The following is a 72,089-nucleotide window of genomic DNA, read 5'->3' as shown; positions in this document are numbered from 1 at the left end:
AGGTAGAACAGTACCTTTTCTCATATTAAGATTGTACAATTCTTTTGCATGTCCTAATACCTAGAAGATTTTGTCTATCTTGTGTGGGTCTACTTGACCATTCGGTCACAGTTTTCAAGGGTTCCAGGCAGGTGCCATCTGCTCCAAGCCACATGTTCTTGCAGGCCCTCTAACTGCCATTACACATTATTAAATCTTTACCCTGCTGACACTGTTCTTTCTCACCTGGGAGTCCCCTGTCCCAATCAAGAGTCATAGAAGGGTTTCACGAGAATCAGAAGAGAAACTTTTTGAAAAAATACATTCTGATCTGGTAACTCTGAACTTAAGCTCAAATTGTTCATTGTATATTTTAAGATAGTTGTGGTTGGTGAAACCAGTGGCCTACACAGACTCACTTCATGCCCAGCACCCATCAGCCTAGAGCAATGGGAAACTATCATAGTCTAGGAATGAAGAGATGTGGTTTCTAGTGCTCCTCCCCACCCCTCAGCTGTGTGACTTTGGGTAGGTCACGTCACCTTCGCAGACATATGTTCCTGCAAAAACTCTTTTTATTTGCTTGTTTTGTTTTGTTTTTCCTGAAATAATCCTTACTTGCATTTATGGAGCATATACTACATGCTAGGCACTGCACTAAGACTTTATATACCTTGTCTCACCTAGTACTCACAGCAATACTTTCAGCACCATGCTTTTTAATCGTGTTTACAGATGAGGAAACTGCACCTCAGAGAGTTTAAATAAGTTGTCTTAAGGTTAGCTTTCTAGCTGATAAATGGTCTAGACTAAATTCAAACACAGATCTGTTGACTCTTGGCCTACTCCTGTTGGCAACTGCCTCCTATCGGGCTTTGAGATATAATTTTCTCTTCCATTTCAAGCGAAATATGTTTAATACCTGCTGAATCATTAGGATCCCTTGCAAATGAGCTACATTTATTTTCATTGTGCAATCCTTGCTCAGGATCTGGAATTGCTATGGAAACTTTAGGTAGAACACTGTAGGTCCTTTATGTCTTATTTAAAGCTGATTGGATCATCTTTGATAATTGACTCCATAACGCTCAGAAGGTAAAGAAAGTAGTCACCTTAGGCTTTTGAGTTTAGGTATGTATAAGAAACACACAACGAATCACATTGACAAGAAAATGACACCTGTTAATCCCCAGCCCAATCCCAGAGCATCACAGTATATTGTACTATACTTTCTGTTATCAAGGGCAGGGATGATAACAAGAGATTCATTTAGTAAAATGGCCCAACAGTTTTCCAGCTGAGTTGAAGTGAGTTTTTGTTTTGTTTTCATTTCCTTTTCTCCTCTTTAGTGCAGGCTATAAACTGATGGTGTGGGATGTCTTAATTCCTACCTGTGTTAAATTTTAATCACATTTCTATATTTCCTTGCTGCTCATTTTTCAATGAAATAAGGTGTCCCTCTTCACACTTCAGCATTTGAAAAGGAAGAAATTGTTTGGTGAGGATAGAGATGCACTTTAGTTTACAGAAAATGTTAGCAGGCTCAGGAATGGTTCAGCCTCATTTACAGACAAGGGTGAGAACTTCCACACTGTTTATATTATGGCTTCGGGGACTATGTTTTCAGAGATAAAACAAGACTGTATTGTACCACAGCTAAGCAATTACCACAGCAGCCCACCTGCCCCCTGGGATTTTCCAGGACAGAGTGAAGCAGTCCACTGGGAGCAAGAGGAATGAAATTTGGCTCTTCTTTTCCACTCAAGTCATGGGCAGCCAGAAGCTTGTGTGAACCTAAAAACAAAAATTCTTGAGTTGAAGTTATTTAAGAACAGGACTGTGTTGTTTCTTGCAACAAGACCAATACACATGGATACCACCCTCCTACTCTTCTCAAAAAGTCAGGGGAAGTTTAAACTCTTGCCTTCACTGACGCTAATTCCTCTGCAGGTGAAAGGGGCCATGGCATTGTTTGGATCCATAAAAGAGAGATAAAGAAGCAGACCAAAGCTGTGGCTGTGAAAACAGCCCAGTCGAAGAAAAGGCACAGCATTTAGGTGTTTTAGGAGAACTGACCTCCTTGACGGCTGAGAATTATATTTGAATCTTCAAAGAATTAACCATTGCTTGGGCTTCAAAATCTGTTTCTGAGCCCCTGTGCTCATGTATCATGGGAAGAAGTACTGAGGACTCAAGAGAAGCTGGCCTTGTACAGTAAGCCCAAAGGACACAAGTAAGGACAATGTCTAGCTCACAACTAGTAGCATTAGGATCAGCCATCAACCACAGTGACTACAGAGATGGACACTAGTGTTTGAGTAAACCTTTTTAGCATCAGGCCTAAAAAGTGGTGATATACTTAGGTGTTCTAAGTGGGTTAATTTCAAGGTGGTGGCATAGGGCCCTGTGAACTCTATCAACCCTTTGACCTTGGGCACATATAGCTGTATAAAACTGTAAGTCAACCCCAGAGCTCAGAGTTCAGATGATTTCAGACAGATCATTTGCTCCTTGCTCTTTCTGGAACCCATCACTCTTGTCCACACTTGCTCCCTGATTTCTTTTTCTTCCCCTGGGGACTGAATATCTTTTCTATCAAGCCTTCAAAATACAAAGTGTCACCAATCACATTCTATTCTTGGAAAACAGGACCAATTCTTCTAGGCCTACCTGTCAGAGGGAAGCTACTTCTAGGATTATAAGTTGCTTTTTACCTAAGGGTTGCCATCATCAATAACATTAGAATGAGGTTTATATTAGTGTTCCACATGTTTTTCTGATTCCTTCCTTATTAAAATAGTGGGGGAGGGGGGGCAGAGGACAAAGTGCCCTCTCTAGAAGAGCACACTTATTAAACCAGGCTCAAATTAGGGTCCAGGTTATGGATAAGAAAGAGAAAAACACAGTGAACACAGCATATCAAAGAGCAGGGTTCAATTTTGGCCCTTCATCTAATTTGCTGGCAAAATCTGAGCAGGTTAGTTCATTTCCCTGAGTCCTAGTTTCCTGATTTATGAAATAAGATAAAAATGATACTTCCTACTGCCTTAGAGCAATAATGGAAGATTAAAATATAATTATTATTTTCTCTATGTTTCTCTTTGTATTTCTTTTTTGTTCTCTCTCTGTCTCTCTCTCATTAAGACTCAGAATACATTGGCAGGGACAGAGCAAAGTATATTACTTTCTGGATTAAATTAAGGAAGGGCCTTGATGTATGGGCAAGATTTAAGGAGTGGCCGTTTTTAGCATGAATGACTAAGGTGTACAATTCCCAAGTACCTCTCTCCACTACCAAACTAAGGGTACTTGTGTTTGGTGGTATGGGTTAATCTCCCACAAGGAGACATTCTCTGCTAATTGTCACAATTACCATAATGCTAAAGTCTTTGGTAAATAGATGAGACTAATAACAGTAATATTGACAATGTTTAATAATAATTAGGCGTTTAAGTTCTCATAATGGAAGAAGGATGAAGATCATATTTATACTTAACCACTAATGGAGCCCTTGTCGTGTACCAGAGATTAGGTTACCCAGTTTGTGTGCAGTATTTTACTTAATTTTTACCATAATAATGAGATTAGCCAGCCTCCAAGATTCCACAGTGATTCCCACATCCAGGTGTTGACTTCTTTGTGTTCCCTCACCCATAGTGTATCAGGATTGGTCCATGTGACCAACAGAAAATGAAAGAAGTAGGGGAGCCTGGGTGGCTCAGTTGGTTAAGTGTCCACATTTGGCCCAGGTCATGATGTCACAGTTTGTTAGTCTGAGCCCCACATCAGGTTCTCTGATGTCAGCACAGAGCCCACTTCAGATCTTCTGTCTCCCTCTCTATCTGTCCCTCCCCAGCTCATTCTTTCTCTCTTAAAAATAAATAAACATTAAAATAAATGAAAAATGTAAGGGTATAAGACTTCCAAGACCAGATCATAAAAGGCCGTCTGCCTTACCAATTGCCATGTTGTGAGGATGCTCAAGCAGCCCACTGGGGAGATTTTCCTAGTGAGGAACTGAGTCCTCCAGCCAGCAGCCAAGTGAGTCCACCATCATGGAATTGGATCCTCCAGCCCTGTTCAGCTGACGATAGCCCCAGTCTACCTCTTGACTGCAGCCTCATTAGAGACCTTGAGGCAGAACCACCAGACTACGCTGGTCTAGAATTCCTGACTCTCTGAAACCATATAAGATAATGGAAGTTTGTTTGAAACCACCAAGTTTAGGGATAAGTTTTTATATAACACTACACAATACACCATATTTTACAGAAATGTAAACAGAAGCTTAGAGAAATAAAATAACTTGTCTAAAACCACAATCCTACGAAATACCAAACGAAACACAGATCTGGCTCCTGGGTCCATGATGTCAATCATTGTACTACTATTTGCTTTTCACAGGGGAAAGAGTGACCATAAGAGTCTACTGCTTACACTTGAAACACATACCAGGAGCCTACAAAAAAATTTACAATACTGGTAAATTGTTGACAATTTTTAATAACTATCCTATTTTTATTAACAAAAATATATTTGAGCTTTTGTGTTATTTTTAAAACAGAACCATTTTCAAACTTTGAGGTATGCAGCTTATTCAAAACATAACTCTATCATAGATTTCTCATCTTGAGGTTGCCCCTTTTTTCCAAATTTGTTGACAAATTCACTTTGAATCTCCTCAACTATCCTTTCTCAGCAGGGCTCACTCTGGTCTTCATATCCAAGGTAAACCTTGAAAAACTTCAGAAATGTCTTGAATGAGTTCATAAATAATGTTCTCTCTTGGCTACTACTCCCTTATCATTTTGGAGGTCATTTCTTATCTTTTTATCTTAACAATTTACTCAAAACTCTCTAGGTGAACTTAGCATACATCAGATTCTCACATAGAATTGAAGATTGGTCTATGAACTGGAATACTAGTGTTTTAATTTACAATGACGACCCCAAAATCAAAATATTATACCCTACTCTTATGATACTTGACTATGTGTATAAACCTACCTAGTAAAGGAAGTTAGTTTTCAAAAAGCTTCATAGAACAAAGCAAAGTTTTGTGTTTTTTAATGACCTGAAGGATTATCTCACTGGGCCATGTAAAACCTTTATTGTTATTATAATCCTATCATCTTTTACCCTTGGGCAGAACTTGTTATTATCTTACACATTTTAACTCTGTTAGGCAAGTTTCAGAACACCTAAGTACAGCTACCTGTACACCTGTTAGAAACCAGTCAACACAAGCTGATGATGTGCCTTTGTTATTTTGACTAGATTTGGGAGACCCTGAAGGTTCCTAAAAACCATATTTACAAATGTGCTGCTTACTCCTGCAGTTAGCTGATCTCTTTGGTTTTGTGTTTGGCCCTTACTAGTTGCTATCAAAGTAGGTAACCATTTATGGTCTGTTTCCCAAAATCAGGATCTAGAAAGGATCTTTCGGGCACACTGTTGGTTCATAATGCTCCCAGGAGCTTCCCAAGAGTAATCAGAAACTAGTTTCCTTACTCAGAGGGCTGGGAGAGACCAAAAAAGAGGCAGATCAGTCCAGGTTGGTAGGTGCCAGTTTGAATAAGCAAAGGGAACTTACATGCAGGGCTTGTCTTGGGTGGCAGCAAAATGAATGACTCCCCACACCTGTCCAGTACATCTTAAAAGTTTATAGAGACCATAATTGGCTTCAGTCATATAAATCATGCAGGTGATCTCAACATCCCATCTCAAGGCTGTGTCCTTGCATCAGCCTCTGGGAGTAGGAAAAGCAAGCAGAACCCACATTTCAAGGACCCGGGAGAGGGTGAGGAGCCTCTAGGTGCCCAGGTGTAGCTCATGGATCAGTCAGTGGTCAGGTCTTTTTGACAATATTCCCCAACAATCCCATTATCAGCTGATTACGTGAAGAAGTATCCTGTCTTCTACCAACTTACCTCAGTTGTAGTCCAAAGGGAATCAATTGTATACTAGCTTTCATGAGAACCCCAAAACTGTAAGCAAAATCTCAACTTGCATGTCGATAGGAAGTGCAACACGTGGCTTATCAGTAGAATTATTCTGACACCCTATTGCCCAACCTACATATTGCCTAAACTTACTATTTTGTACCACTCACTATGCTAGTGGTTTTACACACATCCTTGCATTTACCCTTCACAAAAATTTGCAAAGGCAAAGAAATGTGTCCACAATCACAATGATAGACAGTAATGGAATTAGAAGAGTCTATGTTGATCTGACTTGAAGAAGTAGGTCATTTCCACCATACCACAAACCTATATTATCAGCATAGGGCTTTATTGAGCATTTTTACCAGGCTAAGACACCAGTCTACCTAAAAAGTAATCAAGTCCTAGCTGACAATAATTTCCCAGTTGATGCAGCATTTGTTATACAGTGCTTTATATTTACAGAATGTCATATCATCTAAACAACAACCCTATGAGTTAGGTAAAATGACTGCCATTTTGCAAATGAGGCTCAGGCTTAGCATGAGGAATCAAGTGGTTTGTCCAAGGTAGTTCAATTGTCCAAGTCACTCTGGGCGGTTCAGTAACTGAGTCTTCCATTCATTTCAAAATACTATTCTGTGTTCCATTCAAAAACCTCTACCACCCATTTGCACTTTAAACATGAAATATACTGTGGATGTATATCAGAAAAAGATAGAGAAACATTTATGTGCACAGGTTATTTACTGGGCATCCTGAAAAAATATTAAGAAGTAACATGAGACTAGAGGGTTCTGGTTCAGATGGGTAGGAGAGTTGAGTAGGCAACTGTCCACTAAGACACAAGTGATGCTGTCCGGCAGACGGTAAAGTTCTTTGCTTTCACTTATTAGTTCTCTTATAGCTCTTTGAGGTGGATATAACTTCATCATTTTGTAAGTAAAGAAATGGAGGTTCAGAGAAGTTAAGTAACACATTCTTGCCCAACTTCATAGACTTTTAAGGCAAAATCAGCTTTTGAACCCAGGTCTCTGTGTGTCTAGAGCTCATGCTCCCTCCACCACACCCTTGGAATGAGAGGAAGACTGGACAGAACTCTAGCTTCTCAATTTCACCACAAATTGTTTGTGGATAGAAACACTGTGTTCCTTCTTGGAAGCACTTAGTCATTTTTTCTCTTGCTCTGTGAGCACACTTTCAGAAAGTCTGTTTTAAAAGTTAAGGAAGAAAGTAGAAGAAAAGTTACAAAACTTGGTTGCTACAGAGCAGTTGCAATAAAAGTACTCCATCCTATTCTTTCAAGGGAAAATCAAGTATTGTGTTTGATACATTTGAAGACACTTTTGTACATCAAGAGACCCTTCAATTCTGCTTCAAATAGAAGATGTATTTTTTTTTCCACATTAGTAGAAACAGATTCTGATCACAGATCTTTTCAAGTCTTTAGTTTCTACTTCCTGAACCATACACAAACTGATTTTAAAATTCTGAAAGCATTCCAAATAGAGGTCTCTGTTGCACATAAAGTACAAGAGAGGCAGATTTGGGTTCTCAATTAACTATCAAGATGAGGATATAAGAATTGTCATCTTGCAGGAAAACAGGCCTGCCTTTTCAACATTGACTGTTGTTTGGTTCTTTTTTCATCTATCAAATATTGTATTTGTTGTCATATGGCAGTATAACTTAGCATTCATTATGATATATGCAGAACTTCACAACTAATGGTAGTATATTAACATAGTATGCTATCAAGCACAACATAAACCTAATTCTCTTTTATACAATGAGTAATTGAAAATATTTAGTCAACTTACTATTTATTCTGAAATTGGAAAGTTAAAGAAAACCTGAATGCTTTTATTTGTATTGACATATTTAGGTCCTGAACTTAGGATGGATGGGTGGATGGATGGGCAGGCAAGAAGGAAAGAAATAACATTTGTTAAGCATATTTTATGTCTCAAATATTCTTAGCATTTTACATTTTTCTTACCGAATTGGCATATTTATTTATAACTGAACCTTAGGTTGTAGCCCACAGGTAACGTTCTATTTGAGATATGCATCTCAAATAATCTTGGCACTCAGGATGTGAAATAAGGTATTCTTGTGGTGCTTTATCACTACAATTTTCATGCATGTAAATTTGATCCCCAAAAGAATGAACTTTAAGAAGTGGTATTTTGAAAGGTTATTATATTTTTGTAATACTTTTAGAAAAAAAAATTATTTTCTAGCAACCATGCTGATTTTCCCTGCTACAGTTAGGAAAGAAGATACTTCCGTGTGTGTGTGTGTGTGTGTGTGTGTGTGTGTGTGTGTGTACATGTGCAATGAACTTTTCTGTGTGATTTCCAGTAAATTAGGGTATCTATTTCTTCATACAATTGGGAAAAATAATTCTGTCCTTGGGCTTCTTTGAGGCAACTGATATCCTCAAAGTCAAAGTAGGATGCTCTCATCAAGGTTGACAGTAGTATGGGGAGGAGAAGATACCTATTGCTATTATGACTACTGTTACTAATTCATAAATGGCAGCAATAGTAAAGAAGCTATCACTTATTGAACACAATATATGCTAGAAATCGTGCTAATATTTTGCATCCATTATTTCCTATTTATAAAAACAAAAGCTAAGGCAAAGAGATGAAATGATTTACCTAAAGTAACATATATAAAAGAAAGGGTGAGAAAGCAAAGAATAATTCCAGCATGTTCTTTATCCTAATCTTGAGCTTTAGAGTCAGGAATATTTTAGTTGAAAGTAACTGAAAATCCAACTCAAACTCGTGTATGCAAAAATGAGGATTTATTGATTCATGTATTTGAAGAATCACAGATCACCGTATCTGCAGGTAAGGCTGTATATAGGAGCTCAAATAGAGTCTCATTCTTTGGACTTTGTCTCTCACTCCCCCCATCTATCCATATTTTGGCTTTGTTTTCTTCTTTATTGTCTATTTATTCTCCAATAGAAAAGATAGCCACCAGCAAATTGAAGCTTATATTTTTATCAGTTCAGTAGAACAATAAAAACAATATTTTACCCCATTGGTTACAGGGACAAGTCCCAGAACTGAATACCATTGGCCTGTCTTGGCTCACATGCCCATCACTCAGTCCTAACTGGACTGGAGGTAGAATGTTCTGATTGGCCAAGCTTAGGTCATGCACCTAACCCACCCCCCTGGATTGTACTATTGCCACTGGCACCAAATGAATTAAAGGGTGGGAGAGGGTTGCTTCCCCAAAGAAAACAGCATTGTTTTATCAGAGGGGAAATGGATGCTGGTAAACAAAGATCACAGATGTCTACTACTGTCACTTACACTTGGAAACTGCCATCTCAGACTTGAGACAGAGGGATCAGCTCCATTTATGAAATTGGGTGGCTCAGTCACGTTCAGTCTGGAGTCATCATCTCAGTAGGTTATCTACTAACTCTTTCAGAAAAGTATTGAAAAGCTTCCAAATGGCAAAATGTACAACTGGAAAGCATCTTAATTATATAAACTGACTCGTTCCCACAACTCACTAACGCTTCCAGAATCGTGACTATGAAAGGATGAGGACTGAGATTAGGGTAGTTCCCACCAGTGAACAAACCAATGATTATAATTACAATGGTTATTTGGCCAGTGCTGAAATGTTTAACAGTAGAGGTTCAAGTCACATTCAAATATCAACCAGCATAAGGGCAGAATTTATTTAAAGGGTCAGAGTAGTAGCTAGTGATGAAAGGATAATGGAGATGTTAAACAAAAGTTAATCTACTTATATCCCATTTGTTTATCTGTATATTTATTCTCCCTGAACTGACTCACTCCTAAAATGGCTGCTTCTGGAGTTAATAATAGCACGCAATGGAGAGAGAGCGTTGGCAGCTAAACAGTTGAAAGAATGATTAAATGGAAAAACATCTGAGTGCTGTAATTTACAGATGATGTGACCACATCAAAACGAGGGAAATGAACTCTCTCTATTTAATAGTCTCCAGACTTCCATCTCTGGTGGCCTATTCTTGTGACTTTATAAGCCAGCTCTGCCACATTCAGCCAGAGAGAAATGGAGAGAAAGAAACTTGCTCTACTTTTTTATAAACTGCTCTGAGATGGCTCTGGCCTCCCCACTTGGGAGCACAGGTGATGCCAATATACCCACAAACAGACCAACTTTTGTGCCAAATCCCTCCTAGACAAAAAAACAAAAAATAAAATAAAATAAATAAAATAAAATAAAATAAATTAAAAATAATTAATTTAAAATAAAATAAAATAAAATAAAATAAAATTAATTAATTAAAAATAATTAATTTAAAATAAAATAAAATAAAATAAAATAAAACAGCTCAAAGCTGTTAGTTACTTTGATGCTTCATCCAAAAAAAAAAAAAATCTTACTGCTGGGGAGTAGTGAATGTTAATAACCAAAGACTCTGACATCCTTGAAAAGCCAGAGATGAGGTACCTTCCTTCAAAACCTCCATGTCACTGCAGTTGTCAGGTTGAAAGTCCCTCCTTTGTCACTATTTCTTCACCTCCTGTAGGGACACTTACTGCCACAGTGTAATTTTTTGTACTTAAAAAGCTGGAATTACTCTCTATTTAATACTACTAGAGCTAACGTAGCTGCCTCAAATTCCACTTTTATTCACTCTCAGCTTGAGAACAAGATGCTTTCTCTTCGTGTCCCTCCTGGCAATTTCCAGTCATAGACAATTTTAATATTTCATGGTTGTGTCATTATGAAACTGGTAAGCCCAGCTGCTGCCTCTTGGTGAGATAACTAGTTGTGTGTATGCTTGAGTTATATTTTATGCTTGTCATAAAAGACACACTTAACATTTCTTCCAAATTTTCAGGAACATAGCTAAGGCAAAATTATGTACTTGCCACTCATAATTTCATTTAATTCAGTCTTCCTAGAATTCTTAGGAAGTGTGCACTCTTTCCTATCTCTCTCTCTGACACATAGGGAAGGAGGAAAGTGAGACCCCCAGAGGTTAAGTAACTTGACCATGGTTATATAGCAGAGGCAGAGAAGGATTCAAACTTGGTTCCTCCTCAGGACAAAGCCCATACTTGTCCCAGGTCTGAATCCCAGCAACCTCCTTCTTTCTAGTCATTTATACTCTGAATGCCTTCAAATTATTTCCATCCATCCTTGGATCACAACCTGCTTTCTGGGTCTTTCTTGCACATTGAGGTGGCCATTGCTATTAGCACAGAATGGAAATGGGACCTATCTTGTTTATTCCATGGATATCTATAATTTAATATTACTCAAAGTATTGGTTCAAGGTAATAGCTCAAAGCTGTTAGTTACCAACATGGATGTGCATCACAATGACCTGCAGAGAGATTTCTGGGTTTGTTTTCATTAGAGATGCTCAGCTTCATCCCTGTGAGATTGCTAACTCACTGGCGCTCTCTAGAGAGGGTCCAATTTCTAAAAGTGATTCTCATGCTCAGCCAGAGTAGAAAATCACTAATTTTAAAAGAATAGAGTTCACTCTGTTGATTGTTTTCCTTGCTGTACATAAGCTCTTTATTTTGATGGAGTTTCACTTGTGGATGTTGGCCCTTGTTGCCTGTGCTTTGGGTGTTATATTCATGAAACGGTTGCCAAGACCGGTGTCTTGACATTTTCCCCTATAATTTCTTTTCTTGTCTTGTTTTTAATTTTCTTCTAGGAGTTTTACAGTTTCACTTCTTACATTTGTCTTTAATACATTTTGAGTTGATTTTTGTGTATGGTGTAAGATAGAGGTCCCGTTTCATCCATTTGCTTATGACTATCCAGCTGTCTCAGCCCTATTTGTCCAAGTGACTAGTCTTTCCCCATTGTGTATTCTTGGTACCCTCCAATATGCACTGATTTCTTTCTGGGCTCTCCATTTTGTTCCATTGGCATATATGTTTGTCTTTATGCCAATGCCAGTACCACACTATATTTTTGTAATGTGTTTTTAAATCAGGAAGTTTTTGGGTCATTTGTATACAGCACTGCTTGTCAATGTGTGCACTGCCCCCCCCCCCTCAAAATAATACTACTTAAACAAAATACAAAAAGAGAATGGAGTTTCCGGCCAAATATATTTTTAAAATATATATTTTCCCTCCATTGTGAAGATCCATGGCATAATAATTTTTAAAAGTAACTTATTATTATGTATGCATAATAAAATTACAAAATTTTTTGAAGTAAAAATATTGGGAAACTTAGAGTTTATCAATTTTCATGAGCACTGAAACCTTTAATACCTATTAACATTCCCCAGATGTATGTCACAAATACACTTTGGGAGAAAATTAATAGTGATGGTTGTGTATCTAAAAGAGAGAGACACGAATGTACTACAAGTATTATAAACCACATTACTTATATTCTTTCTGCATAAATAGATAATATTCTCATGGACTCTAAAAGATCAAGAGGAATTTTGATGTTTTCTTGTAATTATGCATAGTCCTTCTGCAGTGGTCATCCAGTATCTACATTCACACTGTCTTTGAATATCTCCCTGCCCAATACCATCATTTTTCCTGCTAATCACAATAATGGTAATTCTTACAACAGTTTTATTTTTTCTGACTGTAAAAGTCATACATAGTTATTGCAGAAAATTTAGAAATTCCAGAAAAGTTAAATTAGGAAATCAAACCACTTAAATTCAATACCCAGAGAGCATTACTATTTGTATTTCATCAATGCTTCCATTTCATACACTCATGCACAGACAAGCAAATCAGCACAAATGTGCACCCATATAGGAAACATTCACTGTTATAGGCTGCAGTATATTCCCCAAGTTTATATTTAGAAGCTCCACCCCTCAGTGTGCCTATATTTGGAGACATGGCCCTTAGGGGTATAGACAAAGAGAAGAGGCTCTGTTGGTAACAAGAAGGTGGCCATCTACAAACCAAAGAAGAAAGCGTCAGGATAAACCTTACCTTTCAATACCTTCACCTTGGACTTAGATTTTTCAGAACTGTGAGAAAATGGATTTCTTTTGTTTAAGCTACCCACTCTGTAGTATTTTGTTATGGGAGCTACTGTAAGCTAATACAGGTACACACTGTATATAGCTCACTTTTATCAAATACTTACATATACCTCATCTGAGCCTGTCAGTAGCATTGGTACAGTGAACCACTCCTTTTATCTCCTGGGGGACAACTCTTTCCAGCCCTTTTCCTTCTTTTCTGACTCTTACTCCATGTTCCCTCCTGCTGTCTTCACTCTTTTCCCCAATATCTAAATATTTGGAGGGTCCTAGGGCTGTTTTTTTAATATCTTATCCATCTATTCCCTTCAAAGTTAACCTTATCCATGTTGCTGGCTTTTTACACCACCTATATGCATATGACTTCCCAAATTTCTGTCTCCAGTCTGAGCCCTTTCTCCAAAGTCCTGACTTGTATCATGTCATTCAATGCTTAAAACACTTTGCATTTTATATATGAGGAAATGAAAGCTCAAGGAGGTGAATTCACTTACCCCAGGCCAAAGAACTAGTAAGTGCAGGAACCTGAATCCAATTCTAAAGCAACCTGACTCTAAGACTTCCTGTATTATATCTCTTCTGTAGTAAGAGTATATGTATATATAGAAATAGTATATGTGTTTCCAGTCATTAAGATACATGATCATTCTGTTAATTGAGTTTGTTAACTGAATTAATAAAATGGTCTGTATTGAATCATCCTCAACATGCCAGACTTCATTCTAAGTTCTGAGGCTGTAACAAAAAACTAGTCAGATCGAGTCCCTGTTCTAAGGATCTTAGATTTTAATGATGGAGACAGAACTAAAACATCATCAGAAATTTAGATGTCAGGTGATAATAAGCAGTGTAAAAAAAAGTAAGTAGGAGATTGGGTATCAGTGGGGACTAATATTTTATAGCAGGTGATAGAGAAGGCATGTTGATAGAGAAGGCATGTTTATTTTTTTTTAATTTTTTTTAACGTTTTTATTTATTTTTGAGAGAGGGAGAGACAGAGCATGAACAAGGGAGGGTCAGAGAAAGAGGGAGACACAGAATCTGAAACAGGCTCCAGGCTCTGAGCTGTCAGCACAGAGCCCGACGCGGGGCTCGAACTCACGGACCGCGAGATCATGACCTGAGCCGAAGTCGGCTGCTTAACCGACTGAGCCACCCAGGCGCCCCAAAAAGACATGTTTAAAAAGGTAACATTTGAGTAAAAATCAAAATGAAGACAAGACAAGCAATCTAGATCCTTGGAGAAAGGAGTTCCAGGTACAGGGACAGGCAAATGCAGAGACCCAGATAATCCAGGTCACAGTGAGGCACTTAGATTTCACTTTGCATGAGTTAGGAAACTATAGGAAGATATGAACAGAAAAGTGGCATGTTTGATATTTTAAAAGGAGTGAAGTTTGATAAATTAGATTCTAAGGGGAAAGGGAGGAAGAGAGGAAACCAATTTGGAGAACGTTGCAATAAGTTGAGAAATGATGGTGGCTTGGGAAGTTGTACAAGCATGGTAGTGTTGAGAAAGGACAAAGTGGTTGGATTTGGGTTACATTTTGAAGGTAGAGCTAACAGAATTTGCTGATGAGTGTGAAAGAAATGAGTGTGAAAGAATCAGAGATGAGTCCATGCCTTTTGCATTCGGAGCATGAAGTATCCATTTGCTGAGAAGGGAAAGACTGGAAAGATCAAGTCTTAGAGGCAAGTCTTAAACTTAATTTTTATGCATTAGATATTTATGTAGAGGTGGCAAGTGAACAATCTGAAGTTCATAGGTAAGATCTAGGGTGGTGAAAAGAATAGTTGAAGATAACAGCTTTCATTTGGCTGTATCAGCTTCCTATTGCTGGTGTAACAAGTACTACAAATGTGATGGCTTAAAACAACATAGATTTAGTATCTTACAGTCCTGTAAGTCAGAAGGCTGACAGATCTCGCTGGGCTAAAATCAAGATGTGAATAGAGCTATGTTGCTCTCTGGAGGCTCTAGACAAAAATCCACACCCATGCCTTTTCAGCTTCTGAAGGCTGCTGCCTTCTTCAGCCCACTATGTAAAGTCTTTCGAGGAAGGGGGAATGCCACACTGTACCACGCTGCAGATAGGTTAAATAAATGTGGGCTGAGAATGGACTGTTGGATTTCATAGTGTGCAGGTCATTGGTGACTCTGATAAAAGCTGTTTGGGCGTTTAGTTTTGTGCAGGTCTGTTTTCTGCCCTGCTTGCCAACACCATTCATAGAATCAGTTTCCCAAGTTCCTGAATGCAGTAAAGTTGTCCATTCCTTATGACCACTGTCTTCCCTCTTTAAAAACCTTCATTTCCACATTCTTATTTTTCATTTCCTCTTCTAGCAAAACTTCCTTTTAGCACTATCTTTGCTTCCTGGCTTCCCATTCTTCCTTGCACTCATTTCAAGAAGGGTTTTGTCCATACCTCTCCACCAAAACAAGTTTCTGAGAGTGGAAGATTGCTTGGTGTTTATTCAGTGCTATTAAGACACACACTGTTGCAAATAAAAATCTGGCTGTGTCTGCGATGGAAAAGCCAAGTTGTAAAGAAACGAGTGAGGTTTGTCCTCTTGTACCATAGCAAGGTGAAAAATTTTATCCGAATAGAAAAAAAGAAAACAATAAAAACTTGGTTCTGAGGTTTTTGCACTTCTTAGGACACTTCCTTGCTTTGTGACTATTGTACCTATGGTCTTGCTTGGTAACACTGTGCAGAAGGAAAGAAGCCAATATTCTGAAGACATGGAAGTGAGAAAGGCACAATAGCTTCTTTATGATGAACTTGGAAGACATAAGGGCACTCTTGTTGGAGTAACTTAAATTATTGACTGCTGAAATGTGAGGAAGCTCAGAAGGGCTTCGATGCCAAGAGCCTATGCCCTGGACCATGTGCCAGATTCCTAGTGGCCAAATTCCCGTGTTTTTGTGGTCTGTTTTTCTGAATTCTTTTACATTTAAAATGAACTTTAAAAGCTCAGAAAGAAAAATCATAGCAAAACTCTTGCAGTAACATTGCCACCTCATACAATATTTACATTACCTGCTTTACAGCATACCAAGATATTTTGCAAAACTAAGGGGCAGGAAAATCACTTAATTGTAATTTGCATTTAGTAAATTACAATTAGTAAATTTAATTATAAATTGCATTTAGAGGAGACAGAGAGTTTTTGCCCCACATTGCACAGCTATTGGGTAACCACCTTAAACAGGTACACAATGCTCCTTGAAGGCTTGAAACTAGCATTGAAAAGAGAAATGGTAGTTGTTGAGCTAAGTCAGAAGCAGTAATCAAGGTGGCATGATGTTAAACGTGCTATTAAAGAAAAATGATCACTAGTTTCACTAGAAGAATATGGCGGCAATAGACTGCTATGGAACCAAATAGCCCTTTTCTCTGATTGGAGAAAATCATCACATAGGGTAATATTTGATATATGTCTGGATACCACACTTAGATTCTGTGTCTTTCCAGACCAAAAGATTCTCCCATCACATCGTTAAAAAAAAAATACCTCAAATTGGAGCATAGACCTAAACCTAAGACATAAAGCCACAACATTTCTAGAAGAACAAAACAGAAGAAAAATCTTTCTAAATTTGGGTTAAGATTATTTTTAGGTAAGACTAAAAAGCATCAACCCTAAAGAAAAATATTTAAAACTTCTATTCTTAAAAACAGTGTAAATTAAATGACCCAGACAAGCCTCAGAGTGGGATAAAATATTTGCAAAATAACTATTTGGTAAAGAACTTACGTCCAGGATATATAAGGAACTTTTAATCTCATTAAGAAGACAAAGAACCCAATAAAAATGGCAAAAGGCTTGAATGAACACTTGCCGGGAAGACATATATGGATTGCAAATGAGCATGCGTGCACGTGCACACACACACACACACACACACACACACACACACACACAAGCAAATGTAAAAAATAAAAAAAGTCAATATCATTAGTCATTGGGGAGATGCAAATTAAAACTATGATGAGATAACCAGTGTAACTCGGAGTAACTGGAACTATGTATCGTACATTGCTGGTGTGAACATAACATGATACAGTCACTTTGCAAGAGGGTTTGACACTTTCTCATAAAGCGAAGCATACACTGAGCATACAATCCAACAATTCCAGTCCTAGGTATTTGCCCAAGAGAAATGAAAACATATATCCAGCCTATAGCTGAATGTTTAGAGCAGCTCTATTTACAACAGCCCAAAATTAGAAATAATAACAAATGCCCATCAACTGGTAAACTTCATAAATTGTGTTACGATAGAATATTGCTTCGCAGTAAAAAGAAAGAGACTACGAATAAATTCAACAACATTCTGGAAAAGGCAAAACTATAGTGACGAAAAGCAGATGAGGGTTGACCACGGCTGAGGGTCTGCGGAGTAACTGACCATAAAGGGGCACTGGAAGCTTCTTGGGGTGAAGTAAGTAAGTGTCCTATATTTTAACAGTAGTGGTGATAACATGACTATTCACTTTTGCCAAAATGCACCAAACTGTACATTCAAAAATAATGAATTTTGCAGTCTATAAATTCTATTTTAATAAGAACCAACTTAAACAAGTTAGGGGGAGAATGAATTAAAGTGAAGGAAAGTTAACCCAGGGAGACAAAAAAGGATAGTCTCCAGCTGAGAGACAGGAAGACCAGAAGTCTTTGTTTTAAAAGTTTTCCAAATGGCTGTGTCTCGATTAAAACACAGCACATTGTGTCAGGCCATTTTGTCAGCATAATATTGGCCCACGCTATATATAAGTGAATGTTTTTAAATTATTTGCCAGCATCTAAAACACACAAGAAACTTCACATAAAAATCTGTATTTTTGACCTTTTGTAAAAATGATATGATGATCTGTCCCATTGGAATAAAATTCCAGTGGGGCAAACCTGGCTGAACTGAATGGCCCTGGGCCTGCTTCTCTACTTTGCCTGTCTGGACCCCATCGGCATTTCCGTTTTCTATATTTTTAATGTGTTTAAGTTTATTTATTTATTTAGAGAGAAAGGCGGGGGAAGGGCAGAGGGAGAGGGAGAGAATCCCAAGCAGGCTCCACACTTTCAAGGCAGAGCCTGATGTGCGGCTCAAACTCATGAACTCCCAGTTCATGACCTAAGCCAAAATCAAGGGTCAGATGCTTAACCAACTGCACCACGCTGGCACCATGGCATTTCCATTTTCAATTGTGGTTTTAAATCTCAAAACAGCCCAACTAATGCCAGTCTCTAGAGACCTCCATGTTGAGTAACTGAAGATGGTAGGTTTAGCATATGCCGGCTAAAATGCTAAGCCTTTACACGTCCAAGAATCTTGACTATGCTTCAGGTTTTAAAATTTACCTTAGTTATAAAGTAGTCAGTTGTACGTAAATAGTACTCCTTATTTAAAATATGTTTTGGGGGCGCCTGGGTGGCGCAGTCGGTTAAGCGTCCGACTTCAGCCAGGTCACGATCTCGTGGTCCGTGAGTTCAAGCCCCGCGTCAGGCTCTGGGCTGATGGCTCGGAGCCTGGAGCCTGTTTCCGATTCTGTGTCTCCCTCTCTCTCTGCCCCTCCCCCGTTCATGCTCTGTCTCTCTCTGTCCCAAAAATAAATAAAAAACGTTGAAAAAAAAATTTTTTTTAAAAATAAAATATGTTTTGAATGGTATTCTAATGTTAATAAAGCTTAGTCATTTCTTTTTTTCCCCCCAATATATGAAATTTATTGTCAAATTGGTTTCCATACAACATCCAGTGCTCATCCCAAAAGGTGCCCTCCTCAATACCCATCCCCCACCCTCCCCTCCCTCCCACCCCCCATCAACCCTCAGTTTGTTCTCAGTTTTTAACAGTCTCTTATGCTTTGGCTCTCTCCCACTCTAACCTCTTTTTTTTTTTTCCTTCCCCTCCCCCATGGGTTTCTGTTAAGTTTCTCAGGATCCACATAAGAGTGAAACCATATGGTATCTGTCTTTCTCTGTATGGCTTATTTCACTTAGCATCACACTCTCCAGTTCCATCCACGTTGCTACAAAAGGCCATATTTCATTCTTTCTCATTGCCACGTAGTATTCCATTGTGTATATAAACCACAATTTCTTTATCCATTCATCAGTTGATGGGCATTTAGGCTCTTCCCATAATTTGGCTATTGTTGAGAGTGCTGCTATAAACATTGGGGTACAAGTGCCCCTATGCATCAGTACTCCTTAGTCATTTCTAATGCTGATATTTTAACTAATAAGAGAGAAGGGGAAAACCTTTCCAGAACATCCCTTATCAATGTCTACAATAATTCTAGCTACAGAAAAAGAGTCCCCATTGGCAAATCCACCTGAAGGAATCCTAGCCACAATGCCTCAGAATATGTAAGCAGATTATAAGCGTACACCTTGCAAAATCAACATTTTTCAATGATAATGCAAGTCACAACTGGAAGTCACAATTAGGAAGGTTTCAATTAAAACTGTAACTGTAAATAATTAATAGCAAAAGATGTGTGAGAAAGCCACAGAATTTTTACCTAAGTTTTTTTTTTTTCTTTCCCCTTCATCTCTCTTTAGTGGTTAAACTTTTGTTAAAGTTCGGATGTTTTGATACAGATGTGTGTTTACAAAGTTTCACAGCAACATCAATCTGAGTCACCTTACAGCAAAGACAACCAATATAGGAAAAGTTTCCTTCTGATAGAAGGAAGAAGCAGCACTTTATTTTTTTTATTTATTTTTTTAATATATGAAATTTACTGTCAAATTGGTTTCCATACAACACCCAGTGCTCATCCCAAAAGGTGCCCTCCTCAATACCCATCACCCACCCTACCCTCCCTCCCACCCCCCATCAACCCTCAGTTTGTTCTCAGTTTTTAACAGCCTCTTATGCTTTGGCTCTCTCCCACTCTAACCTCTTTTTTTTTTTTTTCCTTCCCCTCCCCCATGGGTTTCTGTTATGTTTCTCAGGATCCACATAAGAGTGAAACCATATGGTATCTGTCTTTCTCTGTATGGCTTATTTCACTTAGCATCACACTCTCCAGTTCCATCCACGTTGCTATAAAAGGCCATATTTCATTTTTTCTCATTGCCACATAGTATTCCATTGTGTATATAAACCACAATTTCTTTATCCATTCGTCAGTTGATGGACATTTAGGCTCTTTCCATAATTTGGCTATTGTTGAGAGTGAGAAGCAGCACTTTAAAGAAGGACAGCTCATCCCATATCACAATATAGAATTTTTTTTTCCTGCAGGGATATAACGTTCATTTGTGGGTGGAAAGCTTGAGGATTATTTCTACGTTTCTTTACCTTGAGCCCATATATGCCTCTGGCCATTGTCACACAGCTCTAATAATTAGGGGCCAAACCTAAAAAGGAAGAATGTTTTAAAGGAAGGCATAGAGCTTTTGCCAGATTTGATTCTAAAGTCCAGAGCTAAATGTTACAACTTTTCTGATAGGGGAGGAAACAAAGTTGTAGTCTATGTACCCAACCTCCTATCTCGGAAGTTTAAACCAAGTTGTCCATTAAGCTCTGAAGAGGTTTAGTATCCGGCAGTATCAGCCTACTAATGCAAATTCTGCTTTCTGGTTTAAATCCTGCTGTTTGTCCCACAGAGCCAATACATACCCTGTGAGTATTATGAGCAGTGTTATTTTCAAAAACTGAATTATTTCCAATAGACAAACTTAGATGTTCATAGTTCAGGCTATCTGCTTTTTTATCATCTTTCTGACATGGTACAGTCACTATGCTTCATACAAAGATAAATGCATATATGAGGCTTGCAATTATTCCTCTATCTACCAGCATTTTATTTATGCTTGTGTACCAGAGCACAGTATAATTCATATCTGTCAAATGTTGCTGAGAGCCATTTTAAACCCATGAGGTAGATGAAAACAGGAGGACACCAAGATTTGTTACTGAGATCCTGTCTGGTTCACAGAAGTCATCGCCCTTCCTAGTGGATAAGGTGTTGCAAACATTAATAATAATGACTAACAATAATAATAATAAAATTATTAGCCATGACTACTTTTCCCCCATTTTTTTTTATTTTGCTAAAATAAGCACAACATAAAATTTACCATTTATGGTTCATTGTTATTAAAACATTCATATTGTTGTATAAACACTGCCACCATCCATCCAGTTAGAACTCTCTTCATTTTCTGGAAAGCTGAAACTGTATATTCATTCTCCCCATTCATAGCTCCCCATTCCCCACCCCACCCCCATTGCCTGGCAACCAACCTTCTACTTTCTGTCTCTATGACTGAATACACTGAGTACATCACAAAAATAACATGACATAGTATTTGCCTTTTTGTGACTGCCTCATTTCGCTTAGCATAATGTCCTAAAGTTCATGCATGTTGTAGCATATCTCAGAATTTCTTTTAAGAATTTCTAAACACCCCATTATATGTTTAGAGCATGTTTTGCTAATCCATTCATCTGTTGATAGACATTTGGATTGCTTCCGTGTTTTACTTCTGGTGAATAATTTGGCCCACCTCATTTTTAACCTACTGAACCACACGTACCCATCAGTCTGTCAAAGGACATTTATCAAACACCTGTTTTGTGCATAGAACTAAGACATGAACAAATCATAAATAGCTGATCTTGAAAGTAATAATTTTTAGAATTCTGATACACTTTTGTGTATCACATCAAAACTCCTGTGTTTGGTATCATCTGAACTGGTTTTGCTTTGTATTTTATTTGTATTCATCAGAATCACTAAAGTGTTTGTGGAATTGAATTAGATAACACTATAATACTTATGAAGTATTTTTCTATATCAAAGTCAAAGTCTGATTCCTTTGGTATGCTTTTATGAGCAATGCAAACATAATTTTTAAAATGTGTATACATGTATAGTGCATATCACATTTAAGGTGACTCATTTACATTTATCCTCCTTTTTATAGGAAGAGAAGGTGGAAAGATTGTGTATAATCAGCAAATTTGCTTTGAAAGAAATAGTTCTATTACCCACAAATAAAATTTACTGCAAAATTATACATGAGAAATTGTAAGGAAAGTGTTCACAATTGAAACTTCACTGTAGGCATCTATTAAAGAGAAATGTTAGCTAGAAACTCAATTTTCTTATACAGTAACAGCAAAAGCAACTGGCATTTCTAATAAGCCAACTCACAAAGTTGCTAGAAGCTATATTTTGGTTCATGAATGCAAATGTAGGCTGTTTTTTAACTGCAGGGAATGTTTATGGAACAGAAGGGACAATGTTTTAAGCAATTTAGTGTATAGGGAGAGATTTTATTTGCGAAGAGGAATATATAAGCCTTGATATAAACAGGCATTAAAATATATTAAATGATTGTGGTGACTCTGGAGAATGGTATTTATTATGAAAAATTTCCTCTTTTGTTCTTGAAAATTGATATCCAAAGTGTCTTTTGCTGAGACACTTTCTTACACTAGAAAATCCATGCTCATTCTTTACTAGAATGAGTGAGCATTTTATGACAGTATTTTTATAACTGAGTGTTTTCTATGTCAGAAGGTTCTTCCTCAGCATCCTCCACTTGGCTGCAAGTCATCGGCCCATTAATCTCAGAAACAGAATCTGTGCAATAAAAATAAGCTCCATGGCTTCATTTATTGATGACATCATCTAAGTGTTTTCTCCACAAGGTTATAAATGCATTGCTTGGCCATGTTAAATATTTGCTGATGGACGGGTGAATTGAAATATGATAATGTTCCCCTCTTGTCTCCTAAGGATTTCAGCACACTTAAAATCAAAGCATGGGCAGTCAAGTCAGCTTTACTGGATTGGTCTTTGGTTTTTCTTCCCCTCCGAGATTTGGTGGAACAGATTCTCTCTGTGCCCAGGAGTCATACCAAAAATCACTTCAGAGAGGACACCAGAGTAGGGAAAGAAATGCCTTAAATAATGAATGATGTTGTGGACACCTGTGTTAATCATTTGAATGAGATCATTAATGTTTTAATCCTGAAAGGACTATCAATATATACTTCAGCTGTAAGTTCATAGCTAACAGAATCCAGAAAAATCTGGAGACAGTCTGGTAGGAAAGATCCACTCACGTAAGGAGTTGTATCAAGCCTAAAGGGCAACTCAGCTCCAAGAATTCCTTTCTCAGGCCACAGGTTGTAAGTAAACTCACCTCAGACCTGCTGGTCCCCTTGATTAATACACCATCTGGTTTCCCAGAGAGAGGATCCCTAAGTGTTGGAGCTGGAACACAATTTATTGATTTTTTTTAACAGACTAATTACAACACAGCTATGAGGGAGCCCCCTTCCTTTCTAACTTGTTTGCTCTCTGTCAGAGTTTACATAATTTCAGGCAATAAAAATCATACATCTTGGCAACTGTAGTCCATGTGTGTACCTTCCTAGGCAGGTGTGATTTCCACTACAAGCCCTAAGGACTTGTTTTCTTCCTTTTGACAATTCACCTTACATCCCCTTCCCGCAAACCTCTTGACAGTTCTGCTAATGTTCCCTCCAACTCTGATCCATTTATTTAATGTTATATCAACATGTAAAGCTTCGCATACCTGGTGCACAGAGAGATTTCAGTAAATGGGGAGCAAATGCACATCCTGAATACGATGGAGGGGGAGGTTACTATGGTTACTTTAGATACCAGGCTTCTGCTTATGTAAATTGTCTTCTGTGTAAAAGTGCAAAAGAAAGGGGCCTCTGAGGACACTTACACCAAAGTTTTCCAAAGACTTCATTCAAAGCCTAATTTGCAGCTGAATAAAAACCTTGCCTTCTTTCTCTGCTTCCCCAGTTATCTTTTTAAGTCACTTTGTTTATATTTGAGCATCCTCCTTCTATTGCTTCTCCTTTAATCCCTTGTGGGAACATGTGAGATGGGTATGATTGAATAATAACCAGAAGTCTTTTTGTATTTGACAGAATGTTACCAAAGTTGACTGACAGCTGATCATTATGAAGCCTTGTAGTGGGCAGGCAGTATATATGAAATGAGTACCCAAGAAAGAGCCCAAACATGTACATTACTGAAAAATAATGTGGCCACGACTTCTGATTAATTAAGGGAAATTAATTTTACTGCTCAGACTGTCAGAAGTCATACCACTTAATTCATTTCCATTAAAAACTGTGTTTCCATGTTTGCCAGAATTGTAGAAGAAAGACTATTTGAAGGCTAAGAGCAAAACCACCCTTTTAACAATATATAGACCGTTAATGAAGACATCATTAAGAGAAAAGGCAGGCCACAGAGCAAAAGAAGATATTTTATGGATAGATAATCTGACAGAAATCAAATTCAAAATGCTTGAAGAATGACTCTAAATCAGTAAGAAAAGTCAGGCAACTCAATTGAGAAATGGGAAAAACACCTGAACGAGATGTATCAAAGAGAGTCATTAGGAAATACATCTTGAAACCACAATGAGATATCATTACACACATATCATGGTGGTTTCAATGAAAGAGCCAGGTGTTAACATGAATATAAAATACGTGGAACATTCACACACTGTTAGGAGCATACAGTATCTGGCATTATCTATTAAAGCTAAAGGTGAACAGGTCCTGTGACCCATCACTTCCACTCCTAAGTGTATTCTGAACAGAACTTCCTGTGATGGTCACCAAAGTCCTTGCACAAGGTTAATTGTAACAGTGTTATTTCTAAAAGTCCCAAACTAGGAATCGCCCGACTATTTATCAACAATTGAATGGATAAATAAATTGAGATATACCTATATATTGAATACTATGTAAATACTATGTAAACAATGAAAACAAACTCCTGATACTTTCATGAATTAATCTCCTGAACATAATATTGTGTGAAAGAAGCCAAGCACAAGTGAATACATACTGCATGATTCTGTTTATTTAAAGAAAGTTCAAACATAGACAAAAACAATCTAGTATTAGAAATTAGGATATACTTGCCCTGTAGGTAGGGCTAATTCCTGGGAGGAGATAGGATATAACCAGAATGCCAGAAACTTGTTATCTCCTTATCAGATACTGCTAGCTTGGAAATTAAATACTTACATTAACTCACTCCATTAATAAAAGACCCCCTGTATTTTAATTCCCAGTCCTACCATTCTACCCAAGAGAAGCTGGTTAGAAACCATGGTGAGTCCTTGAAGTTAAGGGCAGCTGGCGAGGGTTGTGGAGTGGGACCAAACAGAACCACTTAAAACAAACAGCTGATGTTCTCACTGCCTCTTGGTTTTCCTGGTTTTGTATAACCAGACTGTTGAATGCCCTGCTATGGTAGCTCTTTAATCCAATCTTGATAGTTTTTTTAAGGTTTCCTGGATGGCACCTCAGATCTGAGTTGTCTTTTCTTCCTCCTCACCTTGTTACTTGGTTTCTTGGTCATAGACATAACTGACCTTGCCCATAATACATTGGATTTGTGGTATTAGCCAATCCCACAAGTGAGGATTTTGCCAATTGAATCTGAGAAACCTTAAGAATCTGGTTATTTTGGCTACTTTTCAACTTCACCAGAATGCCAAAACAAACTTGCCTTACTGGCAAGTGAGACAAAATTTATCATTTTGGCAAGAGATTTTCTTTCTTTTTTTTTTTTTAATGTTTTTATTTATTTTTGAGACAGAGAGAGACAGAGCATGAGCAGGGGAGGGGCAGAGAGAGAGGGAGACACAGAATCCGAAGCAGGCTCCAGGCTCTGAGCTGTCAGCACAGAGCCCGACGCGGGGCTCGAACTCACGAACTGTGAGACCACGACCCGAGCTGAAGTCGGACGCTTAACCGACTGAGCCACCCAGGCGCCCCTTGGCAAGAGATTTTCTAAACTTTTGAAAAGCAGGCTGAAATGACAGTAACTAGGGAAATGAGGATCAAATGAGAAGAGAGCAATCAGTGATGCCCTTTGGCTTATAAATTCTACCACTAAGTGTAAACCTTAATTAGAATGAGTTAGACTAATGGTGTATGACAGGTGTATTCTTTTTCACCACTGCCTCTTCAAAACCTTTATGAAAGCAATTCTCAAAGTTGGGTCCCTGGACCATCAGCATCACTTGGGAACTTGTTGGAAATGCACATTCTCAGCCCACAACCACACCTGCTGAATCTGAAGTTCTAAGGTAGGGCCTAGCAGTCTGTCTGTTTGGTTGGGTTTGTTTTTTTAATGTCTATTTATTTATTTTGAGAAAGAGAGATAGCTAGCGCGAGCCCAACAATCTGTCTTTTAAAGCTTCCAGGTAATTCTGATGCATGCTCAAATTTGAGAACCAGACATCATGTCAACTTTATTCTTCATGATATTTATTGAAATGGAAAGGACATGTGGCTTACATGTTCTACACTTTGGGCTTTAGGGGAGAAATATCTAGTAAAGAAAACAGTCGAGATTTTTCAAATAGTGCTCAAATCACCACAGGGTTGAAGGAAGCCTCTGCTGGGAAGGTCAGCAATTTTTAATTTAGGTTCTCTCTTAAGGTCACCAAAAGAAGTTTTTGAAACTACTGTGTTCAGACCTCATCCCCAGAGACTGATATTTAATTTGTGTTGGTTGAGATCTCACTCTTCAGTATGTTTTTCTAAAGTCCCCCTAATGCTAACATGCAGACAAGGTTGTAAACTAATAGTTTAGATCGCTAAATCCCTTATGCCTGCTGGTAACAATGATTTCTGTTTTTGAAGAGTTGCCTCCCCAGGTTACAGGTTCTTCTAAGTTTTATGTTAATCTTAGTGTCTAATCAAAGTCTCAGTTGAACCAAAATTTGAGTTAAATTTGAATTAAAATATTTGTCAAGTACCTACCATGTAGCCCATGTGGTTCTTGTCCTTCAAAAGTGTTAAAATGTTTCTTTGTGTGTAGATGAGTAGTTGGGGCTCTAGGATCAAGCAATTCTGAGTTTGAATGTCAGTCCCACCCCTGATTATGCAAGAAGCAATCTCAAGCAAGTAACTTCATCTCTGGGAGACCTGGATTCCTCATCAGGAAAAGGACACGAGTCTGATGCCAGTCATAATATGTGGTTGGGAGTATTAAATGAGATAGTAGTACAAAGTAACTGCTTCACATTAGAGCCTGAAATATCTGTAAGTCCTCAGTGCACAGTCTCCATTACTGAGGGCCCATTTCTGACCATCTCTTAGTTTCTCACTCACTTCTCTGGAATTAGACTGTCTGTGTTAGTCCCAGCCCACACAATCTCCACTGGCTAGCTGTATGTCTTTTGCCATGTTATGTAATCCCTCCAAGCTTCAAACTCTTCATCTGTAAAATGGGGATAATATTAAAAATTCATGTGGGAATTAAATGGCATAACCCCTGGATATTATTTAGCCTAGTGCAAGTCATAATTTGATCTATAATGGAGTCAGTTGTACTAAGCACACTTCATCAAACTCAGACTGAATACCTAACCTAATTACATTTCAACCTGTCCCAGGAGTGGAATCTTAAAGCCATCAATCTGTAATTCCCCCATCAGTGCTAGTGAGGTAATCTGCCTGATAGACCCCGTCTGACACCCATAGGAAGGTGACCTTGCCTGAAACAATCTACACTTGGGTAGTAATTTCCTTGTTCTGTTCCATTCTGCCTATGAAAGTCTCATTTTGTACAGCTCTTGGGAGCTCCTTTCTGTCTGCTACATTGGATGCTGCCTGATTCATGGATCATTGAATAAGGCCAATAAGATCTTTAAAATTTGTTCAGGTGAATTTTGTTTTTTCACAATTATTACTGTAGCATAATTTTATAGATTAATACTGATCTAAAAATCATTTTAGGGCAATTTTTTTTGTTTAAGAGTTTTCAGAATTGAGACTCCCAGATAGGTGGTCTTCCATTAAGTTAGTATCTGGTTTAGGAATGGAGTAGGGGTTATTGTTGGAGTTAGTATAAGTATGAATTTAAATATGATTAATTGTGTGTCCAGAGCATTATGGTAGAAAGGAAATAAGGTGGCTCTACCTCTTTCCAGTTTCCCATTCCTCCTGGATACCTCCTACACTTCCTTCCAGGGCATTTCACCTCACTTCTCCTTCCAAGAGTCCTCTTTCCTTTCCTCACCTGCACAGCTCTTCGCCGCAGGACGGACAGACAAAGCCTTTGTGGGCAAGTAACTCTCCTGTCAGCAGCATCAGACAGACTGGATCCATAGTCTGACTCCAGCCCCTTCCTGTTCCTCTCAACAGGAACTAAATCCTTCTGATGTTCACAACACTTCCCTCGAAAGGTGGATAAATTCTCTCAAACTTGCTAAAACTCCCGCTTCCTAATGGCTTTTAATTTGAGAGTGAATACCAGCCATTCTTTTGTCTCTGGTACTTAGAAACTAAAATATCCTTTAAGCCCATCTGTGAAGCAACCAATTCAATTACATTTTGAGATAAGTGCACATGAAGCATAATTGAGAAAAGACAAGAGAAGCTTGCCTTAAGAAAAGATAAGGAATTCTTGGTGACTGTAGGACTACATGCATTGTGATTTTCTTCCTTCCAAATGTTCCTGCTATTCATGAGTCATCTTGTCTTATGCCAGTTTGTACGTACTTTGTCAATGCTGCCAGGCTGATTTCTCCGTATCTATGCACAAATGCCTGTTCAGGAGAGTTAATGGGCGTTCCATGTGTTCACTGATTGGAGAAGCGCTGAGGGAGGAATTAAAGGGATTATCCTAAATGCATCCATTAAGAGGATTTGAACGGAGTCAAAAGTCTTATGTGATTCAAACAGAAGCCAACATTTTTTTTTTATTCCCAAGGCTGACTAGCAATGCATTATGAGGTATTTCATTGAGAATCAACTACCAACTAATCTAGGTGGGTAGTGTCAACTTCTTGGGTTACTATCAAAAACTGTTATGTTTTACAGCAGCTTCTCCCAGTAGTCTAGCCCTTCCTAGGCTTCCTAAATTACTTTTATTTCTGAGTTTGAAGGAATTTTGAAGGTCAGGAAGCCCAGCTCTTGGCTAGTCATGAATTCAGTCGATCACAGCTCTCTAAGTGAACATCTAGGCCATTCTAGAAACTTAGTATGACCAGCTCTATTTGAGGTCTTATTAAGAGGTAAATGCCTCTAGTCTGAGAATATTTGTGCTGATTAAATATAGTGGCTCTTCTCAGTCAACAGCTACACCTTATCCTTACTTAACCATTAACACTTCCATGTTCCATGTCTCCCAACTCTGAGCTCACTCCAGTCCAAACCCCAGCACAAGCCTCTGATACCTCTGTGGAATGACTTCTGGATGCTATCCATTCCTGCTTTGGTTCCCTGGCACCCTGCTCAAACTGCTTTCTGCCCTCAAAACCCACCTGTATGGAGGAATTCGTAGAGCTGATTGTGTTGTGTCTGCTCTGTCTCATCTTAGGAGGACCGGCCATATCGTACCCCACAGGTCACCTGTCAAATCTCAGAGAATTCGCAAGGCGGGGGCAGGGCAGCCGATTACTTCTTCAACCCCCAGATTGTTAAATATTCTTCCTTACACTGAGCTGACAGCTGCACAGCTGTGTTCCCACGATAGCACAGTGATTAAGGGTACAGATGTGGCACTGACCAGATTAGCTTCGCCACTTCCTTGACTGGGCCTTTACCAAATTGCTCAATATATCCAAGCATCACTTTTCTAGTCTTTAAAATAGAAATGATGGCAGTAGGCACTTTGTAGGGATGTTGCTAACATCAATGAGGATTTGTATAAAGTACTTTTAGCAATACAGTGACTGGCACACACAAGTTCTTAATTTATTATGGTTGTATTTATTCTGTTTGTCCATTTTAATTTTTCTCACCAGAATGACATGTAATGAGTCCACATCATCTAAATAACAGTGCTTCATTTGTTTGAAGACCTCTTTTATATCCCATCAAAGGATTTTTTTTCCATAATAAAGATGCTTACTATTTTAATAATTTATTTTGTTAAATAGATTTGAATCCATTCCTACAGTGTAGAGGATCAGAGGATCAGAGCATACGGCTTAGAGAAGGTGGGTTAAAATGTAATCTCTGCTTATTAACTGCAAGAATTTAGGAAAATCATGTGCCCTCTTGTTTGATAAAGGCAGTCTGATATTGAGTTGTGATTTCGGGGGCAGTTAGATCACAATGTTTGTCACATTAAAACTCCACGTCTTCTCCATTTATGTGACGCACTTTTGTAGTTGGTGTTTATTTAAGAGCCTGGGAAGGGGAAACAAGAGTGTCAGATTGGAGGGGCCATCTTAGCCTGGGAACCCATAAATGGAGTAGAAGTAGAGAAAGCAAGAGAGCAGGAAGCAAAACAAACCAAAAAGTGCAGTTCCCTGCTGAATTCTGCAGAGTACCCAGCAGAGTGACGGATTGATAGACCTTGCAGGTCTAGCAGCTTCTGAGAGGCTTTGTAATTGACTGTTCCTCAGGACCATGAGGAAAGGAGGTGTATTGGTTTTTTCATGTCAATATCCATTTTCAAGGGCTTGCTCCACAGGGAAATCATCCTCCCGTACCTCCAAATTGAACACACATGGTCACTGGGCAGACTCTTAGATGTCTCACTTGCAGAAGAAGGCTAGAGGTGTCGGAGGCAGGTATGAGGTAAGATAGAATCAGTTGTGCCCATCCAAGGTGGGTCCTCTGTGCAATAGCTGGGGCCTGAAAAAATGGTTGAGACCCTGGAGACCACTGAGGTCAAGAGGACCCAGAATGTATCACTGTGTACAATGGGTTATGTGACACTCAGGCAATTTTAACCTAGTGTTTTTAACCTACAGTAGGACTTTTTGTTTGTGCCCATTACAGGTTCCCTTGTTATTTGGTCCCTCCTCCCAACTTCATGGTGTCCTATTGCTTCTCTGTCATTTACTATAGTCACTATAGCTAACATACTCAATTGTCATGCCCAATTCATTTGATCATTGTTTCATCTGAGTTATCAAGATACTGGGAAAAAAGAAAAGAATGAGCAAAGGCCCCATTGTGCATTTGAACTCTTTGTTTTTCATCAGACCTTACTACATCAATGGGAATCTCTCCTTCCTTAAATTGGTCCTAAACAGAATTGACAAAAATCACTCCTTTTCCCTCTTAATTGCCTGCATATGCAGCACCTGCTTTAATAGAAAGAAATAGCTATTAAGCTACCAGAGTATAAATATTTCAGAATTGATTTGTCTATTGACCCAATCATGTATCCTTTGCCTTCCAGTCCCATGGATCAACTAAAGTTTAAGTTGCCTGAAGTAGTTCCTTGCAAATATGGCAGCAAACTGAATAGACAATAATTCCTCCTTCATATCTTATAGATCCTCTGTGTTTGATCTAATCCCTTTCTTGAAGCTTTATCTGCAGAAACAAAGAAACTAAGGTTCACACAAGGCTAAGTGCATTGAGAGACATTTAAATATAAAAATCATCTATGACATTTTATATTTATAAATACTTCCATTAAAGTTATACTGATGTATTCAAATAAATGTTTGTTAATTTATTAATCCTCTAATTTGTCATTTTGAATAAAAATTTTCAAGGCCTAAGTATTATTGGAGATCCCATTTATTGAGACTATATAGTCAGGCAACCCTAAAATAGAATCAATGACAATAGAAATAATTTTATTCACTGCATCTCATAAACATTGTGACTAATTTGACTTGATTATTTCACATTACTATTTTTTCCTCCTCATAGCTTAACTTAGTTTGAATTAAAATAGAGAGGCATCTTCTCTATTATAGGCAATATTGTTTAAAAGCTAAAGGCAAAAATATGGTATCACAAAGCAGTATTCCATCTTTATCATTGATGAAAAGTCAGATTTCTCTCCAGGAAGAAGGAAGTGTTAAGGTGAGGAAGGTAGTAAAGAAATAAGAGGGCATTTTCTTACACTTCTCTTACATATGATAAATATAAGTCGTCACAGAGTCCTTCCAGGTTAATTTCCATAATGTATCATCATATTATGCAACTCTAGAAAAGCAGGACTGTACCAACCTGATTGACTCTGAATGGTATCTGGCCATCCAGAAAAATGCATTAATGAATCTTTTGTATGTCACAGTCAATGTAGTGGCTGCTCATCATTTTATTTCATATCTGTAAATATTTTTTTGTTTTTGTTTACAGTTGTCAAAGCACTTTTGTGTACATTATCTCATTTTATCTTCACAATTATCTGGTGATGTAAACAGGAAAAATAAAATGTCTGTTTTACAGATGGGTAATCTGAGGTTAGAAGAGGTTGTATTCAGTGGATTATTCACTTATTTAGATAGGAGTATTGTGGGTATTATGAATATGAGGAATTTCACAAAAATGTGTAAGTGCATTCTGAGATTTAAGACTGTGAGATTATTTAATTTTATATTTCTTTAATATGCTGGACAATAGCAGTAAGCTACTCAACATTTTCAGTGTGTGATAGCTGGTCAACACAGAGTGAACCATGTAAGTGGAACTGTATATATACTAATCATCTAAAAATAGCTTTGATTAATAGAATATAACCCCCAAAAAAGCTTTGAATAAAAAATATTTCTGAGACTTGAGATAGACTGTAAGATGTCTTGGCGGGGAAATAATAAAGGTATAATCTCATTTGTAAATACAACCTCACCCCTCAACTCTTAGACCTAATGGAGCACTGGTGAATGTTTAACAGCCAGCACTCTGGGGTGGCTGGGGGAGAGAAGCCCTGACATGAGCATCTGTCAATTTTCAGGATAGAAATATTCCCACCATTGCTGATTTCAAGATACCATCAGTTTAATAAGTAGTTTATAAAACTTCTAAAAATTATATAATTGGTTCTCACAGCTGGTGCATCTGACTGCAGCATCACTGAGTATAGTCGTAGAATTTAACTTCTCAGTATCTCCATTCACCTGTCTCCTAATCACCTCAAAGTGATTTTGCATTTTGCATGCCCAGAGCTGAACTCCTGATCTTGCCCTGTCTCACAGCACCCTCACCTACATACCTCTTCCTCCTGCGGTCTTTCCTATCTGAGTCATTGACATCTCCACACTTCTAATTGAGCCACAAGTCTTCCTGTCATCTTTGCCTTTCCAAGTCTTCCAGAAAATCTGGTGGTGTGTGCTACTTTCAGAATACATCCAGGTTCCAACCACTGCTCACAACTTCCACTACTCACCGCCCAATCCAAGTCATTCTGATCTCTCACCTGTTATTGCACAAGGCTCCTGTGTTTGTGAGAGTGAATCTCTCTAAATGCTGTAACAAACATTCCCAATTCTCAGTGGCCTAGCATAGTAAAAGTTTGTTTCTCACACACCTCACCTATCTTGTGAGCTCTCTGAGAAAAAGGGCTTTTTCTACTCCAATGGTATCTGCCACAGAAACATCTCAGACAGGTTGGGGCACTGAAGTACCCTATTCGTATAAACACAGACCAAATCATGGCATAAAAGTAGTTCAGACAGTGAATGCCATACCAACTCGTTTATATCTCAGAGGTGCTTCCTTGTTGTGATTAGCACATCATAAAATAAATGTTAGAGCAGGAGGGACTCTGAATAACTTTATCAGGATTTAAATGCTCACATGTGTAAGTTCATTTAATATTTAGAACCACCATGGATCTAGTCTTTCATGAATACCACTTTATAAATTAAGGAAACTGAGGCACAAAAACATTAACAGTTTTCCTATAATTATAAGACGAAGCACATCTTGAATCCAGGGCAATCTGTCTCCTAGAAGCCTAGCTCTTAACCACTCCCCTTACACTTAATGTGAATATATTGTTGTGTATCTGGGAGGAAATGGAAACAGAACAGTGAAAGTCAACAGCATTGCTGCATTTGATCACATGAAGCCTTTTTCCTCTGTAATAACACTTCTTTGATTTGTTCTTCATATTATTTTCTTTGTATTATTTTCTATGTATGATTATGCTTTTTTCTTTGTATTACATGAAAGACACCCCGTTTAAAAATTCATACATGTCCAAAGACATGGAAACTCAGTGGAAAACACACAAAGAAACTAGTTTTATGATGATGTCTTGCAGACATAGCCCATGATATTTAATTAATTATTTATTTAATTATGGGGGGGGTTTCAATAACTACATTTTCCTGAAACTGGTCACCTGATTTCAGAAAACTAAGGAAAAGGGAAACATGGGTACTGGAGCCCAGATACAAAAGATATTGCAGTTGGAACTGCTTTGGTAGTCAACCCCCCACTCAGATTCATCTCTACTTGTGTTTTCTGAGCATTGTATTTCTGGAAACTCTTAAATGATAAACCAAAAATTTGAATATCATGTGTTACTAAGATCCACGGGGTGAAGACAGTGTCATTCCTCATCATATCCTCAGTATCTATCCTTAGCAGGTACTTCATAACTACTGAGTGAGTGGTGGACAGGTGGATGCTTGGATGGCTAGATGGGTAGATGAGTGGATGGATTGACAAATGGATCAACAAAAGAATGTATGGATGGATGGAAGCATGTATATAATTAACATTGGATAGTGGTCAGGAAACCTGACTTGTAAACTTGCCTGTGTTATTAGGTAAGACCATCTTCATTTCTAGTCCTCAGTATCCTCTTTGGTGAAATACCTATGATTCCATTAGATTCAAAACATGACTGAATATATGACTCAGCTCCTTCCAGGTGGTCTTTAAACATGCTCTCACCTGAAAAAAAAAAAGGTAAAGTTCCCATTTTATGTCTCTATCTCTTACCTCCATAGTAAAAACAACCATAGCAACTAGTCACATTGACTACAATTGTTTACCATGAGGCAAACAGTTAATTGCAGAAATTCCCTACTGTAAAGTTTGTTATTTGCTTTCTTCCGATGAAGTGCGTGGCCATTTGCTTGAAAGTTCTAGAGTCACCTTCAAGAAGTAGGAAGAGAGATTGAAGCAGGAAAAGGGCACACTGTAAGAGTTGTGAGTTTGGGATAATCTTCTACCTCATCATTATCATTGGGAGACTGTTGAGCGTAGCTATGAAGTGTATGAGCCCTGTTCTGAATTAAAAGAAAAAAAAAATCAAACCCTGCCTTAGCCACTTGCTATGGTTCCTTGGGCAAGTGAGTATAGAATAAAGTTGGCAAACATACCTCACAGGATTGTGATGAAGATTAAATAGAACAGTCCAGGTAAAGGACTTAGTGTTGTGCTTGACTCATAGTAACTATATGGTAAAAGTAAGCTGTCAGCATCACTGTCATCATTGTTCATTATAAATTAGGATGGGAATGTACTAGTTTCCTGGGGCTGCCATAACAGATTATAAAAAAACGGACTGGCTTAAAACAACAGAAGTTTATTATCTCACTAAATTTAGTGTGGAGGCCAGAAGTCTGAAATCAAGGTGTTGGTAGGACCATGCTTCCTCAGAAGACTCTAGGGGAAGATCCTTCCTTGTCTTTTGCATCTGATGGCAGTTGTTGAAAATCCTTGGTTTCTATGACTTATAGCTGAATTATTCCAATTTCACCCTCCATCCTTCCATGGTGTTCTCTCAGTGTGTATCTGTGTCTCCACATGGTTTTCTTATAAGAACAGCAGTTATTGAATTTAGGACCCACCCTAATGGGTATGGGTATGGGTATGATCTCCTCTTAACTAATTATATCAGAAAAGACCTATTTCCAAATAAGGAAAAGAGTCCATTCTCAGGTTCTTGGTGGACATCAAATTTGTGGGAACACTAATCAATCCAACATAGGCAATTCATATTCTTGACTCAATCTGTTTTTCTCCTTTCCCCAACAAAGTCTCTGTTCATGTGTCATGTGTCTGCTAGGACATCCTATCATCTTGGAAACTTCTAGTACTACTGAGAGTTGAAGCAGAAATCATAGCATCAGTCTTGTGATTTCAAGTTTTCTTTCCTTTTACAACGAAAGCGTTGAATCTATAGCCTGAGATCCCCCCCAGCTAGCCAAGTGTAAAAGGATCTTTTCATCAAATATTTGTGAGTGTTCAGAGGGACACTAATTTGAGTAGTGTTGACCACGTGTGAAAGGAACAAGATTGCAAATACCAAGTAAGCATTTTCAATATGTTGATAAATGTGCGAAACTCCTATGGCAGGTGCAAGAGAAAGTGCCAATTAAAAATTAGCTGCCATACACATTTATCGATGGTGTTGTTGACTCCAGCATTTTGCTGTTGCCTATTAAAGCAGGAGTTGACAGGTAAATTTCCTCTGCTGAATTCTTCTATAGGTCAGGAAACAGTCTTGCACAGCTTTTGGAACCCATCCAAACTGTTTAATGAGCCCTTCCTTGGCTGTAGATGCTGTAATTCAACGCTTTTGCTTTGTTAAAAAGCTGTTGCTAAAACTGTGAATATGATTTTAGATGGTGTTCAAGAATCAAAGAAGTACAAACTTTTTACTGAAAGAGATGGTAAAGGTCACCTGGTCACTCTAATCACATTTAAATCTGCTATATCCCTTCTGTGTCCCCCACCCCACTATGTGAAGCTCATTTCTCTAGGGATGTCTGTAGCTTTCACATATTTCTTTCTGTTAACTGGTAGAATAAATGGAAAATGAGTGTTTTTATGATGTAGATAGTAGAATCATTTTTAGGTGCTCACGCACCATCTTAAAGAATCTTGAAATCCTTCCTGATCCAGCTTCAAGATAATTGGCATTTACACATTCCTTCTTCTGAAGGTGTGTTGAGATTACAACTGAGGGAGAAATTTTACCTGAAATCTAGGCTTGTTGTCTGCTTTCATAAGACTCTCACCAGTCTGTTAATACAACATTTACCCTCCACCAAATGGTGACCTCAAGCCTTTCAAGTGAGAAGCAGCTCCTCACCAAAAGGCTGCAGAGTCATTTAGAGCAGTCATTCTTGAACTTGAAAATGTATCTGACTTACCTTGTATCTCATTAAATTGCAAATTCTGATTCCAAAATTGGGTCTGAGATTTAGCATTTCTAACAAGCATTCATGCAGTAGTGATAAGAAATCATAGACTGTATCATGATTTGAATTCAATGTGAATAAAACCAAAATTTTAAATTTGTATTAGTTTTCTGTGGCTGTTCTAACAGATTACAACACATTCGGTGGCCTCAAGTGTCAGAAATTTATTCTTATAACAGTTCTAGAGTCCAGAAGTCTGAAATTGGTTTCAGTGGGCTAAAATCAAGGTATCGGCAAAGCAGTGCTACCTCCAGAGGCTCCACAGAAGGATTTGATCTTGCTTCTTCTAGTTTCTTGTGGCTGCCAGCATTCCTTGGCTTGTGGCCACATAACTGCCCTCTCTCTTTCATAGTCATTTTGCCTCCATTTCTTCTGTTTGAAATCTCCCTCTGCCTCACTCTTACAAGGATATTTATGATTGCATTTAGGACCTACCCAGATGATCCAGGATAATCTCCCATCTCAAGTTCCTTAACTTAATCACATCTCCAAAGATCCTTTTTCCATATGAGGTAATATTTAGAGGTTTCAGGAATTTGGACCTGATGTTTTGGGGTAATTATTTAGCCTCCCACAATATTCCTCTGGAAAAATGCAAACCTCCTGGATGGGTCCCAAGTAATGCTGGTAAAAACCTCAGATACAGGTAGGTTCAAGTCATACCTAGAACCCTGTCTCATTGCAGATAATGGAGGATGTTTTTCTTTCTTGGACTTTTTTGTGTGGACACAGTGCTTTAAAGCATCTTTCTTGTAAGCGTCTTTTTTTGGTAAATGGGGGGGGTGGTACTTAGAAGCAAACACTTCCAAATCTGCTTTGTTTAATTTTAATCCACATTAAGGTATAAAAAGACAACACCAATAAAATTAATTCTGACAGGAAGCCCAGGGGTTGCACATTCCACGCATATTTTAAGTTCTCAGAAGCCAGCCCCATATCTGAGTACTGTGATAAGAAAATTTCAAGGAGGAGAAGACCAATTTCTACTTGGACTCCAGAGACAGATATCTTAATATATTAATATTATGGAATAATAATTCTTATGTTTATTAGCATGCTTAAATTTATATTGTTGTATAATACTCATTTATTCACTTATTTAATCATTCAAGTATCATTAATTCAGTCACATTTGTACTAGATACTGTGATGGGGCATTGGGAGCTGGATATTGGTCAAGATCCAGTGCCTGCCTTCAGAATGCACATGCAATGTATAGTAAAATGAAAGAAAGAAAGGAAGGAAAGAAAAGAAAGTCAAAGAAATAGAGAAAAAGAACAAATTCCATGTAGATAGACATTGGAATTTTTAATTTTTGCTTTAAAATATTGATTTGACATGGCACTACAATTGCTGCCTACTATGGAAAGTTTGGAAAACATATAAACCCTTCAAATAGAAGAGGGATATGTCAATTCAAAGCAACCATTCAAATAAATCACCACATGACATTGATATCAAAATTCTACCAATAGGTTCTGTAGTTCAAATCTGCAATTTTCACAAGGCATAGATTTTCTCTTTTTGACCAATTATTTGGAACAGCAAAAGGTATGGTCTAGTAAAATATATCCTACCATATGTATCTTGGAAAGCAGGAATGAAAGAATTTTCAAACAGGTTGTGAGTTTATGCTCTTGTGTGTGTTTTTTATCAAACTCATGATGTCCTCCTCCCTGCCCTCTAGTTTGATTCAGATAATTATTTGAGGTCTGGTAAACTTCAGTTCATCTTGAAAACATGGATAGTGTAATCTAATCACCATTTAGCAGCAATTAGCAATCCATCCTTCCAGGGATTCACAGTCCAAATCCACTCAATGGATAATTGCAACAATTAACTCCTTGTACCTTTCTGTAGTTTTGTACAAGACAGTCTTGTTTCATTAGCATAAAAGCTAGGCTTGGTGGAGACCTCCTAGTGCTGAAAGCTGAGGCAGAGATTTTAAAAAAAAAAAGTGTTTTCAAATAGCCAGCATCCACAAGATATGACATGACTAGCTGATGATATTACTTATGTTGCAGAAGTAATCTGTGGGAAATGTGATGTATCATAATTCAGTTACCACTGAAAGAACCATCGAAGGGATGGATACTCTAAAGTGCATGCACGTAATACAAGGACAACTATAAGATGAGAAACTGAAAACAGGAGAAATCTCTCTCTGAAGATTTGGATTGTTTATTCTCCTTTTTAGCAGAATAAAGCAATGCTAGAGGTCTTCTGCATGCTGTAACCAAATACAGAAAAATGGGTTTAAAACCATCAGTTGAATGACCTTTAATGTAAGTTCATACATTTGAGATATATATAATGATGACGATGATTAATAGATGGATGATATGTAGATGATAGATGGATAGATATAGGTAGGTAGGTAGGTAGATAGATAATAGGTGGACAAATCAATAGATGGATGATAAATAACTGATAGATACATATGATATATATGGATAATGGATAGATAGCTATAGATGATGGATAGATAACTGATAGATATATATGATAGAGGTGGTAGAGATTAATAGATAAGGATACATAAGTGTAGATGATGGATGATAGATGATAAATGATTGATATATAGACAAAGATGATATAGATAATAGATAGGTATATGATAATAGGATCGGGATGAGAAAAATAGATGATAAATGATGGGTGGATGTTAGATGACTGACAGATACATACAATAGAGATAACAGACAGAAATAAATAGATATTGCTAGTTTTCTTCTTACTATTTCATAGGCACTGTACTAAGCACTTTACATATGTTATTGTCATTTTATACTTATGACAATATTTTGAAGCAGGTTATGTGCATTTTACAGATTAAAAAAAACAACAAAGCTTAGCAAGTTAATTGCCCAAGAAAGGAAAGGTTAAAAAGTGGGTTTCTGGGATTTAAATAAAGACAGTGTGACTCAGGAAACTAAGGCCTTGTTTGTTCATTCAATAAATATTTACTGAGCACTTGTTATTTTCAGTTATATGCTAGACCATGGAGATAAAAAGCAAATCTGTAGATAGGGAAGGAGTTACAAATCATGATAGTGTCAGGAAGGGAAAAAAAAACAAACATACTGAGATGCAGAAATGGGGCTGCGTGTTCTATTGGAGTGGATAGAGAAAGCCTCTCTGAAGATATGGTGTTACTGCTGAGAACTTGAAAAAAAAAAATTAGAAGGGATTAACCGCAAAGAACATTCCAGGCAGTGGGAACAGTTTACACAAAAACTCATAGGATGAGAAAGCTTCATGGGGAAGAAGAAAAATGATTTGTCCAAGCCTGGAAAGATCTTCAACAAGCAGAGAAGGTTTACCAGATGAACCGAGCTATAGAACTAAGACGTAGAAGGTGAGAGGGAAGTCATTGGAACATTTCCATTTACAGCACTGTGGCTGGGCCTTCTCCTGAGCATACAAACCAATTGCAGAAGATTTTAAAGGATTTAAAGCCCTTTTAATGTTCTCAGGCTTGTACTGATATTGTGATTTTCTTTCTGTGTGCGCGGAGGGCAAAGAGAGCTTCGTGTTACTTAAATTCAATAAGTCGTTTTCTCATTAAACATTGTTGTGGTCCTGCCCACTGGCCACTCGAGGACCAGAGTGGGGCAGAGCAGATGATTAGTAATGCATTCTTAAGTGGGTAAAGCTTAACCTCTACCACACAAGCCAGGCACCCTGTTAGGTCCTACATTTGCCAAGATGGAAAGTTTCCAAGGGGAATTTTTAATGCAGTGAGATTAAAAAGTCAACTAAGCAAATAAGGGTTTCCAGCCCACCACCCCTTTTTGTACTTTGCAGCTAAGAATGCCAGAAAATTTAAATTAATGGCCAGAAAAAAATCAAAAGATGAATAATATTTTGTGACACATGAAAATGATATGAAGTTCAAATTTTAGTGTTAATAAAGTTTTACTGAAACACTGCCACACCCACAGCTGCTTTTGAGCTAAATCGGCTCAGGTTGTAGTTGAGTAGTTGTGACAGACTTTATGTAACCCCACAGCTGGAAATATTTACTAACAGGTACTTTATAGAAAATAACATTTGACCCCTGATATAGGTATTGGTAGGGGTCACGAAAGTATCACAAAGGGGCATATAACTCAGATTTAAAAATTAGGGATATCTTCCTGAAGGTAAATTTGGTGCTGACTTTTCAATGATGAAAAGTTAGCCAGACAGAAAAACATCCCAAGGATGAGAGTAAATAATTTTTTTCTGTGTTTGTGAATCAAGATAATGGCCTTTAAAGAGGAAACAGTTTGCCAACCCAGGGGGATAAAGATAAGCAGAGATAAAGATAGGAACTTTCAGTATGTAGCAATATTCTAACACCCCAGCTATACAACTGCCCCTTTCACCCAGCATGCATACATACAATGTTGGTGACATCATATGGCCAGACTCAGGTTATTAGCAAATAAATGGGGCAAGGAACATGGGCTGTAAATTTGGATTTCAGTCTTAGAAGCTAGAGAAATCTGGGAAGACTCCATAGAGGAGGACGAGGGATTGGTCCAGAATCTGAAAAATCTAAACAAACAGGAAGGTGTCCCAGATCATCAGAGCTACCTGAACAAAGACTTCTTCTCCAAGTAACCAGGTTATTTTAATTATCTGGGGACTAGCCTCTCAAGCACACAATCAACTGAAGAGAATTTAGAAGGATTTAAGACACTGAATGTTCTCCAGTTTGCACTGAAATTGTGCTTCTCTGTGTTGTGAAGGTGGGATGAAGGCAGCCTTCAAGTAAATTAAACCCACTCTTGGCATTTTCTCATTAAATACTGGAGCAGCTTGATCCCAGAGGCCCACATAAAGACCACAGTGGACAGAACAGGTGATTCAAAGTCTTAGAACCATCAAGAAGGTGCCCACAGTTCTGACTTTTAATTAATGACTACTCTGCCTCTAGACATTTGTCTCACACCTCTTGGGGGAGGTTGAAAGTATTTCCCTAGATGAACTCCAAAGTCCCTTCCAGCCTAACACTGCAAGCACATTTTATTGGAGCGGGAGAAATATGAGACTTTGCAGGGAGATAGATGTTAGTTTTCATTCAGGCGCTGACCCCATCTGTGTGACCTTAGAAAGTCACTAAGTGACTGGAGGATAAAAGGCCTAGACAAATGGCCTCGCCTCTCCCCATTGCCTTATTTCTGAAATTGGAATAATAATAGTACTAACCTCAAAGGGCCACTGTGAGTATTTAGAGGAAATTCCATAAAGTGCTTAGTCTACTCTTGATGATCAGTATTATCTCCCGGCCCTTTCCCAGTGATTGGTGAGGGAGCAGAACCACAAAGAAGATGAAAAAAAAATTTCCATAAGGCCCGATTAGTAATCATTGTACAGAGTGTGGAAAGGGGGCAGTAGTGGGCACATATTTGCAAAGCAAGATGAGAGACACAGGACTTCAAAATACCTTCTAGTCCTTTGTCCTCTGTTTTCTTACTTGAGGGACAATGTTGACACTCTTCTTCAGCAATCAGAAATTGATTTGGCCAGAAAGGGCTTCTATCCTTGAGCAAGGAACCAGCCACTTCCTATTTTGGCTTTCTGCTTTTTTTTTTAATTAAGCACATGATGACTCACAATGGTATAAATTTAAATCTAGAGATCCCAGACAAGTTTAGGGGCTTGGATGTCTAGACCAGAAAACTCAGGATCCTTTTTTCCCCAAGAATTTCAGAGTCTGGCTTCACAGAAGTTGGACCTCTGACATATGGGGGAAAACCAGGATTTGGGGCAAACTGCCCAGAGAATGTTAAAGTCTGTGTTGACAAATGAGCACAGTCTCCAAAGAGAAGAGGCTTAGTAGATACTGTGCCCAGTCAAAGCCTAAATGATTATCAGAGGAATAATGGGCCTGTAATATCCATGTGTCCTGCTGCTATAGCTGGTGACTGTCACTAAGAGATGGACTGACAGCTCTTTCAAAATTGGCAAAATAAAGAAAGAGAGAATATTAGTAAAACTAAAACCTGATTCTTTGAAAAAAAAAAAAAAACTAATGGAGAGAAACAAAGAAACAGAATGCAATCCAGAAGAGGCAAATCTATAAAGGCAGAAAGGAGATTCATGGATGTCTAGGGCTGAGAACAGGGAATAACTGGCCCCTGCTCCCAAAGGTGGGATCTTTTTGGGGTAATGGAAAGCTTTTAACACTGGACTGTGATGACAGTTGCACAGCTCTGTAAATGTACTAAAACAATCATTAAAGGTAAAACAAGTGTGTTTAAACAAGTGACTTACAACAGGTGTATTTAAACAAGCGACTTAAAACAACTGTGTTGAAGCAAGTGAATGTTATGCTATGTGAATTGTATCTCAAGAAAACAGTTTAGAAATACAGAATATATATTCTATTGCACTGTATATTAACTAACCAGAATTCATTTATTTTATTTTGCTAATGTTTATTTATTTTTGAGAGAGCAAGCAAGACAGAGCATGAGTGGGGAGGGGCAGAGAGAAAGGGAGACACAGAATGCGAAGCAGGCTCCAGGTTCTGAGCTGTCAGCACAGAGCCCACCATAGGGCGTGAACTCACAAATCAAATCTTGAGATCATGACCTGAGCTGAAGTTGGATGCGTAACCAACTGAGCTGCCCAGGTGCCCCTTGTGTTCTTAATTCCAAGTAAAGATAAAGACAAGAGTAGAAAACAAATCATAGAAATTATAGGCACATTTCATTTATGAACATAAATATAAAAATACACTAGCTAACAGAATTCATCAGTGTATGAAAATATATACTAATCAAAGGAAACATCTCTAAAATAACGTTAAATAGTAAGAAACCCGTAAGTTAATGACTATCGATGCCAAAAAAAATTTTCAAAATAATTGACACATATTCCAGGATGAATCTTGAAGGTCCCTATCTGGAATGCATCCCAGGTGACTCAGACCCAGATCCCAGATAAGGGGACACATGTGAGCAATTATCTTGCCAGTATATTTGAATTCCTGAGGAGTTAAACGCAACATGGGTGTGCGTTTCTAGAAGAGTGGTGGGTAGATCATGGTGGGCACACGTCCAGGAGGATTATGTACCAGAGGAAGCAATAGAACAACACAGACAGATTTTTAAAAAGTAGTAAAAATAGAGAAAGAAACAGAACAGGACATATAACACTGCTGTGTACATAGATTAAAAATTCACACAGAGCAACAATACACATTCTGCAATAATATATCAAATAGAATGCACTTTTAACACATTAAAATGTTGAGGGAGAGAGGGATGGGAGTGGGTAGACTTAATGAATCTATCACTCAAGCAAACAGCCCGGACAATCAACAGTCATTTAGCTTGAGCTAAAGAGCATGATTAACTCAGTCCCTGCACTGGATCTTACAGAAATATATCTCTTTCTGGAATTCTTTCTGGGACTGAGGTAATTCCCTAATAAGCTCTCCTTGCTTTGTTTCATATCTGACAAGACTCACTTTGCACATAGTAAGAAACTCGTAAATTTCTTACGAGTTTGCACATGAATTGAGTAGTCCATTGTTCAAAATAGTGGTTCCTAAACTTTTGGATTTCAGTGACCAGAAGCACTTTTTTTAAATGTAGACAAATACCAACAGAGTTATCTAATATTTAATTTGTGAAGAAAAATCTCAAAGTCAAGGCTTTTCTAAAAAATTCCTGTTAGTAAAACTGAATGGATTATTGATCTCATCTACACTATGCAGACTTATATACATATATATATGATAGCATTCACAACCCCTTTTTCTTTGAGCTAGGAAAAATATTCTCATAAACCAGTGAGTGTTCTTTAACCTTGCTTTTATTTTATGTTCATTTTAGACACTTTTTCCCCATACACCCCCATGAAATTTTAATATCACAAAAGGACTGTGTATGTATTGTGGCCCTTTAAAGGGTCATAAACCATTGTCATATTTAACAATTCTTGAGCCCTCAAGAACCAGTTTTCCCCTCTTGGGGATGATAACACCACCACTGAGAATGCATGCCATACACCAAAGATCAGGACTTGAGACCACTCTTTTAGGAAGTAAGATTCAAAGAAGTATTTCTCCTATCTTTGTACCTGAAACTCTCCCTCAGCAATTCACTCTTTTGTGTTCAGCATTTTCTATTCTCATCCCATCTCTCTTCTAAGTAGCAAACATTTCGAAGACACAACACAGTAAGCATATAAAACAATATTTTAAAAATTAAAAGATGTAGAACACCTGGTGAGAATAAAATGCTTTGCAAGCATTAGGAAAGAGTGAAAGTTGACTCAGCAACAAGTTCATCCCTCAGAGGAGTTGTGACCTGGTGGGGCAGAGAAACAGGTACAAGAATGTGAGTGTAGGTGTGAAAGGGAGGTGATTTGTGTGGGCTGGAGGTAGAGAGACCTAGCCTCACAGTGAAAACCTGGAACACTCTATTATCATGTGATTAAATTTACTCAGTCTTTTTTTTCCTGGCAAGTGGAGAAGAGAAAGGAAGGTGCTAATAAACGTGGGTAAGAGGGATGTTCATCCATCCATCCATCTATCCATCCATCCATCCAACAAGCATTTATTGAGAACATACCGTGTGCCCGGTACTGTGTTAGGGGCTGATGCAGAGACCTAGTTTTCCCCCTCAAGCCAGTCCTTCTCCCAGGGTGAATGATCAGACAGGGGAAGAGCCAACATTCTAACAGTAGTGAGAGCTCCTCTGGTTTGTCATTCACTGCCACACTGGCCCCTGCAACTCTACTCCTGAAACAAGTGTTGTTTGCTTTCCCAGCCTGTGGGCTGTCAGCAACACGGTAATGAGACAGGCACATTGTATAGCAACCCAGTCTCCCCTGCGACTGCCTGACAATGCTTAGAACCATTTGTCACACAGCTAAACAATGAGCTCGAAGCCTTAGCAAGGTGGCAATTAAGAAAATTCAAGCATATCTTCATTTACCCCAGTGGAGTTCTTCATTCTTGACAGTTTGTGAAATTACAGTGTTAAGTAAAGACATCACCAGAATGTTCTTAGCTTATTTGAAAACTCGTTAACTAGAAAATAATGAGGTAAATTTATACACCTAAATGATGTTTACAATTCTGTGCAGTGTCTAAGGTTTTTTTTTTTCTTTTTCCTTTCTTCTTTCTGTCACTGTGTATTTTTTTTTTTTTTTGGTTGTTTGATGTCCTCTGAATTTCAGGAGTTTTTCTAATGTTTTGGGTTTATTTTTTATTTTAAATAGCGTATTATGTTTGGTACTGTGTAAGATGCAATTTACCTTCTGCAGTGTGAAATAGAAGTTTATGGAAAGTGTAAACTTTTAAGCTATGCCTTGCTGAGGAATCTGCCCTTAGTGATTCCCACAAATGCAACTTATCCATGGTGTGGGTAATCCTCAAAGCCTTTCTAATTTGTTATGGGATACAAACTAACTAAAAATATCAAAACCACAGTCTCTCTGCTCAAATGTTGGATGTTATTCTTTTGGTAGCTCATTGTAGCTAATATATGCTCTGTTCAGTGTGGTATGTTGGAAAACTGGTGTAGGAATAAGGACTGACCAACTGTTATTAATTTGCTGGTGACTACACCAGTCCGTATAAGCTATGTAATGGTGCAGTAACAGATGACCTCAAGGGGCAGCTTACAATAATACAGGCTTATTTCTCATGTACATTGCTCCAGGTTGACTATGGTCCTGCCTTGTTTCATCCCTAATGTGGAACCCAGGCTGAGGGAACAATCCCTATCCAGGGCATTGCTTGTTGTATAGAAAGAGGTAGAGAACATGGCAGAACATAATAGCTCTTAAAATTCTTTCTTGAAAGTAGCCTAAAATTCTACTCATGTTCCTTTGACCAAAGCAAATAAGTTAGCCAAATCTGCTGGCAAAGGAGTGAAAAAACAAAATCATTCCACAGAGAGTAGCATCAAATACCTTGAAGAGTGACAATCTACAAGGTAACAGTGGACAAGGCAGTGAGCCTTTAGTTTCTTCATCTGTAAAATGCAAGGACAGAACTAGGCATCTCTGAAAGTTCTGTGCTTCTAGTAAAATGAGTGTAATATTTGAGAAGCTGGGAAGGTACCTGTTGAGGAGTTCAGGCAAAGATTAAATAATGTCTCTGGAAAAAAATGTATGGAAATGGGGAGCCTTCCTGGACAATACAATACAATACAATACAATGTCTATATCACTTGAGGTAAAGGAGTTGCAATAGTCACTTGATTTTGAAAGGTTTCACAGAGTAGCTAAGTAGGCCACCCAAATGGCATGATCTGAGGCACGCTAAGCTAAAATCCTCCTCTGAGAAAACTGCATGGAGCCAGAGATCCCCACAATTAAAGACACACCCTTCTGCTTCACCTGAAAGCACCTCTAACGACAATTATGGGATGGCCTGATGCTAATGCCACCTAAACAAAGAGCAGGTCCATAGTATTCAAGGTGATAGACAAAGGGACAGGTCTCAGACATTACAGGGAGATTCACCCAAGTCTCAGTGGGATATACTCTGGGCATCCAGATGCTGTAGGCGATTGGAATGCCAATAAGAACAGCTTGGACTATGAGCAAAGAAGAGAAGGTAGCCGTGTTACAGATTAAACTGCATTTACTTTTTGATTATTCCTAAAATAGCTGATTTGGACAAATATTTTATCCCAATTTTACTTTTTCTAGTATAGTAAAAATAAACTTTTCTAGCACTGTGAAATGGGAGCGTACATTTAACAAAAGGAAAGTAGCAAGGAAAAGCCATCTTCAAGATCTTGTGCACCTAATGGTGGGTTTGGTAGGAAATTTGCTGTATTGTTTTGGTTACACTGCAAAGTAGTCACTGTCAGCTTTGCATAGCATAAGGCAATCTGTGTATAGGATTACTTGAGGCATAAACGTGCAATTTTGGGGCATGTGATGCAGACGTACTTAGTGTATCTGTTCAACCATCTCATCCTTTCATATATACCTATACCTTTTGTACCTTGGAAGCTGGCTCAGTAAATATTTTGAATAGTAAAGGTCAAGTCACTTCCAAATGACCAACGTCTAGGGACTCAGAAAAAAGAGCCAGGTTAAATTTTCCCATCGACCTTCCTGTTTGCCTGCTGTGTCCAGAGGGGCCCCTTCTTTGATACATTGAGCTGTCTGATCCCACAGCAGCGTCTTACAGCCAGCAGCCAGGTGGCTGTGATATATGCCCCTGCACTGGAGAACACATAGACCTAGAAGAAAAAGGAAGGGATTTGTCAAGTCTTTTGTGCGGAATAGAGACTTCAGCCAAGGGAAGCAGGAGATAAGCCATTCATCTTGGACCTATCATCGCTGCTCCTTTTTTGGGCGCTCTCATGACCTGCCTTGTGAACTGTGTCTCAGGACAGTTGATGACCCTGAGACAGGGCATTGGGCCTGGGTATCTCAGCCTTGGCACTGTCCATATTGGGGGCTGGGAAATTCCGCATCCTGGGCACTCTCCTATGCATGGTAGAATATGTAGCAGCATCTCTGGTTTCTACCCTCTGGATGCTCGTAGCACCCATGCCCCAAGTTGGAACAACCAGAAATGTCCCCTCCTATTGCCCTATGTCCCACTGGCAACAAAGTCATCTCCAGTTGAGAACCAGTAATCTCAAGGATGTGAGTTCTGAGCCACCTGAGCCGGTTCATTGTTGACTGCAGCAAACAGGCATGTGCCTTGCAGTGATGGTTTGCTGTGTACTTCATGTTTAAAAGTATTAAAGAATGATCAAGAGTCTGACTCTCCCAGGTTAGTAATTACCTCTGTTGTTATTAATTTTCTAAAGCAACCCAGGCAAATAAGTCATTATTATCTCAATCCCCTCTGCCATGGCTGATTGATTTTGCTCCCCTATTGTTTCTAATTTCATGTAATGTCTGATTACAATAGAAAACTACTCAATACAATTCTCATGTAAGAGTCATTACAAATAGGCTTATTCCTCAGCTCTAAGTAGGAATGGATGAAGGGTTTTATATCACTTTATTGAAATAAATGTCTAACTAGAAGTAAAATGCTTGAACACTTCACAAATTGATAGTGTAGTATAAAAAGCTAAAATAGGTCAATACAGGGACCTAATCATTTTTAAATATGCTAAACATGCATATTTATGATTTTCTTTCATTTATGTTGTACAAACTAGAGCATCAATTCAATGAAAATCACCCTTCAGTGATATCTACCATTCTTCTCTCTGGAATTCTTGAGATGTGTCTGTTGGATTTGTATGGTGTTTGCTCGTATTTGAAAATCTATCAGGAGCTCTCTACCAATCTGGAGAACAAGTCTTGACAGATAGAAAATAGTACAAAAGGACTGGCCTTTTAGCCTAGCAAGTGCCTGTGTCCCTGGCAGTAAATTAGGCTTGTGGGCGGCATAGCCCCTTACTCATCTCCCATGGGGCCCTACCACTTATTAGGTTGCCAGGAGAGCACCTGGCCAAAGAAAGAGTCTGGGCAAATGTTGGTATTGTGTACTGTGATGCTGGCTTTTTGCTGTGTGATAGAACCATAAAATGACAATTACAAGCCAGTCAGGGAGGGACAGTAGTGGCCATCAGGGGAATTTTGAGGGGGTGGGTGAAAGGTACTAGAAGGTGAGGAACCAGTAGGCTACAGCCAGCTACTAGATGGTGTCCAGACCGCATAGAGGGATATCTGGAGTTCTCTTCAAGATTAGAGCAATGTTTGCCCAAGGACTGTGTTTTTGGTTTTGAGGGCTGAGCCAATAGTTAAACTCTGTGTTAAAAGAGCCATGATGAGGTGTTTTCCTCCCTCACTGTGTGGCCACAGACTTTGCTTGTCATAATTACCTGGTAATTAAGAATAAAGATTCTTTTGTTTGTTTGCTTGCTTTTTATTTAAACGTTAGTTAACATACAGTGCATTATTGGATTAAGGAGTAGAATTCAGTGATTCATCACTTACATACAACACCCAGTGCTTGTCACAACAGATACTTCCCTAGTACCCATCACCCTCTAGCCCACCTCCCACCCATCTCCCTCTCTCAACCCATAGTTTCTTCTCTATTATTAAGAGTCTCTTGTGGTTGATTTCTGTCTCTTCTCTCCTCCCCCTTCCCATATACTCATTTGTTTTGTTTCTTAAATTCCACATGTGAGTGAAATCATATGGTGTTTGTGTTTCTCTGATTGACCTATTTCCCTTAACGTAATACATTCTAGCTCCAACTACATCATTGCAAAATGGCAAGATGTCATTCTTTTTTATGGCTGAGTAATATTCCATTATATATATATCACATCTTCTTTTTCCATTCATCAGTCAGTGGACATTTGGGAAGAACACAGATTCTAAAGCCAGACTGCCTGTGTTCAAATCCTGCCTCAGCTCTGTGCTTTCCCCCTCTCTCTGTGCCTCAGTTTCTTCCTCTGGGAAAAAGAGGATAACATCATGATCTGAACCTCATAGGATTTTATAAAGATTTAATGAGTGAAAAATGTGTAAAGTGCTCAGAATAAGACATGGCACATAATTAAGTGCTATATGGTATTGATAGGAATATCTTCAACACTTGCTTATCTCTCTTTAAAAAAGAGAAAACACAATCTTTGACTTATGATCCTTTTATATAGAGCTTCCACATTTAGTCAGTTAAAATACAGGATTTCCTGTTAAATTTCAATTTCAGATGAACAAAAAAACATTTTGTTTTTGCTACAAGTATGTCCCATATAATATTTGGGCTTTGGGCATACTTTCACTAAAGAAGACAAAACAATTGCTATTGTCATTGTTGTTAGACATCACTTCTTAAAAGAGATGCCCTATTCACTTCATTGATATTTTAGATAGTGTAAAGTGACATATTTTTCAACCAGGCCACTTAATACTATTTTCTGGTCCTCATTTATAAACTGTCTGCCTCTGCCACTCATAAAAGAACATGCATCTTTTCAAATACTCCCAAATACTGATATATCCCCCCCACCTTCTAGAAAATCTCATGATAATAAAAAAAGTAGAGAAAAATAGAGAAAATGTCTAGATAATTTCTTGTCTGCTTTTTTGGCATTAATTCCATCTAGCTCTCTCTGCAATTTTTATTCTTTTTGGCATATCAGTTATCAGGTAGTTAAATGTTTCCTTGGAATGTTTTCCTGGTGTCTCTCATTGACTCCCACAACTTGCTTTATTACTTGAAGCAAGAACTCTGTCTGTTTTACATTTTCCACTAAGAAAATATGTTAATAAACTCTGCACAGAGTAAATGTTCAAAAATGGCTAAGTAATGATGACACAAATTCGCTATCTGTCCAGTGGTGGTTTATTTGCTCATGTTTGAGTTATGTTGGTTCAAATGGCTTTGAATAAGGTGGCATAATACAGATCATCAGTTGAGTTATAAACCTTTAAGAAGTAATGATTTAGATGTATTTTTTTTCACAAGTGTGGATCACATAAACTCATCCTTCTCAGAGTCAGATTTGCTTTGGGGAACTAAGAAGATAGCTGTAATTCATAGCTTAACTCTTGGGCATATTATCCTGGCTAATGCTGCAAGGTTTGTGGTAAAATGACAATGTTCTTTTCCTGTGGAAGTTCATAGTAAAATACAGCAAGTGGATCTCTTGAAACTGCTTCAGTTTATCTTTTCCTTTTAGATAAGAGATCAGTTAGGAACCATGAGAGTATTTTTTTCATGCTTCTGAGTGACATTGAAAGATTCTGATGTGACCCAGAATGTGTTTTCTGAGAACTTACTTGCAGACACTAGTGTTCAATATTAACATTTTATTTTGCAGAATCCTGCAGTCATGATTTTGTTTTACTTTGTGTTGGAGTCTCACCAAATGTCAAATCTAAAACTCCTGCCTCACCACCCTATCCCTCTTTTTAATACTTTAGAATATTGACACTCCCAGAGGTGATGTAACTGCCCAGGGTCACACAACTTGGGAGAATCTGTTTTTAGTTCTCTATTACAGAAACAATATGAAGAGAAAAGAAATATATACTGGATTCTTGAACTCTTTGGAAGAAAACTCCATCGAAATGAAGGGATTGTTATTAATAACATTTTCTGCAATGGTGTGTGGGCATCAGATTCACAGTAGGTTGAGTGCAGTGTTGTGGGTGGTTCCAACTGCCTTTGAACTAGGTGTTGACAGAAACATAACACAGCACAGCAGGACTATTCAGGGAGGAGTCTCATAAGGACATGTGGGATATGCTGGATCCCTCAGCACGCTTTCAGCTGTAAGTGACAGAATGTATCTTAAATGTGCTTAAGTACAAATGTAAAATAATGTATTCACCCAAGTAAGACATTCAAGTGTTAGATTCAGGCACACCTAGATCCATGGACTAAACCTTTGTGGCCCAGCCTCTGTGTCTCTATATCTAGATTATGTTTTATTCCCAATTAGGTTATCTCCATGTAGTGACAAGGTGGTTGCCAAAGTCTCCAGTGGTTTCTCATGATTGAGGAGAGAGTATATTTCCTGACAGCACAAGGACAATTCATAGATGGGACTCTAATTGGCCCTGGCATGTTGCACTTGTGTATACCTTGACCAATCACTGTGAGAAGAATGGAGTAATGTTATTGGCCTGGTCTGGGGCACATGCCCAGCCATTGAGCTGGAGGCAAGGAAATCTCCACCAGATCCTCAAATACTGAGAAGAAAAGATTGACATTTTGCCTAAAAGAAGATAGACCACAGATGTTTTGTCTCTATATTTATTTACACACACACACACACACACACACACACACACACACACATCTATAGCCACTGCACCTGTTCATGAGTATAGCCCTATCCAATCTCTGAAGTCAGCAACAGAGACTAAAGGTATTTACAGATAGTGCTTGGAGTTAATTTCTCATCTCTTTCAAGATTCCGTAGCTCCTTAAGGATTTCGTTTCCTGCTTTAGTCATATAGTGAGGAAAATATGTTCTTTAGCTCTACTTGTCACTGTATATATGACCTACACTTTGTTTTAAGCTAGCATCGCTACAAGGTGCCCTTAGTCTCATATAGTGTCCATTTCTCCAAAGGCAAGGAAAATTATAGGTATAATGGAACTGATTACTGACCCTCAGAGATTCAGAAGGTATGAGACCTGGGATCTCACCTGGATTCCTAACCGGAAGGATTTTGTAGGTTTTAAGAGAATTTTGGAGGGGCGCCTAGGTGGCTCAGTGAGTTAAGCATCCGACTCTTGATTTTGGCTATAGTCATGATCTCACAGTTTGTGGGTTTGAGCCACACATTGAGCTCTATGCCGGCAGTGCAGAGCCTGCTTGAGATTCTCTCTTTCTCTCTGTGTCCCTCTCCTGCTTTCTCTCTCTCTCAAAAATAAATAAATAAACATTAAAAAAAGAGTTTTGGAGGCTCCTTCATTCATTTATCAAATGTCTCTTGAGTAGCAATATGCCAAACCTGGTTTTAGGCACAGAGTTCAGAGAAGTAAATAAGGCAGACAACAGCTCCATTTTGACAGAGTTTGCATTCTGGTGGTGGGAAAAGAAAACGATGAAATAAAATAGAAAAATAAGAATGAACTGATAGGATAGTCACTGGGAAGGCAACTCTTAATAAGAAAGTCAGGGAAAGACTACAGAGATACTCACCTTGAGCTAACACTCAAATGACAAGGAGGAGCCATACTTTCAGAGATTTGAAGTGGAATATTCCTTTCTGAAGGCTCTGAGGTGGGAAGAAGTTTGAGAGATGAGCAGCAGAAAGAAGGCTCAGTGAACAGGGAGGAAATTAGGATGGAGGGATCATCAGGGACCATATGAAAAAGGGCCTCATAGGCAGGTGTGAGGGATCACGTTTTTATAATCAGTATAAGTAAGAAGGTATTGGAAGTTTGTTTGCAAACATGACATTTAAACTGATTTGAGTTGGGAAAATATCACTCTATTCTGTGGGAAATATATTGTGTAGAGCACAGTCTTTTTTTTTCACTTTTCAATTTTTTGTTTAAATTCTAGTTAGTTAACTTACTGTGCAATACTAGTTTCAGGAATAGAATTCAGTTATTTATCACTTCCATATAACACCCAGTGTAGAGCACTGTCTTTCAAAGTCTGTTGCCTAGGACGAGCAGTAGCATCATTTGGGCACTTGTTAGAAATGCATATTCTCAGGCCTCATCCAGACCTACTAAGTGAGACTTTGGGGAGGGACCCAGTAATCTGCACTTTAATAAGCCCTCCAAGTGATTCTGATGCACATTCCAGTTGGGCATTGCTGATGTTGAGGCAAAAGTGACAGGAGGAAGATCCCTTAGGAAGGTGGATAGATTAGAAGGAGCCAGATGACATGCCATGTGCTGGCTCTGCACTTTGTAGTTCTGTTTCCTTAGTAAAGTCACTTTGCTTACTAAGCCTTAGTTTTCTCAACTGAAAAATGGGATTATTGATAATCTACCTCCAAAAAAAATGACATTAGAACTAAGCATTGACTTTGTGAATAATTAACCGCAGTATAAACAGAAATTGTTGACATTAACATTGTTCATGCTGGAAGGTGGGAGGGATGGACAGTTAATAGGCAGGGACATGTATCCACACACCATTTTGTGGAGCTCCATTAAGCTACCCCCATCAGTGGTATTTTTTAATCCCACCTAACTGAAATTCAGGATAGTGACAGCTGTAGTTCTAGAAAAATCACCTTTTTACCTTGAGGGATATATGTGATTAATTTCTCTCTTTAGAATATATTCTTTCACACGCAAAAAAAAAAAATGATTACTTTTTAAGACCCCATGCTAAACATTGTGTAGACTACAAAGATGAATAAAATCTATTTGCTATTCTTGGAGACTTTACAATGTAACAAAAGGTAAAATGTATACAGAATATTAGAAAACACCTTCTGTAGAATTTCAGAAAGGATAAAGATTTCCAGACCTTTCCTTCCTCCTTAAAACCTGCTTACAACTTCTAATGTATTACCAACTCTCTGCAACTCCCATTTGTGTTCCACATGAGAAGTTCCATTTGAGAGAAAAGAATCTGAAACATCACAAGGTTCAAAAGAGAACAAACAACGTGGAAACTCTTCAGAAGCCTAAAGATTAGCAAATCTAGTTCTGAATTTTAAAGGAGAAAGTGGATTCTCCCACTTACCAATGTTAATTATAATCTTAGGCAATTTTTCTCAAGTACAATATCAAAAGAAACCTAAAGCAGGTCTGAAACTTGGCTGTGCAGAAAACTATACCTGAGAAATTTATCTTAGATTCACCTAAGCCTGGCAGTAAGCACTCAGGAAGGTGTTAAGGATGTTTTCTACTAATTAACTGTACCTGGCGAGTAGGTGGCTCACAGCCAAAATCTTAAGGGCAGTTGGACTTATGAGGACCTTTGAGAATAACATAGTGCAGACTTTTTGCGTGGACATTCCAACCCTGCATGAAGGGACAACCAGCCATAGGTTTCCATGGGGAATTTTGGGACATCTAAGCCAAGAGCATGCTAATTATCTCCTGCTTGGAGTAGTCATTTCTAAACTGGCAAATGTCCTGATCATTGGCCATTAAGGAAAATGTCTGGGTCTCTTGATGTCTTTCACAAAGCATATACATTGCCATGATCACAGAGATGTTTCTAAAAGTGTTGTAAAAGGAAAGAGGAATCACAGGAACCAACCACTATACCAGACCAAACTCATTTTCCTTTTTCGAAAGTTTCTGTAAGAGAAGAAACATGAAGAAAGGAGAAATCGTATATTGAACTTCCAGAAAGGCATGGATAAGTTCTCTCATAATGTGATTATAGACAGATACAGCAAAGTGAGAATTGGAGGACAGTACCCACTAAGAGGCTTCATAAAGTGGTTAAGAAGCCAGTACCTAAGAGTGAAGATAAATTAATTTCCAGTGATTTTTAAATCCATGTCTGTGACTTGGTACAGGGTGACTGATGTCAGAGGACAGAGTGGAGACAGTCTCTAGGGAAATACCAACTCAGCACCAGGAAAGCACAGATGAGTTCTCTTTGTGATACCGGATGCAGCATCTTGCAGAGGTAGATGGATAAGAGAGGGGCCAAATCAGTTTTATAATGAAGCAGTTAAAGCTAATACTGAATGAGCCCAAATCTGAAGCCAAGGCCACAGCATTAAAGACACCAGTTATCAGAAAGAAAGAAAGCTCTGATCAAAGAGTGGCTCTTACTGAATCCCCCAACACATTTTTTTGGGATTTTAAGTGGACTCTCCTATGTGGCAGGTCATTCCAGGGACATCTTTTTTTTTAAAGTTTATTTATTTATTTTAAGAGAGAGAGGGAAAAAGAGAGGGAACACCCCAAACAGGCTCTGCACTGTCAGTGCAGAGCCCAATGTGGAGCTCAAACCCACGTACTGTGAGATCATGACCCAAGCCGAAGTCAAGGGTCACGTGCTTAACCTACTGAGCCACCCAGGTGCCCCTTTCCTAGGGACATCTTAAGGCTACTTTATATGAGGCAGAAAAATCCTGAAGTGAGTAACCAATACATTTTGAATAGGGTGATAAATCATCCCAGTTGCCTGGCATTCCCAGGATGTGTACATTCACTTTTAAAACCAGGACAGGCCACAGCAACATCTTACTTGACATGTCTCTGGAGGCAGGGAAACAAAAGCAAAAATGAACTATTGGGACCTCATCAAGAGAAAAAGCTTATGCACAGAAAAGGAACAATAAACAAAACTAAAAGGCAACCAATAGAACAGGAGAAGATATTTGCAAGATATCAGATAAAAGGTTAGTATCCAAAATCTATAAAGAACTTATCAAACTCAACACCCAAAAAAACAAATAATCCGATGAAGAAATGGGCAAAAGACATGAATAGACAGTTTTCCAAAGAAGCTTATCCAGATGGCTAAGAGGCACATGAAAAGCTGCTCAACATCACTCATCATCAGGGAAATACAAAATCAAAACCACAATGAGATACCACCTCACCCCTGTCAGAATGGCTAAAGTTAACAACTCGGGCAACAATGGATGTTGGCAAGGATGCGGAGAAAGAGGATCTCTTTTTGCACTGCTGGTAGGAATGCAAACTGGTGCAGCCATTCTGGAAAAGAGTAGAGAGGCTTCTCAAAAAACTAAAAATAGAACCACCCTATGACCCAGCAATTGCACTACTAGGTGTTTATCCAAAGTATACAGGAGTGTTGTTTTTGGGCACATGCGCCCCAATGTTTATAGCAGCACTACTGACAACAGCCAAAGTATGAAAAGAGTCCAAATGTCCATCAACTGATGAATGGATAAAAATGTGTATGTATGTATATATATATATATATATATATATATATATATATATATATATATGTGTGTGTGTGTGTATGTGTGTGTATATATACACGTGTGTATACACACACACACACAGCCATCAAAAAGAATGAAATCTTGCCATTTGCAACAACATGGATGGAACTAGAGTATATTATGCTAAGTGAAATAAGTCAGAGAAAGATGAATATCATATGGCTTTACTCATATGTGGTATTTAAGAAACAAAACAGATGAACCTAGGGGAAGGGAAGCAAAAAGTAAGATAAAAACAGAGAGAGAGAGAGAATCCATAAAAGATTCTTAAATACAGAGAACAAACTGAGAGTTGTTGGCAGGGTGTTGGGTGGAGGGAGGGGCTAAATGCATGATGGGCATTAAGAGGGCACTTGTTGGGATGAACGCTGGGTGTATAATGTAAGTGATGAATCACTAAATTCTGTTCCTGAAATCATTATTTCACTATATGCTAACTAACTTGAATTTAAATAAGAAGGAAAGGAAAGGAAAAATGAAAGGAAAAGGGAAATAGGAAAGGAAAGGAAGCTTTAGTTAGGGGCTGAAAAGGGTAGGAGAGAGGGATTACAGAAGGGCATAAGGAAACTTTTTGGAGTGATGAATATGCTTACTACTTTGTGTTGCCAATTTCATGGGTATATACATGTACAGGTTATAAAATATGCATGTATAAAATATGCAATTATCATATGTAAAATGTTCCTCAATAAAACTGTTTTTAAAAAAATAGATAAATAAAACCAGGACAAGTTGGTCACCCTAATAGTGAGAGGACCCAAAATTATGTCATCTTCACACCCATCTTCAGGAGGCAGAAACCAAAGCTTACTTACGATGGCTACATAGGTGTTTAGGGACACTTCTAATAAGAGACAGAATCCCGAATTGAACCTGAGCAGTTGGATTCCAAAGCCTGCAATCTTAAACCTTTCAGAAAATGTAAAAGGCCTCAATAGCTGCTTCATCACTTAAATGGCTATCATGGGAGAAAGACTGAGCTTATTTTATGAAACTACGGTGGTCAGTGTGTATGTGAAGTCACGGAGAGACAGGGTTCTAAACTTTTCCACTTTCCAGGATGGAATAGGCTGCTCCAGAAGAGAGAATTCCCTGAATTTGGTAGGAATGCTTGGAGAAAATTCAAGCATTGCATAATTGGCCAATCTCTAAAATCACTCCTGACAATGAGATGCTATTTTTTAAATTTATTTTTCTGGCAAGGTCAAAATTAGGAAAAGACTCCCCCACACATACTCACAAAACTGACTTTAAAAGCACAATAAAAAGGCAAATTATTTTATGGCAAAACTTATGATTCATCATAAATCCCCATGCTTCTTTAATAAATGCTGATGCACCATATGCCCCCTTCAGTTCAAGTTTGAGTGTAAATCATAAAATGTCCATAATCCAAAACGCTTTATGTGTTTTTATGATCACAGAAGGCTGCCTTGCCTTCCATTCATGATTAATTTTTTCTGATGGCTCCCTCTAGATCTTAGAAAATAATTAAAACTAATGAACAATCCGCAATGGCAGTAAAGCAAGGAGCATATTGTTTCCTGTCTGGGCTCAAAGCTTGATCAAAGGGAAGGCTCACTGAGACACAACACGCTTCTGTGTTGTACTTCACTTCCTGACCACCCACTGAGACCAAATGACAGCTTCAGGGAAAATCATGAATTAAGATTTTTTAGCACTTTATAGAATAGAGTTTGCAAAAATACAATTAGTCACTATAACTGCTGACTCCCCAACAGAGGATTCTAAGTAAGCACTTTTTATTTTCTTTTACTGCTTTCCTGTATCAGTGGACCCATGTTTTTGTTAAACCAGATCTCTTTCTCACAAATATCACATAAACCAGGGTGACGGCAGCAAAAAAGGGAGGAAGGAAGGAAGAAGGAAGGGAGGATGGGAGGGAGGGAGGGAGGGAGGGAGGAAGGAAGGAAGGAAGGAAGGAAGGAAGGAAGGAATCACAAATTACCATTTAATCATAATTTTCCAAGTTTGATGATATGTTTTCAACAGATAATATAGAGGGTATTTTATTTAGAGGTTTACCCAGTGAAAGAATAAAAGCAAAGCTTCAGGTTATATCAGTCCTTTCAAGGATAGAAGTTAAATTGTGAGGTGTTTCTGTAGAAAGAGGGGAGTGGAAATTGAGGGAGGATTGATTACTTCCATATTTTCTATTATCTATTCTGTGGCTCCATCTATGGAAAAGTGCTTGAGTTTTTTGGCTGACTTGATACTTAATTTAATTTGACCAGTCAAGCAATTAACAAATCGTAGTCAATCAAAATAGAAGCTTTGTCTTTTTTTGCTTTTCTTCTGCAAATGACTTTTTTTAATAAGTCCCATGCATTAAAGATACAGCCAAAGTGAATTAGCTTTTATCATCAACCTCAAAGGGGATTTAGATGATAATAAAAATATAGTCGATTCTTAATTGCTTTGAAGCTGATTACATTTGGGGCCTTCTGGAGAGTTTCTTCCTTCTTTCATTTCCTGTCTTTCTGTTTATTGGCTCCAAATGGGGAGGAAGAAACCACAGATGGTCCAAAAGCACTTGTTAAAAGACTTTATATGAAAGTTATCAGGAGTTGTTTAGATTTCCATTATGCAGGCTTGCTCCATTGTCTCACTGGCACAGCATATTGAAAGTTGGCGATATAATTCCAGAACTAAATCAGGAAGCTTCTGTGGACTTGTCCCCAACATTGGCCCAGAGCAAGGCCTTCTGAATGCCCTCGGGTGCCCCCACCTTCTTCTTTCTCTGTCATATAATCTTAAAACCTCCAGAATGGAAAAGCTTAGCTGTTCCCTCCTAATCTCCTTGGGTCAAACTTTACTCTCAGAAAAGGATGTCACACCTGCAGAATTTAAGATGGGGTTTTAAATCTCCTTATTTATTGTGGAATAAAAGAGGTTATGAATTGAAAAGAGCAGCATATACCTGAGTTGGTAGAATAAAAACCTTAGCAGACAAGTGGCAGAATTAAACCACCTGCAGTGTTTTATAGACTACATGCCCATTTAACACATGTCTGAAACCATCCCTGTTCTATCATACATGAGCAAGGCCAGAGTTCTTAACCAGGATCCCTTGACAAAGGTCTAGTGCAGGGCTCAGCAATCTATAACCCACAGGCCAAATCAAGCCCATCACCTGTTATATGGCCTTTGAGCTGGGAATGTTTTTCACATTTTGAAACGGGTGAAAAAAATTAAGAAAACATTTTGTGACATGTGAGAATGCTATGAAAATCAAACTTTAGTGTCCATACTAAAACTAAAGTTTTATTGGAACATAGCCATGCATACTTATTTACATATTGCTTATGGATGCTTTTGCTCTACAGTGGCAGTTGAGTTTTGGTGAAAGCCCGTGGTGCCTAAAATACTGTACCTTTGAAAAAAATGTTGCTGACCTTTGGTCTGGGACAGTGTTTTTAAAACAATTTCCTAAGGATCCTAATTGTTCAGAAGAGCTCACCTGAGAACAGAGAATGGGAAGGAAATGCTCCAGAAAGAGACTACATGGAAATGTGTCATATTCCACTACAACTGTTCTGCTTTTACCTCTTATGCTTCAGAAATCTATGATTGAGCAGAGGTTTCTCTGGAAGAAAGCTAGAAGTGGGAACTGGGAACTGGAAACTTGTTAGGACCAAAGCAGTGCTAGCTACATCTACCTTCGTCTTCCCTGTGCTACTCATCTCAGCTCTTAGGGTCTTTGCTTCTTTTTTCATCTGTTATGTTCTCATCCTGTCTCTCCCTATTAACTTCTTTAACCTCTACTTGATTTCTTATTCTTTCTTAAACATGCTTTCTTAGTTTCCTTCTTTATGTGGATATGGCTTACCATGGCATCCTTATAACTTCTGCTCCACTACTATTTTGCAAATTCCTTCTGCTTTTCTCCTAAAGAGAAAAATCTCATAGTTAAGCCTATGAGCTTTGAACCCAGACTACTTCGGTTTGAATCCTGACCCTTCTACTTACCAACGTTGAGTTGCTTTGTTTCACTGTGATTCAGTTTCCTCCTAATTAAAATGGGGATAATAATTGTACTTCTAAAATGTCATGAGAATTGAATAATGTACGTAAAGTAGATAGAACTGTGCATGATATATAGTAAGGATGATATAGGTGTTTGTTGTTACCAGTAGCTGATTGGCTCCCTTCAGCCATGGATGGGCCCCTGATAAACTTAAGAGATGTTTTAGTGCTGATCTTTTGTCAGCTCCCGCCCTAGGTCAAATCAACCAAGGTTGGGTTATAAGGTATGGTAGATTGCATTGAAGGCCCCAATTCTTTATCCCTCCTTGTATCCAATCCCTGTGTTGTATAATGTTGTATTACATATACTTCTTATGCCTTGACTCTAGGCTTTGTGTGTGATTTGCTTTGGCCATTGGAAAGTTGGCAGATATAATACCAACAGCAGCTTGAAAAACACACGGTTGAGTTCATGCTCTCTCCCATCTCTACCATTGTCCTGAGAAGGACATGCCCAATTCCAAGAGAAAGATGAAAAACATGTGGAGCAGAGCCATCCCTGTGGCCCAACCAGCCTAGAACCTTTAGACTAAGGAGAAATGAAACATGATTTTAGGCTTAAAATCCTTCATGTTTTCTATGCCATTGGTTTGCCACACAGAATAAACCATATTAGGAAGAAAAATATCTGGTTAAACCCAGTAACAGATCAACTTTTTAAATAAATAGGTAATCACACTCAAGCATGTATGTATAAAATATTTTTGACTGCATACATCAAGATTTTTTCTTTTAAACTATGTTATTCACAGTTACTAACCAAAACTCCTAATTCAGAATTCTAAATGTTTTTTCTTCTTCCCTTGATTCACCTGGATTTAAATTTTTGTAAGCCATTTTTCCCAAAAACTCCACAAGTTATCTCTCAAACGTTGAAACAAGTTGTTTTGCCTTACCAGTGCAAATTCTCTTTGGGATTCTCTTAAAACTCATCTGCTGTCAAAGGGCACTGTAGGTGGTTTGCATAGCCATGAAGGGTGAAATTGATTTCCAGATGTCCAACTCAGTGGGGTTTCCTGTGGAATTTGAGGAGAAACAAAATGGAGATAATGGGAGTGAAGGAGCAGGCTGACTTCTACATATTTGTAAAATAGAGGTATTTTCCTTCAAGGGAAAAATAGAATAAGACGGATACAGACATACATGTATTAACAAAGGTTAACTTCAAACCTAATTTTCATTTTAGAAATCCATCTAGTGAAGCTGAGACTAGAGATATAGGGCCAAAATAGTGAACATAAATTGAAAGTCAAGATTTTTAGCCTTTGATCCCAGACGTGTTTACTGTACAAATGGACCAGGCAGACTGGGATCAGGATACAATTTATAGTCAACGGAAGAGAAAATGAAGAAATGCCTTTCCAAGAAATGATACTGACCATTGTCTCTTTTTATACCCTTCCTTCTAGGGTGACCCTTTAGGTTTTATTTCCCCATGTGTGTGAAGCAGCAGCATTGAGCAGTGCTAACTGCAGTAATTCTGGAGCCAGACTGCCTAGGTTCAAATATTGGTTCTACTGCTTATTAGCCACGTAACCTTGGGCAAATTACTCAACCTCTCAATCCTCTCATGAGGTTGTTATGAGGATTAAATTAGTTTAAAATGCCCAAAAGAGTGCTAGGCACATACTAAAACTCTGTAAATGTCTATTGTTGTTAGCATTCGTGTTGTTAAAGCTATTACGACTCTTTTGGTGAAGAACCCAGAGTGTGTTCTGGAGAACCACCTCTTCCTTTACTTTAAATGATAGTCTGCAAATATTGACTCTATCCTCCTCTTTCACTGGATATCAATTCATAAGAAATGGGCTAAGAATAAAGCCCATTACAAAGACTAAAGCCAAGATATGAAGCTAGAGCATGTCCTAATGGCATTTAAACCTCTAGATTGAGCCTTCCTGACTTTTTTTTTAAGTAAGGCTATAAATTTCCTCTTTTGTTTAAATAGGTTCACATGCGTTTAACAGAAAGAGATCTTACATCCTTTCTAATCATTTGTACAGAAGATTTTATGGAAACTTTGGCTCATTTTTCAAAGTTTTTTATGGAGATCAGGCCATTTCAGCTTAAACTTGAATGAGCAAACATTGATGAATCAAAACATAGCAATCTTATTCAGATTGGGCTGCCAAGAATTGTAATTTTAGGGGATATTTACTTTTATTTGGGGGGAATTGGGAACACAGGAGCTTATAGCAGAAATCCCCACCTTGTACTTTTGTCCTGAATTGTGGATAAAATGATGTCAAATGTAAGAATTTATAGAATATAAAAAATGGCAAATAGAAGAAAGCAGCTTTGATCTTCCCCCATCATGAGATTTACTCTGACAATTTACAACTAGATGAAATAGATAATGGAAGTCCCTTGACACAATAACTCAGTTTAAATATATTGTCAGATTAATAGACTCATTTATCTGCTTCATCAAGAACTATGATTCAAGGTTTGACATCATCCCTTCTCATATGCATCTAAAAGGATTAAAAAGGATTTCTAAGTAGGTAAAATTATCAAGTAGGTAAATTTTGCCTTCAGTGAGCTGTTCCCTGCTTCCCTTTCCTCTGCATGGGCTATTTGTCTTCCTTTTCCTTCCTATATTCCCTTTTGTAAAATGATTTGTCTTTATGCCTAGGAGGAATCACCTATCTTTTCTTTCAATGGTCCCATCTTTGTGGTCCTAAGGGTAAGCATATAGTTCAGGCCAAACCAGTCATAACCTCTCCCCTCTACAGCTACACTGATAGGTCCAAGCTGTGGGCACATGAACAAGTGAGCCCATTACAATCCTTCTACAGATTTTTTTTTTTTAATTTGAAGCTAAAAAGGAAGATTCTTTGCTTGTGCGGTAACAGCCATTAGGGTGTGAGTGCAGAGTTGCCTGCAGCCATGAAGAAAACAGATCAGCAATCAGCAATAATAGTGATGCTATAATGGAGAGAAATTAAAAGGTAGAGAATCAGTCTTGGCAACATTCAAGGCCTTAGTCCTGGTAATTCCTGAAGCCAGCTCTGCCTCTGCCCGTCCCATGAATTTGTTATAGAGTAAACAAATATGTCTTCATTTCTTGAAATAGAGACTCTGGTATCAGCTCTGACATGTTAAGAGCTCATGAAATATATTCCCATTGTTACAACAAAAAAAGTGGGGGAAACTGATAATCACTTTCTTGAAAATCTTGAGGGCTACAGACTTCGGGATACCCACATTTCCATGAGCATTAGCTCCAGGAGCCCCACTAGATGCTCATGATGCAGATCCCAGAAAGATCCACTCAAGGCTCTGGCAGGGACAGAGAAATAACAGTCATTGTAAAATTGACCCAAAGCCTTCCCCATAACAGAGACTTATTCTTACAGGAAAAAGACTTTATCAGAGGCTTATCTGAGTAATGGAATGCCATTCCTCTAGTTCTGGTCCTTCAAGCCTTTCTGTCTTACCTCAGGGGACAAAAGAGATTCAGGAGGAGTCAGAGCTTCCAGGAAATAGATTCATAATGCTAAAGTCAGGGAAATGAATAAAAGGCAGCAGGGAAAAGTGATACCACTGGAGAAACACTCATTAAGGTCACAACCCCAAGATTCAGGCCCACGAAAACACTGAGATTTAATCAGATTATAACTCCCTTCCCCTAGTCTCAGCATTACACCAACAGGACCTCAGTATAACACCAGTGGATTATAGCAGAAAGAGCTATGGGATACAGACTCTATGTAAGGAAGTATATTTGGGGAAACCAAAAATCTAAAGGGGAGACAAAAACAAGAATACTAGAAGAATGTGAACCTTTTGCCACCTAAAGCTACAAAAAACATTAAACACAGTCTCATAAATCCTTATGATAAAGTCCTCCTTACCTCAAATTCCATTAAGTGATACAACAAATGCTTGCTTTCAACAAAAAAATTAGAAGGCATGACAAAGGCAGCAAAAAAGACAGTCTGGAGAAGCAAAGCAGCTGTTAGTAATAGGCTCAGATATGACATAGATGTAGGAACTAGTAGAGGGGATATTTAAAGTAACTGTGATTAATATAATATGGGATTTAATGGGAATAGTAGAAACTGTGCAAGAAGATAAGTCACATAGATCAAAACTCTGAGAGAACAATAAAAAATGCTAGAAATAAAGGTCATAGAATCAGAAATGAAGAAAGTCTTCACTGAGTTCATTAGTAGGCCTGACCCACTTCGAGGAATGGGAAAGGAAAAGAGAAAATATAACAACAACAAAAATAACAACAACAGCAAAAAAGAACAGAACATCCAAGAACTGTGGGCAATTTCAAAAGGTGTAATAAACATCTAATTGGGATGTCACAAGAAGAAGAGAAAGGGAATAGAAGAAATATTTGAATGTAGTGACTGAGAACTGTCCAAAATTAACAACAAACACCAAACCTCATATCTCAAAAGCTGAGAAAACACCAAATAGGATAAATGCAAAAACAAAAACAAAAACAAAAACAAACAAAAAAGACATCTAGGTACATCATATTCAGACTGCAGAAAACAGCAAAGAGAAAGTATTGAAAGAAGCCAGGGGAAGAAAACCCCTTACCTGTAGAAGAATTAGGATAAGAATTAAAGCATACTCCTTGTTAGAAATCTTATGCAGGAGTGTGGAGTGAAATATTAAGTGTAAAAGAACGCTTCCCCCAAGAACTTCGAGTTTCCTATCCAACAAAATTAATCCTTAAATAAAGGAGATAGAGACTTTCTTAGACAAACAAAAAATGAGGGAATTTACCACCAGCAGATGAAAGAAATATTTTAGCAAATTATTCAGATAAAAGGAAAATAAAGTGTTGAAAACTTAGATCTGTATGAAGGAAGAACTTAAGAGAAGGAATAAAGAAAGCTAAAACAAAATCTTAAATATTTCTTACTCTTATCTAAAAGATAACTATTTAGGGGCACCTGGGTGGCTTAGTCAGTTAAGCGTCCAACTTCAGCTCAGGTCATGATCTCATGGTTCGTGGGTTTGAGCCCCCCATTGGGCTCTCTGTTGACAGCTCAGAGCCTGGAGTCTGCTTCGGATTCTTTGTCTCCCTCTCCCTCTCTGCCCCTCCCCTGCTCGTGCTCTGTCTCTCTCTCTCTCAAAAATAAACATTAAAAAAATTTTTTTAAATAAAAGATAACTGTTTAAAGAAAGAATAGTAACAATGTTTTGGTGATTAGAGACACCTTTGGCTCAGTGAAATGAATGACAGAAATGTCACTCAGGACCGGAGGGTATATTTGGAAATACCATGTTTTAAGGTACCGAACTGCAAAAAAAACAAAACAAAAAAAGAAAAAAAAAAAGTATAGGGTTATTTGAAGGTGAAGTTAGATTATTTTAAAATGTATATTTTTAATGGATACAGAGCTTCAGTTTGGGAACATGAAAAAGTTCTGGAGATATTTGGTGAGATGGTTATTCAGCATTGTAAATATAGCTGATATCACTGAACTTTACACCTAAAAATGGTTAAAATGGTAAATTTTGTTATGTATAATTAACCAAAACAAAACATTTATAGAATGTATATTATAAGCTCTAGGCCACCAGTAATAATGCTTTTTTAAAAATATAGTTGATCTTCTAAATGATTAATAAAATAGAATCATAAAAAATGCTCAGTTAAAACCAGGGAAGACAGAAAAACAGTAAATTATCAAAGAACAAATACAATGAATAGAGAATAGTTATATACATTGTAGAAATTTTATCAGTGATCAATTTAAATGTGTTTTAAATATACCACTTAAAAGACAGAGATTGTTAGAGTGGATTAAAACAAAAACAAAGCAAGACCCAACTATGTTGTCTATAAGAAATCCACTTACACTGTAAAGACTTAAATAAGTTAAATTTTCAAAAGCTGAAATAGCTATATTAATTTTAAGCAAAGCAGATTTTGGAACAAGGAAGATTATCAGGGACAAAGAGTGGTATCATATAATGATAAAGTCATCAGTTCTCCAAGCAGACATAACAATTCTCACTGTGTATGCCTGTAACCAGAGTGTCAAAATACATGAAGCAAAAACTGATAGAACTGAAAGGAGAAATAGACAAATCCATTATCATAGTGGACACTTCAATACTCTTCTGTCAGAAATTGATAGGTCAAGCAGGAGGAAAATCAGTGAGGATATAGATGACCTGAATAGCACTATCAATCAACTTGATCTAATTGACATTTATGGAATACTCCATTCAACAACAGCAGAATACACATTCTAGCCAAACTCACTCAGAACTTTCCTCAAGAAAAGCCATAATCTGTACTGTAAAATACACATTAACAAATTTACACAACTCATACAAAGTTTGTTCTCAGACAACAATGGAAATAAACTAGAAATCAATAATAGAAGCTTAACTGGAGAACTCCAAAGTGTCTTAAAAATTAAACAACACACTTCTAAATAACACATGCATCAAATAAAAAGTATCAGGAAAAGTGTGAAAATGTTTTGAACTAGAGGAAAATGAAAATACAACCTGCCAAATTATAGAATGCAGCAAAAGCAGTATTAAAGAAAAATTTACAGCAAAAAATACATATATTAGAAAAGAAGAAAAGATCTATAATCAATAACCCAAGCTTCCACTTAAGGAATTGAGAAAGAACAATAATTATCCCTTGTTTAACAGAAGAAAAGAAATAATAAAAAATAGAGTAAAAATCAGTAACATAAAAACACAGTAGAGAAAATTAACAAAAGCTAGTTCTTTGAAAGGGCAGTATCTTAAGATAGATCAGATTGTTTTGTGTTACCTGCAGCTAAAAGCTCTCATTAAACTGTACCAGTGATCCACAGCGTCTAAATGTTTGTTTTTCCCTTTCCCACCTGTTGCTCTCCACCCTTTACAGAGGACATTTTTGGGATAAACAGATTTACACTAGGGCATTCATGAGATAATATGCTAATCATCCTAGGATTATTGCACATTGCTGTATCAGCAGCACCTGGTATGATGAAGGTGCTCAATAAACACTGGTTTCAAGGAGAAGTAAATTATATACATTTTCAACAGGAATAACTGGAAGTGATAAGATCATCCTTAATGCTAGAAATTTGGAAGCTGCAGCGTCTAGATTGGGTAAGCTACATGTGACAGATGTCCTTCAACCCAGATTACATATATTGGGTCACCTCCTGAAACCAGTTCTCCATAATTAGATTTGCGGGCTCATCTTCATGATTAACATTTGCTATTTCCTCTCTAATTCCAGACTAGAATTGACATTTAATACCATCTGTGGTAAGCAAATAGATAATATATTTGCCAGCTAAGGCTGTTCAAGCCAGGATTGTGTATATGAGAACAAGGACACAGTTGGCCTATACCCATCTAGTGCACCACAGCAAACAGAAAACACTCCATCTAATAGTCAGGGAGAGTGCTGCTGCTATTTTAAGTAGAAATGACCCATCCAAATTATGTGATTTTGTTACAGTGAATATTCGGCACCCAGGAAGAGACAAGCCACAGCACTCAGGGAATCCGAAGACTTTGTTGCGCACAGGTGCCAGCCCAGCGGAGTCACCTCCAAAAGGCTGAGCCCCGAACCTTGGCATTGGCCTCCTTTTATGGCTGGGATAGTAGGGAAGTGAGAGATGAAAGAAAAAGGGGAGGGGGTCCTCATCAGTGGTGCTACATGGGTAGTTGGTGGAGGCAGGAGACAAACAAAAGGAAAAGGGGAGGGGGCACTTCTAGGTGGGCTATCCCAGCAGTTGAGGGACACAGGAGGCAAACAAGATTACAGAAGCCAAAAGTATGCAAGGGGAGTATCCAGCCTCAGCATCTGGCTGGCCCCTTTCATCTCGTTGTTGTTGTTGTTTTTGTTTTTTGTTTTTTTAACGTTTATTTATTTTTGAGACAGAGAGAGACAGAGCATGAACGGGGGAGGGTCAGAGAGAGAGGGTGACACAGAATCAGAAGCAGGCTCCAGGCTCTGAGCCATCAGCCCAGAGCCCGAAGCGGGGCTCGACCTCACAGACCATGAGATCGTGACCTGAGCTGAAGTTGGATGCTTAACCAACTGAGCCACCCAAGCGCCCCTCATCTCGTTTTTTACTAGCTTTTCTTCTTACTTTAGCTCAGAACGCCCCAGTTCCTTTATTCTGCCTGATGGCATGACCTTGTTACTAGTCTTATATGCTTTTTTTGTTGTTATTTATTTAATTTGATATATAAATGGTAAATCTGTCCTATAGAAATGGTTCACAGTAGTTCTTTTTATAGGTAGATCAACTTAGAAAATTGCTTATCAAACCTGAGGCCCATCTGTTTTCTTTGAATGGTAATCATAGAGTATCTGGTGGTATTAATTAATGAAGATGACCTTAATATAGAAAGACCAAAGAACATTTCCATTAAAACAGTATACTTACTGAACTTTTATTCTCTCTGTAACCAAAAAATTTTAAGGTGTCTTTGACAAGTTCTTTGTCTTTAACTATTAACTATATAGGGTTAAATATAAGAAGTAGTTTCTCACTATATGGACTATTAATTGTTGCAGTTAAAATTTACAGTTTAAAAAAATGTGAAATGCTATATTGTCAAAACTGCGTTTATAATAATCTGCACTGCATTACTATCGTGCATTTGGTAAAGTACATAAAATTGAAAGAAATCTCAATTTCAATCTATGAAAACTATAGCTGCCATTTATTAACCCCTCTGTGCAAAGTACTATATTAATGTTCTTAGAGTACTCTTAATTCTCATTACAATGCTATCAGGTAATTTCTATTGCCTCAATTTAACATATGTGTGAATCTATTTTGAGACATTAAGTTCTTTGACTAAGGTAGTAAGCCAAGATCAAAACTAGGCATACTAAAAACTCATTCCATTTCAAATATGGTGCTTCTACAGAACTTCAGATTCGATGGACTTATGTTTATTAAGCACATACTAGGCCTCAGTGTCAGGCCTCAATGTCAATGCAGGGGTACAGCAATCAATAGCACAGAGACCTTGCTTATATTCTCATGGAGATTCTAAAAAATTTACCCAATGAACAATTGAGGAGACCAGAGGAGAAAGAAGCTGTCAGAACTAAGTAGATGGAAGAGAGACTCTATTAACATTGCTTCACTCTTCCCTCTTCCCCAGATACCTGTTCATTTTTATGTGGCACAAAAATTTTGGAAGTTACATACGAGAAAAAGCAAAGAGTTGAAAAGTCCATTTCCGTTTGGTAACAGGAAATGAGAAGTACAGACAGCTAAATGGTTTCCCTTGGCTCTTCTCATATGACTGCCTATGTGGTATCTGTTAATAGACAAGTCATGATCCGTGTGGTATCCAGTTTGTAGTGTGAAATTTTAAGAAATGGTTTAGAGATTCTCAGTCTCTGAAAAGCAGATATGTTCCATCACTAAATTGGAATAATTGCTGGGTTTTTGCAATTTCCAGAAAATATAACTTAATGGATAAAATTTTCTCAATTTTAAGCTTTTCTTTGCCAAAATTTTTCAGCCTTTCTGCACCTGCTACTGCTCATCTGCTGGTGAGTGGTAGCTGATAACAAATCAAATGAATAAGTAGCAGGCAAAAGTTAATGCAAACAGCCAATCACTCTTAATTCAACAGCATGTTTTTTTATGGATGTGTGTTTGTGGTTATGATTTTATATTGTGACATACAATAGAGCCATATTTTCTGCCTGAAATTGTTCCTAGAATTAAGTGTATCAATATTTCATGGTGTTCTATGAAGCATATAATAACTTCCAAGTGTTCTGTTATTATGAACTTTTTAAAAAGATCAAGAAGTATTGTTTTTGTGGATCATAAGATAGATATGGAAATCACACTCTCTGGCATATGTACCCTAGTAATTCCCAACCTCAACTTAATCAAACTGCCCAGAGAAGGAGGGACAGAGTCGGGTGTCTCATATTTCCTGCACTATCTATATAGTGAAATCATGAGGGAATACTGAGCCCTCCCAAAGGAGGAGGAACCGTTCATGTAGGGTGCTCATTGAGCCATATTTTACTAGTGAGCAGGTGTCTTAGTCAGCTTGGACTACTATATAGCAAAATATCATTGACTCAGTGGCTTAAACAACAGACATTTATTTCTCACCATACTGGAGGCTGGAAGGTCCAAGATCAAGGTGCCAGCTGATTCACTCCCTGGTGAGGGCCTGCTTCCTATCTTGCAGACGGCTGTCTCTTCTTCTTGTGTCCTCACATTGCAGAGACAGAGAAAGTTCACTACTCTCTTATAAAGAAGACATTAATGCCATCATGGAGACCTTACCTTCCTGACCTCATCTAACCATAATTATCTCCCAAAGGCCCATCTCTAAATACCATAATGTTGAGGTTACGGCTTCTGCAAATGAATATGGAGACATACACTTCAAACTGTAGCAACAGCACACCTGCACCTTGTTAGGAATGCAATGACACCACTTGTCCCTCTTCATTTCCTATCTCCATTCTCTGAAAACACTCTTCCCACCTGCTTTTCAACTTCTTCCTTATGATGAAGATCAGAAGCTTAAGTCCAAGGGTTGGGCCAGATGTTCAGGTTCATGTTCCAATTTGGTTTCACCAAAAAGGTCACCCATTGGAATTCAGTGTTTGCCACACAAGTACTAAGCTCTTACCTTCTTCCCTGTTCTGTGAACTATTCTTCTTCAGATACATGCTTCTTGTATTAACAGCCTGAAGGGAAACAGGTATCAAGGCAAGGTGCAGTTTCCAGAATTCTTGACACCAACCATTGACTTTCTTCCCTAGCAGAGGATATTACATAATTTTGCACCAGGCTGTGACCTCCACCCTCAATTCAGGTATTTCTGTGCTCTAGTGAATGTTACCAGTGACATCCTAATTATTCAATTTAGTAGGTCCCTTAGTCCCTTGTATTATT

The sequence above is a fragment of the Panthera uncia genome, chromosome A2 (assembly GCF_023721935.1).
Source record: "Panthera uncia isolate 11264 chromosome A2, Puncia_PCG_1.0, whole genome shotgun sequence".
In the NCBI taxonomy this organism is placed as follows: domain Eukaryota; kingdom Metazoa; phylum Chordata; class Mammalia; order Carnivora; family Felidae; genus Panthera; species Panthera uncia.
The sequence above is the reverse complement of the archived record's forward strand: the minus strand, read 5'-3'. Positions refer to the sequence as shown.